This window comes from Cyanistes caeruleus, chromosome 1, assembly GCF_971803275.1.
Source record: "Cyanistes caeruleus chromosome 1, bCyaCae1.hap1.1, whole genome shotgun sequence".
Lineage (NCBI taxonomy): Eukaryota > Metazoa > Chordata > Aves > Passeriformes > Paridae > Cyanistes > Cyanistes caeruleus.
In genome coordinates, this window is record NC_141701.1 from 47,398,478 (window position 1) to 47,449,144 (window position 50,667).

Here is a 50,667-nt window from a genome sequence, read left to right on the forward strand (position 1 = left end):
GAGGTGTAAATCTTCCTTTTGTTGGCTTTTATTTCTGAATTTGGCTCTGCTCCTGGAAATCTTTCCTGAGAGGCCTCCACTTGCTATAAATGTTGCAAAAGGAGCCTCACTATTTGCAATGCCATTCTAATTATTTTTCTGAAGGGCCAAGAATCGCCTCTTGGCCATCTGAGGAGAGCCTTGGTTCTGTATTTATAACTCATCCTTTGGAATCATTTGGAACATCAAGCTCTCGCTGCCAATCAAAACCACTGTGTATCTCATGGCTGGGTCTTTAGTCTGTCTGTGTCCCTGCAAACTCAGCGGAAGATTTCCATCTGATGGTTGTGATGAAATGCAGCGGATTCCTTGCTGGGAAGGCAACAGGAAAAAGAGATTAAAAAAACAAATAGCAAGGGACATGAAGGGAGGCTTGGCCATAGGAAACCAGGAAGAGTGACTGTCTCTTATCTCTCACTTGTGCTCTTCTGGGATCCTGCTCTAAGAGGGGTCTGTACCCTAATTTTGGAAAAACACCCAGTTTTTCCAAAATTAAAAAACATCCACTGCACTCTTTTCCAAACAACAACAGAAGAATTCTGGAGGGAATGCAGTGACTTTTTAATATATAACTTTGCTTGGATTAGTGGATGGCCTGGGGTGCTTTTGAGAAAGAAATGCTCTCAGGAAAACACACCAAGGGCTCAGTGTCTCACAGCAGATCAGATCATTTTGCAGTAACAAGGCAGGAAATTCAAGCTACGCAGCTACAAGAAGTTATCCAGAAAAAAATTAAAAATTAAAAAATTAAAAAAAAATTAAAAAGGAAAGAAAGAAAGAGAAGAAAAAAAGGCAACATAGTGGAGCTCAAATACAACTGTTTTGCTCTGAGGTTTGAGCTGAGCACAATCCAGCTTGCAGGCTTTGCAGAGGTGCTCACAGAAAGTAGGTTGATAAATGAATGGATTTCAGGGGGCAGGAAATGCTGATGCTAACTTTACTGGGAGCAGCTATAAGACTCCACTGTAACCTTTGAGCTTTGACTGCAAAGAAATGCTGCACAACCCTGTGAGACAGTATCACAAAGCTTATGAGCTGGGGGCAAAGAGGAGGGAAGGGGAGAGAAAGGGGGCAAATAACATCATTACTTACTTTGGTTTTAGTTCAACATTTATCTTTGAATATTTTTTTCCCCTCTGAATTAGTTTCAATAAAACGTGCATCGCTCGTGGAGCTCCTTCAATAAAAAAGTCACTGTTTGTTATATGATAACACTGAACAGACTCCAGGCACTCCATTTTCTTATCTTAGATATACAGTGGAGCATAACTCAAGCAAAGGGGAGAAGTTAATGCATCTGTAACACTAGGTAACAGAAGCAACAGTAGCATGTTAGTGTAGTAATAACTCTCACATGTGGAATATCTGAAGATGGGTTTTATTGAATTCAGTTTATTTAACCAGGATAAACCCTTGAGATATGGATCTCATTTACAAGACGGTGTTGGCAAGAAGGCAGATTATTACAAGCACATGTGGAAGATAAGTATAAAACAAAAAGTGAAAGACCTGTTTATATTTTTAATTAGGACCCTTTTATCACCAAAAATGTTAAGTGAAAAGGAATAGAGATATAAATATTGCTGTTGATATTAACAGCAATGATCCTTCCTACTTACATAGCACTTTTTTCCTTGGATACCTTAATGCTGAAAAAAAATAAAGGTGAAATGTCCTCCCTCGTTGCACACCAAACCTGGCTAAGCCTGTTTTGTTCAGGTCCCAGTGAAATGGCCCACAAGGATGCAACAATTGTGTCAGAAGAGGGAAAAGGAGCGGTGCAGACCTGGGCAGGGTTGAGAGCCCCACGACTCAATGTGCTACTGAAATGCAGTCGTATCCAGGTAGTGCTGACACTTTAGAGAAAAAGCCAAGGAGAGCACAATGTACACTTGAAACTTCAGGAGAATTAAAGTAGGCCAAGTGTAAGTATTCAGTGTGGAATTTGACCAGGATTACCCCTTTTAATCTTGCTAAAAATACTACATGATTTTTCACGAGCATAGACATTCAAGATTCAACTTCAGCATTTCAGAAAAAAAGGCATGAAAAAGTACATTTATATGAATGCATTTTTTGAAACAGCTACCTTTTAAGTGACCTCTAAACAGGTACAGACCACATTAAAGTTATATGTGGTATGCTGGCACTTGAGGCTGCAAGGTGATGGAGTGCTTTTCTTTTCATAAGGCAATTTTGCTTGATAATCAAATGTCTCTGGTAGGTAAATAAAAAACCTCTCTCCTATGTTAGAGGAGTTATTATGTTGTGTTTACAATGTATTCTTTTGGTCTGTAGTTAACATACTTTAAATACTCTTAAAAGTAAATGGCTGCCTTCCAGCCAATGACATTTTTGGGCTATCAGGTTGCATATTTTGCTCAGAAGTGTGATGCTGAATTTGCTGCTCTGCTTTCCCTCTGCACTTCAGGTTTCCCCTTCCTTGTGCAGAGAGCTCCAAGCATCACAGCCCAGCATCTTTTTCATCTCTGGGACTGATAGAAGACCAGGCTTGTCCAGCCACTCTGGGGTATGGCAACTGCTGGGATAAATGTAACAGGAAAATATTGTGAAGGAATGTAGGCCAATGAAAAACAAAACAAAAAGTCTTTTCTGAATGGGACCCTCCAAGATTTTTTGATGAACGTTCACCTGAGCAGTAGCATGCCTTGCTGGGACCTTCATAGCAAAACTGAGGCTTTTAGTTTTGTAGGATGACCACAATTGAAACTATCTGTTGGGTTACCACTGCAAAAGCCTTTACAGTCTACAAGGATTTCATGGGCTATACATTGATAATTTATTTTATGCAGTAACAGCAACAGAAGCTCAGCCCCCCAACTTGCCTGTTGGGATTTTCCCTTGTTTTCTCCTATTCACAGGAGACATTTAATCGTGGGTGGCAAACCTAAAGGGTTTGCTGGTTGCCTCCACAGCTGTCTCCTATGTTCTTCATATTATTTGAGCTTTTCTGTGTGCTTGAACCCTGAAAAGGTCAAGTCTCTTGTCCTCCCAGTGGTGGAGTGGCTGTGAAGAGCTCCCCAGTGCTCCCAGCTCCTCAGCATTTAGAATTTTCTTGCCATTAACTTGCACAGTGTTCCCTCACAGTCACTGCCTGAAGCCATCTGATGGCAGAGCAAAACGTTGCCTGGGGGTATCTGCTTGAATTAATTTGCTTTGGCTGTATTTGCACCTTTGTGTATTTGTTTACCATTTGAGCAGTGACATTTATTGGCACAAATGTGCTAAGCAAAGCCAGTTCGGGGAGAAATGTCAATATTTGCTCTGAAGAACAACCAGACCCCAATGCAAAAACATACTAACTCTAAGTACATGGATGTGTCTCACTGACTTTGTTGAATGAAACCTGATGCTGGGAACAGAAGCAAAGCCATGAGCTTTCACTCACCAATTAAGACAAATTGGTCATTACCCAGCCTGATCTAAGATTGTTCAGGATCTATCTTCACTGTACTGAATCTGGAAAGATAAAACACATGCCAGGGATTTGCACACATTTGGAAAAACATAGCACAATCACGTCTGCACAGAGTAAGAGGCAGTGCGGTTGGTATGAATAATTGTTGCAGTGTTAAGTCTCTACAAAGGCTGCAGTGAAAAGAGTCCAAAAGGAACACAACTGCTAAGAGTATGCTAAAAATAATGCTGGAAAGTCTTGCTTGGGGAGACATACTGTACTAGGTCTCCACAGGTGTATGGGCAAAAGAGACCAGAACTGTCAGGACAAAACCATGGCTTTTATGTAATTTGTATTTGTCTAAACATATCCACATCAACGAATTTTGGCTGCAGAAGTGATGGGCAATGTCCTTGCTGTAAGTAGATTGTAGGGTTTTTCTGATACTTATTATGTGAATTATAACATCTGTGGAGAAACACACTTGATTGAGGCTCCTGCCCTGTTAGAACAACTCCAAGGAAATAGCATGAGGCTTGAAGCTGAGACCATCATGTCAAATTAAGCCACAACAATAAAGAATTAGTACAGGAGCACCAGAAGTTCCTATATAAAAGTTACCTAACTTTTCCCATTATAAAATATTCCAATTTTTTTTTTTTTTCAGAGATTTGGAAAGGGTCAGACTTGCAATTAGGATGGAGCTGCTTGATGTCTCTGAAAAAAGCAATAACTTTGTACAGAGCTGCCCGGGCTCTGTAATGAAAAAGCCCAAACCAATTCTTTGTATTTTACTATGACCTGTAGAACTTGTCTGAGCATGTGCTGCCAGCTGAACACACCCCAGCCCCTTCAAGGACTCTGACTAAGGAAGTGGGTTGTCCATGTCTCTTTACTACAGACAAACCCTGAAGAAACTGAGTAGGGAGACTGATATGTCTGCCCCCAGAAACCCCTGTGTGATCTCCTAAATGTCATGAACCAGGACTCAGGCGGTACCTTCAGTTATTCATGGAGACTGAGAAGTTCTTGGTCTAACCCATTGACATCCCATGCTGAATTCAGCCCCAGCTACAGACTGTCCCTACATTCTGCCTCTGGGGAGATTTTACAGCCATGTAAATCATGGAATCAGGCACTATGTCTCAAAAGTGGCTGCAGTGAATTCACAGCATGGTTTGGTTACACGGAACCACACTCCTGCAGAGGCTGCTCCAAGGAGGACAACCTGCCCGAATGCAGTTCACCTCTTGCTTTGGATATGGCCAAATCATATCCTACATCTTGATTTTCAGCTGAGAAGTGATTTGCATGAAGTTTTGTGAAATATGACATCCCTCTTTCTCTTCTCCCCCTACTCCTGCACATGTAGCATTGAATATACCCCTATGGCCAAGTTCAACAAATTATCAGCCAGAAATTTTAATCAGATATTTAATCTTTCAACCATGTAAGTGTGATTTTGTGTTTACAGTGGCAGTAGGCCAGCTCAGCCTCAGAGAAAAAGATTGTTAGTAGTGTCCTTGAAGCTGGGGAGCCAGAGAGCAGTGACTCCACTGAGCAGGTCTGGCTGACCTGCAGCTGAAAGGCAGCTGCAATCACCACATCAGTACCTACAGCACTGTGTGCTTACTGAGCAGTGGAGAGCCAAGGAAGTTATTATCGTCTTTGGAATATTGCTGCTCTGCGCATTCAAAATTATTTAGTATAGTAAAGAAAAGAACTAAGCTTTGGTGACAGGAGACCACAGAAGATGAAATTCTAACAGGCTCTGCTCCTGAATTTGCCAAATCCCGGAGTAATGGGAAGCATCTTCCTAGATCAAATGCCAGTAGTGAAGTTAATGAATTTTCTTGTTTTGAAAGTTTCTTTCCTTGTACAGATGCCTTGCACAGATACGTGCCTAAGTGTAGCCATATGCACATTATTCGTTCCTGTTTGTGAGGATCTCATCTGATGCTGCAAAGCAGCGTATGGCCAAGGAAGTTTTCATAATGTTATCCCTGAAAAGTCTGTTGCAAAGTAGAATATATGAAGCACTTTTCAGTCATACTTGGTGGTCACCTTTATGACTGGAAGCTAGAGGTCCAGTATTCTGACATTGATTTTGCTGTGTATAGTCATGGAAGCTTTATATTCAAAATATTCTTATATTATGCCCAAGGCCTGAATGCTTTAAAAGTCTGGGAGGATTTGGTTGTCACCAGGGTCTGGGTGGGGTGGATCTTTTTCTCATTTGCCCTAAGTCCAAACCTGAGCTCTCTGGAGCAACTAAGCAACTCCAGATTAGGACAGGAATCTTCACTTCATCATTCAGACTTCACACATATAAACTCTTTTAGGAAAAAATATCCTATTTCCTCAGTGCAATGTGCCTGCAATCAGTGATTCGTGTCAGCCTATCAGTATTCCCAGTGATGAAATAGCAATTTGGGAGGAATTATAGCTCTGTACAAGGAGGCTAAAAATTATTTACCTTGACTATTTGCTTGGCATTTTTCTGGTAGCCATATGAGAAGTGGATGGTAGGAGATAAGTTTGGATTGTTTATACTTCATTAGAGTGTGAAGAGGTTATACCACTATGTACCAGGGTCAAGTTTTAGTTCCTTGTTGAACTCTCTGACTCTTCACTGGAGGTGCAGACAGATTCTGCCCAAAATAGGGATAGTTTTCAGGAAGGGTGTGTATATAGCTCCTGTCTCACAGAATGACACAATCTTTGTTATTTCTAAGTAAAACACAGCACTTTATGGTCTTCCAAAATGTAAATGCTTCCTATGACTTTGACTGCTACAGTTTAATTGCAGTTGTTGTTCACATAACCTGTTTAATATGATTAATGTCACAACAAGTCTGCGGACATTCCTCAGTTCTTTACCTTGACAGTGGAACAACACTGGTGACAAAGTGCAGGTTAGGGCATAATGGATTTCTCTTTCTTTAAGGAATTACCTAGGAGTGCTTACAAAGATTCCAGTGTTGGCATTCACTTATTGGATAATTTAGATCATCTTTATTTCCAACAGGATAATTCAACTTCCCTGTAGAACTATGAGATGTGTTGCTTCTGAAAGAAGCTGTGTTAGCACATCTACTCTACAAAAAACTAACCATTCAGTGGGGAGAAAGAAGTACAGAGTATATATTGACTATGGGTATACTGTATATCAGAATAGATGTCCTTTTGCTCAGGCCATTAGCTGATGGGCAATGAAATATCCTCTACATTTATATCTAGTAGGGATATTAATAAGTGTGAGAAATAGATCAATCTGGATTTAGGCCAGGACATTGAAGTGAAGTCACTTTAGTGGCATTGACAGATGATCTCTCCTTGTCAATAGATAGAAAACAGACATCCATTTCCATCCTCCTGGATCTTTCTTCAACATTTTACACTCTTGACCTGAAGATACCCCTGTTTCACTTCAGTGTTAACAGAGGGACAGGGTAATGTAATAAATGGCCAGGTCCCTCTTGAAGGGATACCAGTGACAGCTAGATATAGAAAGCTATGTTTCTGCTGTTGGAAGACAGCAGCGCTTATCGAGTCCCCCAAGGATCAATTCTTCTGCTATTCAATATCTTTCTGCCAGTTGGATGATGTGCCAACTCCTGGAACACCCAGGTAGTTCTGATCCACCTTCTTGTTGTACAGTCCTGCTGTTTGGTTAATGTGACCAAGGTGACTTTATCTGGATGAGAGCAATACATAGATTAGAGCTATTGGCTGAAAGCTAAAGCCTGTCATGATCCAGAAAATACTGACAGAAGAAAGTTTTTTTGAAGAGCTGGTATGAGACATGCTTCTCTTGGTGGGAGGCATGAACCAGAGTTGGTCAGTCACTCCCATGCACTAAGAGTGTTCTTGTGTTCCTCATTGTTCTCAGAACCTTAGGCACCACTGATCTGAAAGAAGCCTTGTGATTTGACTACAAGAGAGGAGCACACAATATTCTTGATCATCACTAGCCCACAGTAGTTTTAGCTTTCTGTGCCAGTAATTTAACTGCCATTAAAATGTTCTTGTTTTATCTATCTAATGGAAAGAAAGAACTTTAATTTTTACTCTTTCTTTGCAGCTGCATTTTATGTATTTCAAATGTATTATCACATCTTCCCTCTGGACTAAACAAGCCCATATTTTTGTCATTCTTTCTCTATAAGTCATGTTGTCTAAACCTCTGATTATTCATGACTTTTCCCAGTTTGTCCAAGTTCATTTATGAAATGGCACTTCAGTATGGGCATAGTTCTTTACAGATGCCTTCTAGATGTTGAGTAGAGTGGAGGGATTTCTTTTAGTCTTAAATAAAATAATCCTTTCTAAAAATCCCCATAATTTAGATGAGTTTTTAACATTAATGTCATAAAATTGACTCACCCTTAATGTGTGGTCCCCCACATTCTCTAGTTCAGTTTTGGAAGATCTGTTGCCTATTCAGTTCATCCCTGCACTTACATTTTGGCTGAGAATGTCTTTCTAGCTGTAGTACTCTACTCTACTCTACTCCTTACTGATACTGTTATTTTAAACACTGTTTCTTCAATGTGTAAAGATCTTTTGAATTCCAGTCTAACCTCCCAAATGTTTCCAGCATCATCCAAGAAGAGAGAAATCCTTTCTGATACTTTCCAAGTTTTTAATAAAAATGTTGACCCAAGATGGAACCCCTGTGGAACTACAGAGAAACTTTGCAGTCTGGCAATGACCTGTTCCCAGCTACTTGCTAAGTAAAGATTTCCAAGTGGCTGAGCACCTGCTCTATAAGAGTTTTGAGCTCATGTTTTCTTATAATTTCCTTAGGAAACTTTCACATTAGACAGCGTCAGAAGCCTTGCTGGCATCCAGATATGTGACATCAGCTGTCAAAGACTGACATCCTGCTAGAGAGGAAAATTTAGTTAGGCTTGAGAGAGCTGGTGTTTGTTTGACAAAACCATGCTCTTGTACAGCTATTATCTCCCAAGTATTTGATTGTCCTCTGACCTTCTGGCAATATATATGGCTCTACTGTACTGTATATGTAGAGCATTATGCTCTCTTATTTTTCTGGAAATTAAAATAAAGAAGACAAGTCATGGTTTGTGGACTTCTCCTTATTAAAAAAAAAAAAAGATGTCTCTATTTGCTCTTTTCTGGTGCTCTAAAAATTCTTCCATCTATCTGGAGTTTTTAGATCACTGATATTGAGTCCAAATTTGTGGTAGGGAATTTAACCAAGTGAAACCCATTTAACAATATCTAACTCCATAAGATGTAACAATCTGGCATTTTCTACTTTACCCCTGCTAAAGGTGTACTAAAAACTTTTGAAAAATGAGTTTTATGCCTGTGGAGTAAATGGCAGTCAGCATTTGTTCCAAATTCATTCTATTTAGTGAAGACCAAAATAAAAAGAACCAACTTGGATCAATATACTTGTAGAAAAATTCCTCATTTTTGCTTTGCATCACTTGGGAGTTGTGCTTTGCCTTAACATTTCTGATTTTCTCTCTATGGCAAGGGATGGTCCTTACAGCTATCCTCAGCAATGTGCCATGTATTTTACCTTCTTTTTTATTCTTATAGAGAGGGTTATTGAAGAGGTTTAGCAAGAGTAATGATCAGTTCTGTCTGGAACTGTTCAAGATATTTTCTCCCACTCTGACAGTCATTGGTCTGGCTCCAGTTATTCATGCCTGTGCCACTTCCTGGCCAGGCTACAGCCATGCAGAAAGCCTTCAGTGAATCAACGTGTGCAGAAACTGGTCCTGCATTTTCTCAACAGCTGAGGCTATTTCAGCTTTTTCATATTTGTCCTCTACTCCTTTGAATGGTGTCCAGTCAGGATTTGAATCAGTTTATGGCTTTATTAACTATTTCAATGTCCTCTTAGCTCGAGCGGGGAACCTAAAAAGGCTTGCAGTTAAGCTCTGGGATAAAAGTCATGGTCAAAGATACTTTAACAGGACCCTTGATAAGAAAGGAAAACTATACAGAAAGCAGGGACTTTTCAGGTCTTGACCAGTGGCAGGAAATTAAATGACCTTTCCAAAAGCTGATATTACAGCTCCACACTGTTGGTACCAGTGACACTTTCTGTATTGCATCTGTCTTTGTGACTATTTCTTTATTACCTTTCCCTGCACATTTTCTGCTTTTGGAAGAGGGAGACATTTCTGAATGCACCACTGCAAGAGGCTCAGATACTCCCATGACAAATGTTATATTGGAATGTGTACAGAATTAAACAGGATAAATAAACCTTAACGCCAGAATTTTAGCATGAGTATGACTTTGTTTTGTTATGTACAGCTATTGTCACATTGTGAACAGTTTTGGGAAAGTGGAAAAATTCTCAGATTATTAGTTTGGTCTTGGTACTCTGCCACAAGACTGATGGGAATTAGGGGGCTTTGTTCTGGGAACGGGAATGGTGGGCAGGCGTAGGAGGATAATATGAGGAATCAAGGCTTATTGCTTGAAAAGACAGAGATTAAGATTAGAGGTTTATGACATGACAAATCTCAGCAACATTTTAATCTCTGTCTTTTTTTTTTGGTCATTATCAAAAGGACAAGAGCACCAAGAGGCTCACTAAGTGACCATCAAAATCTTCAGACCATTGCAATAGGGCTTGTGCAGAGGGTTACTGCAGACCCCCACAGGCTTCTGTGTCATGTGGATCCAGCTGCCCGAGATGCTGAGGGAAAGCACATAGCATCACTTGCATTCCCAAATGTGCTTAGCAGCTACCAAGCCTCGCCAGAGGCCTGGCCAGCCAGCCCCATGTGGATGATAGCCCTGAGGACCACCAGCACCCTGAACTCAGAGTATCAGATCAAGACAAACTGCACATGATGTGGTCGAGATCTGGCGTAGCATCCCCCAAGCTGGCACTTCTATCTGAAGACCTCAACAGCAAAAACGGAGGACTAGCTGTACTGAGGACAAGCAGACATCATAGGGAACTTTTCCTAACACAATGCCTGTTGTTTGACTCAGTTGCTCTGTGACCAGTAACATCTCCCTTGTTTTCATGGCTGACAGACAAAAGAGCAGCAGCTCCAAAGATTTCTCAAGGCGATTTTTTTCAGACTAAGCAGGACACAGGACCCAAGTAATCATCCTCAGAGGTTTACATCATCCTCTGGTGTCTTGCCCATCAAAATAGAGCCTGCTTCAAAGAAATGACATAGCCCCCTCGATGGCAAAGTGCATGCACTGGGAGAGAGCTCTTGGATTTCTGACTGCTTCAAAGCACACGTCCTTGACACAGAAAGTTTCAAGCTTACCAGAAGTTCTTCAACTATTTTTTGTTTCATTTTCCCAGTGCCCACCAGATTAGAACACAGCTTGGCAATGTCACTAGAAGAAAGAGAGAGAAGAAAATGACAAAAAAAACAGCAGCCAGTGTTTCAACTACAAACACTGTTCGAAGAGTTTGTGAAACATGCCATAAAAGTACTACAGACAGAAATGTTCTTTTCTTTGTATGATTTTTGGAAAGTTTCAAACTTCAACTGGTACTGTGCACAAAATCAACAGGTCTGTGCAAATATATCTGGGTCAAGATTGACAGGTGGGAAAAGATTGCAAGACCCTGTCAGAGCCAAAGAAGTCTGCTGTGTGTGTACCAATGGAAGAACTCCTGCTCTTGCTTCACAAAGATAAGGGTCTTTTATGGTAAAATGAAAACAAGGAATCAAAGGGTAAGAATCAGTCCTCTAGTATCTCATCCTGTGTGTTACTTGATCAAGGGATAGTCATGACTCCCAGCATCACAGACAGGATGAGAAGGGAAAGTGTGGGATGCTCATTTTTTCCCTTGCTGCTGCCTGTAGGCATGAGATGAACTTTAATGGACATCCACAATTTAACAGAAAATGGTGCTAAGCATTATGATATTTCTAACCTCAAATTGTGACATTCTCTTAAGCACCAGGATATTTTTAAGTATTGTTAGAATTGGCGTGTTCCCCTGCATCCTGATGCAGCAGCCCACAGGAGCATATATTCAAGATTTCCATTGCATACATGAAGATGGAAAAGCTGATATTGTCATAAAATCACATGATTCTGGGAGGCACAGCTGTAAGAACTAAAAACAGAGTCTAACATGAGTTTTGATTTGACTGGAAGAATAGACAGATTGCACTGCATACTTGCAGTAATGTTTGTACTTATTCTATCTTGAACAGAGAGATATCTAGACCTACAAATTTCTACATGTTTCTAACTTAGCCTAGTTGTTGTTCTTCTAAGCCTCATTGTAAAACTTAAATACATGGAGACACCTATGTCAAACAGGCAAAGTTGTTAGCTTTTTTCTTTTCCTCTTTACAAAAATTATTTGCATCAAGTGGCTGTAAATTTATGTCCTATGCATAGTATTGTACCTATGGTTTGGCAGTGATTTTTGACTGAAGAAAGACTGACAGAAGGACTGTGTGATGCTCATCAGGAAAAGGAAAAAATTTAAAATCTTTTCTGGAGTTTCAGGAGAGGAGCACTCAAGAGACACTTGCTCACACTCAGTTGTACGTGACTAAATTTGTTCTTTGGTGTGTTCTAGTGGTTTCCAAAGAGAAACACGTATCCATGTCTGCTCAGACTCCAAGCTGGTCATTTCCTTCTATTTCTGTTCTGGCTCTGGGTCTCCATCATCCTCCACCCCTTGTTCCTGTCCATCTGTAAAACTCATAAGGCCAGATTTAAACATAGTAGTGTACACAAGCAAATGATGATTTGGAAGTGCTTGAAGGAAGGGATGTGCTTCATGATTCAAGTGTTTGTGTCATTTCAGCAGAAAACTCTGACAATGAGAGTCCTACACATGGAAAAAAGCTGTCAGCTTTTCCACAGAAAAATATAATCTCTTGTGTTATCACCTTTAGAATAAAATTTAGAGAATCCTGTGGAGGCTTCACTTCAGTATGTTGACTGAGCCATATTTTTTAAAAGTCTATAAGCAAAGCCTGAATTTTTAAAAGATTAGTGAGCTTTCCATCAAAATGAGGCAAACAGCACAGTTTCATCACAGTGAACTTCACAAATGTCACATCAAGCCTTAGAAATATTTTGAAAATTTTATTTTTATAACCAGTGACAACCTGAATTAGGAAGAAAATTTAGCTACTTACACAGTACAGAGGTGGGGAGAGAAAAAGGGGTACTTGCCCAGTGGTTATGGAGCTGGCCTAAAGAAGCAGAACGAAGGTCTAGTGCTTGGTACAAGAAATCCTCAACATAAAAATGCCTAAATATCCAGACTGATAACTCAAACATGGTTCTACTTCTGTTGTCACTGCCCTAAAGCTATCCAAAAAAGGACAGTCTTTAGAAAATGTCCCTCTTCTTTTAGATTAACTTAGGGTCTTCCCTTTTAAGCCATGGCTTAAGCTCTAAATGTGCAGAGCTTAAATCAAAGTCCTCTGCTGGATATTTTTCCTGACTAGGGGAAGTAGCCAGAACTGAGATGCTGAACAGCATCATACAGATGCTGTAGGTGCCTAACTTTGGGCTATAGATATACCTAAATCTCAGTGGATTCTTAGCCACCAGCTAAGTCACAAGCCACCTTCTCAATGTCTCCCAACAAGGGTCTTAGAATCATGGCATTTGACCAGTTAGCCATAAATACAGGTCTTTTATTTCACAGTTACTGTTGTGGGTCCTGTCCCCTGATTTGAGGTTATTCATCTCATCACAGCTTCACCCTTGGTAAAGGGTGACCTGCAGCTTCTGAGGAGAACTAGAAAAGGGATATGCAGCCTGTAGCCATAATCCTAATAAACTGGGTTTTTTTTTAATTATTCTATTATTTTAAGTAACTTAATCTTCACCAAGAGATTTGGGAATGGTAACATTATAACCCATCATCTTCCTCACACTCATTATTGTACCTACCAGCTACACCCAAACATCACTAGGCTGAGATGAAGCTCTTAACAACTTCTCTCAAAAAATCATTTCCATAGGTAATTTCTTTCTTCCTTACTAAGTATCAATTAATATGAAACCAACACAACATATAAAGTACATGGTGGGAGGATCAAGCCAACAGCTCCTGATTTAACACAATTTTCAGTTCTTGTCAAGAGGAAAGGTAATTTGTTGTTGTTTACATTACATCTGGCATTTTGGAAGTGTATAGGTGACTTTCTGATACAACCTGATACAACACTGGCCCTTTGCATTTAGTAAATCAAGCCATCTGATGGGGGTCATTCAGGAGATCTTGAAAGACTGTGCAAGGGGCACATTTTCTGATATTGTTATAAATATCAACTCTTTTTATTCCCTCTTTCCTACTAGCAATTAGGTTGGCAGATCAGCTCTTTCTGGGTGAACGGTATGGGTTCAGTCTGCTGGAAAATGTCTTTGCCACTGCTGTTTTCTGCTCTCAATATTTCTGTGAGTTCCATAATGAAAATGGACAACCTTGCCTAACCTAGTCAAAGTCAGGCAGAGTTTGCTTCATCCTTTCTGGTTTCCAATAACACCTCAGTGATCCACAAGGGAATAATCACACAAAAAGTGAGTCTGAATGAAATGGCCCCCAAAACTTCCAAGTCAGGGAGGCCTCCTTGGAGCTGCTGGATGATTAAACGTGTTCAGTTGCGCACACTGGGATTACATGGATGTGAGGGAATGCCCTGCTGTATGGGAAACAGCAATGCCCAGAGGAAAACTGAGATGGTGCCTTCCTGCCTGGCACTCGTCTCCTCAGGCAAAGAGGGATCTCGCTGCTGATAGCAGCGTACCTGTGTGAAAGCATAAGTTTATCCTCACCCTATCCAGGCCGCCAGAATGTGCAGCCCAGTGGGAAGTATCTGCCTCCTGCATGAGAAGGCTGCTTTGCTTATTTCCACGGGGGCAGGGGAGGAGGGGTGGGAAAGGAGCCCCGGGGGAGCCGCGAATAATAAATAACCATTTCAGCTGTTGCAGCAACAGCAGAATAGAAGCAGGGAGGACAGTCGGGGCGGAGGAGGGGGCTGACAAGCATGCGGCGGGGTTTCGGCGGCCGCCTGGCTCCCCTGTGGCCGGGCTCGGGGGGCCGCAGGACACGAGTGTCCCCCGCGCTCCGTGGGCCGCGCCGCCGGGCCCGCGGCGCTCCTGTTGTTGTTGGGCCGCTGCAGGAACTTGGCAGGGGCGCTCGGCCGGTCCCCGCTTCGGGTCCCACAGGCAGGAAAAGTCTCCCAGCCTGCGGAGGAGACAGCCTGGCTGAAAGAGCCCCGCCAGCCCTGCTGCAGATAAGTTAATGTACACAGAAGGGACGTAAATTACCACGACCCTCAGCAGCAGGACATTGGCCAGGGCCTGTCAGGAGGAGGACAAGCGCCGGCGAGCTCCGCGCCTCGCTGACATTTACCTCCAGATAGAGCCGCCGCTGCCCGGCGAGGAAGGACCTGGTGGAGCCAGGGCTTCCTTGAAAACAGCTCCCTGTCCCTGACACCTACAAACTAATGCGGTTTTAATCAGGGGAATTAACGGAGGGCGGTGCACTGTTTTCCCAAACGATTTGCATGGGGACGGCAGCCTTTCCTCCCCTCCGCCGCCTCCTCTGTGGCTCCACTGCCATTTCCCTTATGTTTCTTTATCTGAGCTGATTTTTTTTCCTGCCCCCCCTCCGGGGAGCCAGACGTGCCTTCATCTCCACCCCCCGAGTCCTGACGACACTCACCTCCCTGTTTACACACTGACATCACACTGCAGCCTCCCTCCAGCCCAGAAATAACCCCTGGGAATAAAGCAAACAGGAAAAAAGGCCACTGCCGCTGCCTCCTTCGCAGCTACGGCCACATCGGCCCCTTCAGGGCCGGCACCCGCGGGGAGCGATGCACGGGCAGTGGGAACCTGGGAGATGCTGTCCAGCGCCGTGTCACCACTGTGACATGAAATCGCACAAGATGCCCGACTGACGGGCTGTGCCTGGCAGGGCGATGGCAGAGACCAGATGGGATAACTGCATCCAGTTAACAGGAGTCAGTGGGACACCAAGGCTGGGCACCAAGTCTTCTGCTTCAGCCATTATGCCATGCTTCTCCACAAAAATATGTTTTCCTCTCTCTCCTTCCCTGTGTTTCATTTCCTTCATGAAGGGACATAGTTAAACTAAAAGCCAGGTATACTGAATGGACAATGGGAGCAACAATGGGAAAATGTCTGCGAGGTCACCCTCAGTTATTCCAAATAGCGTCTTGTAACTCACACACAGCCCATTAATTTCAGCAGGACTCCTTGTGTGGTAAGCTCCTACCCAAGATGTGTGTGGGAGGCTCATTTGGGCCCATGGAGATTTCATTATTATTGTAAGCTCCAGCTTTAGAAGGCTCCGGGGGACAGCGCTTTGCTCTCGCTCTTAGGGAAGAGCCAGGCTTAGTCAGGCTGATTTCTGTCTTTAACATACTGCCTGCCCTTGCTTTCATGATCTCTGCTCTCTTGTGTTTGTTAATTACTCTGTCTGGACACCTGGCAGCAGTCACTACCATGGCTGTGCTTGCTAGAATTATGCTGGATTGTTTAGGTTGCATAAGTGTCCCTAAATGCATAACTTATTTTCTCTGGCTTTAGAAAGGCAATTGCGTAGCAGCAAGGAATGGGTAACTTTAGGGAGGCCAGAGAGCAGGTGCTGTGCCCAAAAAGACCTTTTTGCTTTTGAGTTTTCCCCCAGAGATGCTGGGTGCAGCATGATGCTCTTGGACCAGCCTATTTGAATCCATTATGGTTTTATGCAGTTGGTATCACAGGCGTATCTGGACATGGAGTTGGAGACAGCACAGGAGGCTCCAAGAGCCTCCTGTATGTACAAAGATCACACAAAAACACTGCTTTTCTGATAGTTGGGTTGTTGGCTTTTTTTAAAATATATTTACTGAGGACAGGATTCCAGTGGTTCCTCATAAGCACCACCATTCCCATCCACTTTTTGAGAGGCAGAGTCTGTGCATAATTGTGGCTGTGTCCTAAGGAGTGACCTGGGAACATTGCTGGGACATCCATTTTCCCAAAGCAGTCTTTCCCACTCTGCCACCACAGCCTGCTAATGCCATACAACCTCTCAGTGACACTGTGGGGGACAGACTCTCCAAGCTAAAGCAATTTGTTGGGGCCCTCTGCAATTGCCTTTTCACTTCTGGCAAGGGGTGACAGGAGAGCTGCAGCCCAGCACATGCCTTCTGCTTCCCTCTCAAAAGAACTATGAAGAACAACAAAAGTTGTCTGAGGAAGGCTAATGGCATTCAAAATACATGGGCTGTATGGAAGAAAGAACTCAGGTTGCAAGCACTTTACTATATGACTTGTTTTGGAATACTCTGGGATTAAAGAAGCTGTGTAAGTAGCATGGATAGTAAAAGAGGTGATGTGCCTACCATCCTCAATGAAAATATTCTCTAAACTGGTTACTTACTACCCTGCATATCATTATGGCTTGAAAAAAGTAATGACTTTTAATCAAGGAACTAGTCAGAGGATTGATTCTCTTTGATGTAAATGCAGTACCTCATGATATCTCTTGGAAAAGAACACTGCTCCAGTGGATGTATACTTTTTTCTTTTTGTTTGGGTTTGGTTGGGGATTTTTTATATTAGTACTACTACTACTACTACTACTATTATTATTATTATTATTATTATTATTATTATTATTATTATTATTATTTTGGTCTTGTTTAGTTTTCTTTTTTTCTGGTGTGTGTTTTAATTTTTTCTGCATTATAAATAAAAGAAAAACTAGCAATAAGATGTAGGAATAAGTTGATAACCAGGTATGTGTTTAACAGAGAGCAATGACCTCTCTGCCCTTCCAACTTGCCCATGCTGGGCAAGGGACAGAAATATCCTTGACCTTGCTGGAATTATTCCAGCATCAGCTGTTGTAATGTCTTTTCTAGGGTTGTTACAGGGTCAAGGTATGACCAGCGTGTAAGGGTTAGGTTGTGACAACACCCTTTCTGCTCAGTAGAGGATGAGAGTAGGTCCCCACGGGAGTCTGGGAGTGCAACATGGCCAGATGGCCAAATCCTCTCCGACCTCCAGGAACTGTTCAGCATCCATCCCTGGAAAAGTGAAGGGGCTGGGGTCTGTTCTCTGGTGTGTTCCGTCAGCTTCTAGAGAGCAGAGGAATACAGACTGCTCTGCTGCAAGACAAAGTGAATAAAGCAGCAGCCATTCCCTCTGTGTGCGTGCCAAGGACAGGACCCTCCAGTGCCTCCGTTGCTCTGTCTGAAGACGTGGCTTCCCCAGAGAGCTGGCGTGTGTGAGCTGTGGCACTGGCGGGCTCCACAGCCTGATGCATGTTTTCATCTCTTCCTGCACAGAATGCCCCCCGTGTTTTCTTCCAAAATACATCCACGTTCCTGGCACTGGAAATCTTTTATCTTTATGTGTTGTTCTGAGCACACCCACTGCTTCCTGACTTAAAGCAGTTACAGCATAGACAGAGATTTACTGACATCAGATAGTGGTTTTCTTAAAGCTGCTTTAAACCAGATTGTTCTTTTGGTGGACATGAGACAACTGGGCTTCATTTAGATGGAAAATAAAGATCAGTTTTCCCAGAGTGAACATGTTTGGAGCAGGAAGCTAAGCTATGAATGAATGCATCTCGAATGCTGACGGGCTGATGGGAAGGACTGGCGCAATTGTGGTCTGAGCAAATGCTGGTTTTGATTCCAAAGGGGCTACAATCTGATTCTAATTTGGGGGAACATGCCTAGCTTCATGGCAGGTGCCAGTGACTTCAAACCAGGACCATAGCCATGCAAAACACACGCAGAAATAGCTCCAAATGGCCCCTTTTCAGTCCATCCACATCAGAAGTGAGGAGGAGGACAGATAGAAACAGAAGACATTTCCTTTTGGGTCCAGCTCCTACAACAGCTTCACTCTTTCTCCTGTGCTCAGTCAGGATCATCCCCCCCACACTGCAACCCAGCAGGACTTCTGAGGCCTGGAGAATCCAGCCTCACATTTTTTGGTGATCTGTTGCTGTGTTCATACATTTTCAGTGCACTTTATTTCAAAACTCTGTTCTTTCTTGTTTTCAAATGGGACTTCTGTAGTGAGTCACCTCTAAAATACCCAGTGGTATGTAAACATGCCCAAGCTCTCCTGAAAGAAGAAATCCCAGCTTTTAATGATGCCCTGATGAGATGCTGGGCCATCTGTGTGCCTAAATGCCCAGGCATTTTTCTTCAGGATGCAGAGACCAAAGTTTATTTTTCCACTAATTTAAGTGCACATTTTGACACACAGGTGCTGAGGGATTTGGAGAGGTATCTCTGATTCATTTAAAAAAAAAAAAAAAAAAAAAAAAAAAAGTTGTTTGACTGTACATAGATTGTCTCTGGCTTCCTTCAGGGATGCTCCCCCTTTCCCCCAGGCTTGCACTTTGAATAAGCATCCAGAGGCTTGGAAGCTTATCCAGACTTATCCAAATCTCTTTGAAGCAATGGATTAAGGCAGGAACCCTGGGACCCAGGCCAAGAAACCTCAACAGCACAAGTCAGTGAGAAACCAAGAGTCTGTCCAGGGGAGCTGGCTAAGGAAAAATGAAGAAGTCCATCCCAGGAAGGCGACAGGAAGGGATCATCTGTCTGGGGAAGAAGGGCTCCATGGGGAGCTGAGCGAGGGGAATGAGAGAGGGGGAAGGGTGCAAGCCAGACTGGGAGGGCTGGGAGAAGGCTCACTGTGGTAGGTGCAGGCCCCAGTTGCCTTAAGCCAAGCCTGCCTTATGGGTCTGTGACCCTGGCTGCAAATCTTGCACAAAGGAATTATGACAGGAGGCTTCTGGTGCTCTCTGGCAGTGGCAACACTGATGGAGCGGCCTGTTATCCCAGCACAGATTGCCTTGTGGGAGACATAAATAAGGGGAGACATGACAAAATCTTATGGAATAATAAATGGTCCTAAAGAAGAAGAGCAGAAGGTTTCTATTCACCTTGTTCCATGGCAAAGGATAAGAGAGGACATTTAATGAAATACTAATATATGGCAAAATAAGAACTGATGAAAGGAAATCCTTATAGATACAGCATAGTCTAACCTGGTGTCATTCTTTGGTACAAGACACCACTTTGTCTACAAGTCTTGAGGGACTGAACAGAGAGTGAGATATATGGACAAGTAGCAGGGTTTTACCAATCCATTGTATAAAGATCAATAAAGGGGATAGGAATGCCTGACAGTTTGTTACAGTTTTTGCTGGGTTTTTTTGTTCTGGGTGGATCAAAATATTGTCAGCAGACCAGTGATTGAACCGAGAAAGGCAGATTGAACAAACCTAAGACGTGGTGAGGGCATAAGTTGAGCAAGAAGGGCAGAGCAGAGGCAGAAGAAAGGGGGCTAGTGGTCACCTCTGTTGTCCTGGGACCCATGTCTTGCTGTGGCCTGAAACAGAACCTCGACCACCCAGAATGTCTCCCAGAGCAGGAGTTACCCTTTTCCAGACACCTAGTTTGTTGTTGTCAATGTTTGTTTGGCCTTGGCTTTATCTTAGCTGTTTCATTCATCTTTACTTCTGGTGGTTTGTTTTTGCTACTGAAATTAACCAAACAACAGGCAATTAGGCTATTTTACTGAGTAAAATATATGCATGTCCCATGTCCTGGGCTTCCAAAAATGGGTGGGAGCAGAAGTAATATTATTGATTTACAGATTTTTTCCTAACAGTTGATGTTGTTGTGACTGAGGCTGGCAACTGCCTTAAAGCAGAAAAACTGAAGCATTTTCAGAGCAGAGCTGCAGCTCACAAGCTGCAAGTGTGTTTCCACATAAGAAAGATAAATTGATACACAGGTAAAATATACACTCAGCTTTGTGAGTAGAGACTGTTTTTCATTTTTTACACATTTTTTAACTGATATGAAGACTTTTGAACTACCGAAGGTGCACAACACCTATCACACTGTAGCATAAATCTCAATTTGTTAATTGTTCCCAAGTGAAGTTTATGGGTCATGGAGGAAAAAGACATCTGCTAAAATCAGCACTATAAACTCCTATGGTATTTTTGAAACTTGGGCAACCCCTCAACCTGTTCCCCTCTTTATCCATTATTTTTTTCTTTTTCTCCACACCCCATGTGTAACAAGGAGTAGAAGAAGGAACACAGAGCTGATAGGCTTCTCTGTAGTGCAGTTCTTGGGAGATGAGGAAGCATAGAAATTGCTAATGAAAAGCTGGTTAGGCAAGAGCTTGCAGCCAGCTCAAAGATGCATGTGATTTATTTTGAGCAAAGAGGAGGCCATCACCTGGTGGTACAGTGCTTATTGCATCTACCAAGTATCAGGAACAGCAGCACAATAGTAATATGAGGGGAGGGAGGGTGCTACGAGGGGAAGTGACAAGTTACTTCCAAATATGAAGGAAAAACATTCAAAATGTTTGTCTTAGAACTATTTTTCTGGTTAATGTTTAACCTTTCACTTTTCCAAAGTAATGTTCTTGTTATCAGTTCCATTGCTGAAGGTCACATATAGAATAAAAGTCATATCTTAAATGTGAATAAATAACACAAGCAGAAATTAATTGAGTGCAAGTGACTCATGTGACATTTAAGGTTTTCTTTACCTACCAATGTAAGCAAATGGTGTAAGCGTGTCCCTTTTTGTCCCATGAGCTGAAAAGAAAGCAAGTGAGCCAGAAATGACCTATTGTGCCACAAATGCACTCGAGCTCCATTAGGAAGGCTCTCGTCCTCAGATCAAGCTATTCTGGGAAGCAAACAACTGTAGGACGAAGGGGATATCAGTGCCCTGGAAGGGGACATGCTTGGAGGGCAGGGAACATGCTTGGAGGGCAAGGGAAGGCTCTGCACTAACAGGGAACACCGGGAGGGTTTTTGAGTTGCATTTCACTGTAGCAAATGACAGCTGTGATTTTGACTGATCTTGGGAGCTCTCTGATAGGAATCCAGGGGATAAAAACAAACGTTTTTGAGGAATTTGGGACAAATAAACCAATCATTTCATTAAAGCAAACAAACATGATGTATATGGTATGTCTCCTGTGTCCAGGAGTCTCAAGAGCTTTACATGCACAGAGGGGTCATCCATTAAGAGGATTTGTTCATGTAAAGGGGAAGTTAAGTGGAAATAGCAAAGAGTGTCCTTCAGATTTCCTTTATGGTAAATCCCTAACAGTGTCTATTTATGGACCAAAGTAGCCCTACTGTTTCATAAAAATGAAATAGGGATAGAAAAGAAGCAAATACAGCCACATGAGGATTTGCAACATAGTCACCTGGGTCACTGATGTGGTTCATAAATACTTGTTTGAATTGCATAGTCTGGAAGCATCAAATATTGAGAAGCTTCTCTTTCATTGCAAAGATATTAATTTCTCATCCAAGATCCAGAAATTGAGAAGGAAAAGACCTGATTTACAATGCCCAGGGTGTAATACTCAAGAATTTTTTCAATTATTTGTACATTCCAGAGCAAATCCTCTGTTGCTGAGCAGTTGTTTCCTGTAGAAAGCATAGAAGCAGCAACCACTTGTCTTGTAGATTTCAGTGAATCCAAACCTTTTCTAAGATTACTGCTGAGAAAATTCCTGAGATGGCTGTAAATAATTAGACAGGATTTATTTATCCAGGTCCTTTGGTACTCTTTATTGTGCTCTACTCTGTTGATAAAACCAGATAGTTTTAAGGAAAAAGAGAATGCAGAAAGCAGTACTACCAACCAATCTGCTTTCTGGATAATTTATGAACTACTGTCCTCACAGTAGAATAGAATAATAGAATTGTTCAGGTTGGAAAGAACCTCCAAAATCATCAAGTCCAGCTGTTAACCCACTACTCCAAAGCCCACCATTAAACCATGCCCCTAAGCACCACTTCTCTGTGACCTATAAATAGCTCTAGGGGTGGTGACTCCACCACTGCTCTGGGCAGCCTGTTCCAGCTACGTTTTGATGGTCTTACCCTCATTTAGGTTGGCTTGCCAGGAGGTCTGTGGCTGATAAAGCATTTGCCTGAAACAAATGCAAATCCTTGTGTGTTGTGTGTTGTGTTTTGGGGATCCCAGCTCATGGAGAGCCAGCAGAGCAAAAGTCAGTGGCTAGAAGAGAGGTCATTCTGGACACATCTCTCATTTTAGGGACCACTGCTTTTCCCACACCTGGGAAATAGGAGCATAACTTGCTTTGCTGCTGGGATGAAGACTGCACCCACAGGTACAATGCAGTTATGGCCCAGCCTTCACATCTCCCAAAGGGTGGGACTGAGCTTCAGGAGTTTTGAAGGGCCCATTCTGAGGGGCATGGAAATGGATTGTCAGTGCGTTCAAATGACCCATACACTTAATAGCAATTATCATTTCTCTGAAGGAGTCTCATTTTACTTGACCTTTTGCTCTGCATTCTGCAAAGTTTAGTCAATAAATTAGAATCCAGCTTTGATGTCAAAGAGTTGTGGTATACTCCTGAAAAGGAAAGCAGCTGTCACAAACAGATATTTTTTTTTTACTATTTTTTTTTAGGAAATAAACATTGGCAAAAAGACAAATGAGTTGCTCTATTTCTCCTAATCTGAGTCAAGTTTAATTTTTAAGCTGATAATAGTAATACTGCTGTAAAGTTTCAGAAACATAAACTCCAAAGAAATGAGAGCACTTTCTTCAGCAGTAGATCTCGCCACATCATAGACAACACTTGGACCCCTGCAAGAAACTTGCAATTTGGGGGACTGGAGATGGGGGCTTCTTTGCTTTTCTGAGACCATTACCTAGCCTGTGCTAATGCACAGAGAGCTACCCTCAGCATCATGGCAGTATTTCTCTTTCTGAACAGGAAATCCAGTATATTTTTTTGCCTACCCCAGCTGTCAGGCGAGTTTTATTTCCCCACTCTTGCAAGAATTATGTGTGTTTTCTAGACCAGTATCTAGAAACAGCTTCTTTTGGCATAGACTCTGATTTCTGAAGAGAAAGGGGCTGTTCAGAGCTGATGTTGTGGTCCAAGTCACTGTCTATCACACTTCCCTGCTCTATTTTCACTTTTCTCATGTAACATCACATCATCTCACTTAATACATTTGTTTCTGATTACAGGCTGTGTATAATGGCCCAGCACAATGCCTTACAGTATGCTATGGCTTCATGCCATGGGAAAACATATTCGTAATTTTTATGACCCCAGTGCAGCAGTGATGCATTTTTTAAAAAACAGAAGAACATATAAAGGAATTATTTTGCAGCAGGATTAAGCATCATTACTCACAGCAGACATACACATTGGAACTCATTAAGCCTGTGCTTTGTTATTCTTGGTATTTCAGAACATTTGCTCTAAGTGTCTCTTGGTTCTTTCCAATTCTGCTATATAAAATCCCTTAAATTAGGCAGGACTAGGCCATAAAGCTCTTGATGTCAGATGTTGGGGCCAGATTTTCCCCTCCCTGTCAATTTAGAGTGAATCTGCAGGCAAGTGATTTATTTCTTTTTTCAGCTTCAGATGGTCCAAAAAATGCTGAAGGAATGATAAGAAAGGTGACAAGGAACAGCAGAACAGCAGAATGGGTGGGTTACAGCAAATGAGTACACACAGCCTACAGTTCCCATTCCCATTCCATACTATTAAAAAATTAAAAAACAAAACTGAGAAGAAGAGCCTGGGTGTACACAAGGATGGGGTGGGGAAGAAAATGTCAGAGCAAGCCCCTGGCTATTTCTCATTTCATTTCACTCAGTGGAAATATGTCAAAATCAGGGAGAAGAAAAGGGAACATTGAAATTTGAGGGAGAGGGAGGATGTGTGTGAAAAATTCCATAAAATGTGTTTCCATTTTAAAGTCTTCTGTACAGAAACAACTGCAACATTTTCATGGGTTCTTCTCCTTATTTTTCAGTCCTTTTTCTTTGCTCTCAGAGGAAACAGGCTGAGACCAGAGCAGTGCAAATGCTTCTCAGAGTTATGCTACCCAGGATCTAACTCCAGAAAACCTTCTGGCAATGAGACATGAGTATCAACATCAGCCTTGATGTAACTCCACTGACATCACCGGGACCATGCTACGGCAGAAGTTATTCCTCTGAGAGGAAGTTCTCTGTTTTAAGATGAAGAAGATACAGAAGCAAAACGAGAAGCAGAATCCAGTGAATGGGTCCATTCATGAGGATGGAAAGTTTTGGTAGGGTGGACTGAATCCTGAACTGTCATTGCTACTTTTTCTCCTCGGCCTTTGACTTGGAGAGGTTTTGTAAGATGTCATTCCATACACACAGACTAATTCCCCACTCAACATACCAGTGGCATTACCCGCCTCTGGCCTCCCACACGCTGTCATACCCTTATCGGGACACTCACACACATGCTAGTGCCAGGACCCTTTGGTAGCTTCATAAAAAAGCAAAGCCAGTCTTATGAGTCAGGATCTGGTAACGCTGAGTGCTGGAGAAAATGTGCACAAACAGATAAGCGCAAGGCTAAGGATAGTGCCTGCCTTCTGGGACTGCCTCTGCTTTAATGTTACCCAGAAGACAAAGTTGAGAACATGAAGACCTCTGTAGGCTCCTATTACTGGTCTGAAAGTTCCTAGGACTTTATAGGATGACTGGGATGGAAGTTTTTAACCCGATCTTCCCAGCAGATCTTCCCCATATTTCTTGAAACACCTCCATATTTAAGAGTGTCATATCTTCTTTACATACAAATGGACATTTGTTTGCTCAGAAGTCCATTCAGTGAAAACCGTGCTTCCCATGTGGTGAGGGAAAATCAGATGCATTCAACCACACTTCTGCTCCATCAGCCTTCTCTTGATTCTCACCTTAGCATGTCAACCACTTCATACATAACTCAGCTGTTCTAGGACTCAGCTATTTCACATATCCTAGGTCCAATCTGCTCTGTGGGTAGGGGTTTTCAGGTAAAAAAATGTAAGTGAAAGTTTGAAGGTTAGCTCTGGAGATATAGCCCAGGAAAAAGGATTCTGTCCTAACTGAGCTGGCTTAGCCAGAATGAGAAGGAGAGTTTCTTTTGCACTCTTGTCTGACAAAACAGTTTTTCCTGAGAATGGAAGTCCTCTGCAGAGGTTCACACAGTGAAAGTGATTTGGGCAGACAAATAATATTCTGATACAATCATTGCCTCTTGTGTCCTAAAAAATGAAAATACTGGATAAGATCCCACCTCCTGGATTTGTGCCTGTCAAGAATAGGATCTATTAGTCTTGAAAAGAAATAATAATAATAATACATAGTAGCCAAAGAGAGCTATGTGAACTGGCATCTAATCAATTTTTCATGGAGGGGTTCTGGCTTTTTTTCCACTTCTTTTTTTTTTTCCTAATTCTCAGAATTGTCATCAGCAAACAAGATTTTACTGTTCCAAGCTTTTCTTGCCTTCTCATGCAGGGACGCTCCAGTTTTCTGGGCAGATTTTCTTTCTTCCTTTAGGATAATTTCTGTATCATACCAAAGGCAGACTCCCAGAGCAGCAGCGCACAAGAACTATGAAGCCTTCTTGCCATCACTAGAAAGCTGGAGTAGTGACAGCCCCTCGGATTTTCTGTCTTTAAAATCAGCTCTCTGCCTTCTTCTACTGCTCTTACAAATGTGTGACCAGCTCCACCTTGGCCAGCACCACCAGGTACTACCCCTCAGTTGCCTCAAATTTGATGTAGTCATTTTACAATTCTGTCAGGTGTTTTACACTTGTTTCCACCTGTTTGCAGCAGTGTAAACTTCTACATGAGGTGATGAGAAAGCTCTGATTTCTGTGATTTCCAGTGATGGCATGAACAGTTTTAGACTATTCCTGGACTTTTAGAGTTCAGAAAATCGTGTCCCCAGGGTTCATGTATTTTCAGTCCAAATTTGGGGTATCAGGTACTCCTGCATGGCACACTTGGAACAATATTCAAATAGTTTGCCTTTTCCATCTAGCTAGAGTAGCGTGGCAGCAAAGAGGCTGCCGGAGTGTCTCAGGCAAGCTCCAGCCTTTGCATATGTGGTGCTGTGCTCATGAGCTAGCTCTAACAGCACAGTAAACCGTGTCATGCCATGGGGACAGATGTGGCTGGCACCTCTTCCTGCTCTCTGGGTCCTCTGGCATTTCCCACATGGGGGCAAGAGGTTTGTTTTGTGTGCAGCCTCTTGCACCAGACCTGGCCTGATATTGTTCCAGCCCAAGATACCTGCAGTCAAACCCTCAAGATCTACCATAGGGGCCAGAGCTGTGTTACCATGTGTGAACTGACAGTGTCACTGTCAGTGTACATAACTCCTAAAAAAAGAAAAAATCAATTTTATTCTGGGTAAGAGCCAGGTTTCTTACTGTTTTTATTTGCGTGTGCCTAATTTCATTGCTGTTGCTGCTGATAATTTTAGTATTTTGATAGATAATACTTTACCTTACCTCCAAGAAAGAGTATGTTTCTTCAAGAGCCTGGAATACCATACATTCCAAGGAAAATATTACATTATAGCCACAAAAGCCTATTTTGTTTGCCTAGAAGCAGCTGATGCAGCTATTTCCCCTCCACATGATCTAGGGGCATCTGTTAGATTATTGGAAATGAAAACACGAAAGAGTACGGCAGAGAAGCAAACTGCCCCTTCAAGCCTTCACACACTGGCTCTAGAAAAGAGTGTGAGTATTCATTTGTGTGCCTAGAGATATGTATTCTATGTGTATATGTGAGTGTTCTGTATATATTTGTGCTTGGCATCTATATATAACAGACCTATACATGCTTATGTGTGTGCAAGAGGGAAGAGGAAAGAACAGAGGAGCTCCAGTGTTTGTCCTCTATTAACCAGATCATCTTTCAGACAAGAAAAAATGCTACAGCCAAGCCAAGGCTGCTGCTCAATGAATTAATGCAAAGCCAGAAAATTATGGCAGTAACTGCTGTCTGAGCATGACCAGAATTTGAACTGCTTAATATGTGTGCATTGCGGTACACTCCATTTCCAAATAAGCTACATTTGTAGTTGTGGGTACAGCAGTGAAGAATGGGTTTGCTTGAAGTCCTGAGCCATCAAATTACTTTTTTTTTTATCTTTAAACTGATGATAAGTATCTGGAAGATTAAAAAAAGCAACCTAAAATGCCTTAATATTTTTTCAGCGCAGAAAAATGTTATATGACATCAGAATGTAATCCACATGGTGAAGGGTAATAACAGAGAAGGAAACAATAATAAGATGGTGAAATGTCACACTTAATCAATGATTTGAAATGGTTAAAGTAAAAATGGGTAAATCCTAAGCAGAGTCCTTTAGTTGGTTGCTTGAAGGCAGCAGTTTTTTCTGGAGACAGCAGGCTGAGGTGATTTCAAACCTTTGCATACCCATATCTGGTTTCTGTGCAAGAAGACCCCTTTGCAAGGGTCCTCCTGCAATGGTAATCATAGGAATCATCATCATCATCATCGTCAGATCCTCCACACTGAGGAGCAGAAGTCTTGTTCTCCTTGAGTCAGTTTTCTGAGTCTCCTATCACTCTTCCCAAAAGCCTATCTCTCCTCCAGCATAAGCAAATACAGCATTGCCTTCTTCCTGATCCATGACCCCTAAGCTAGACCTCCTGCTGAGGTTGTCCTCTCCCCAAAGTGCCATTCAAAAGGTCTTTCACCATGCTCAGAGAGGGATGGTTAGTTGGCTCAAACTTAGATGCAGTATGCTCATATGGCCTAGCTGTGTTAGCAGTTAGGAAACCAGGGAATAGAGGCAATACATGGTGTGGAAGCAAAGACTTTTTTTCTCTGACATACCTCCATACCTACCTTCCTGAGCTGTTTTTCAGCTTCTATGTTAACCAGTAAACTTCCATCTTCAGCACTTATCAGTGAACTGAGTTACTTTCTTTCGATACTTCACACGTGGGCCCCTATGTGACTCCTCCAAAATGTTCTTCAGTAATCTTCCATCTTCAATACACATACTAAAAATACGGTTTGTAATTCTTTTGATAGCTTTCTCCCAGTCCTGCCCCTCATTACCTGCTTGTTTATCTTCTCTGCTGGCTGATTAGTACTGGTGGTATTGTTTGTTAGTTAGCTGCCCAAGTTAAGCACTGTACCTTTATATCTCTAAGGGCTTATAAAATTTGCAAGGAGACTAGTCAGAAAATAACAACCTGTCCCATGTTGTTTATTGTGTTCAAATATATTTTCCAAGCAAGGAAGACTGAGATGGAAACTCTATCACAGAACTTCTGAAGGAGTTGCCATGTTACACCATGTCAAATTCGTTGCTCAGAACCCATGGTGGTAAATTGGCAGAAAGTGCTTTTGAAAGAAGATTGCGGGGTTATGGCATTGAAGATATGACTCAAGCTTTGAACAGACCCTTAGAAGAAAACAGAAATGTTGGGCATCAAAATGATAATTGCGGACACTGAAATCTCAATATGCAGTTCTCAGGCCTGTTTTGCCAAGGAAAACCAGAAACTAATCCCTGGCAGGCTTCATGAAGAACATCTTTTCTTGTTAGCTAAAATAAACTCTACTTCAGAGCAATTTCAGTGGAAAAATATTTACCAGTGCGGCAAAAAAATGATGCTTCTCTCCAAAATGTTTTTAAGAAGACAGATATATGTAAACTCAAGCACCAAGTATAATAAAAAACAACAAACAGCCTGTAAGTGGTCCAGGACTCTGGTTAACTTTGCAGACATGAAGTGTATGCAGTAGGGTCTGGACAGGATGAAGGAAAGGCAGAGAAGTACAGTTTGGAAGTGAGGTTTTTTGTTGGTTTTTTTTTAACTCTAGGTCAAACCAAGAGTGTGGAGATCTCAAGGCCAAATTCTTGATTGATATAAAAGCAGAGTAAGCCACATGTCAGGCTTGAGTAGATCAGAGAGTTGGCCTCAGTCTACTTTCCCTGCACTGATATGGAGCAGGACTAACTACCCTCTAGCCAGTAAATAGGTTTTATTAGAGTGTCAGAGCAGCGCCTCCAGAGCTGAGATTGTTTAAGGGATGATGAGTCTTGGAGTAATTTCAGCTCTGGTAGCTGTGCAGTGTGATGGTAGTCTGCGTGTCAAAAGTACAAAAGCAAGGGTGTACTGAGAAAGCAATTAACAGTGGGGAATAAAATAAAGTAATGGGAAGACCAGCTTCATTCTGAGCTCCCCTTTTGTCCACACTCAGGACAAATTACACTTGCTTTTCCTTTCCAGTGACTGTTGTGTTAATGTACGTAGCATCAGCAGCGGTACATGAACTTGGAACATCAGTAGTGGCGTAAGCACTGTTTGCTTTGGCCCAAATTACAGGACATTGAAAAGCAAAGCAAAAAGGAAGGACTTTATTTTTTTATTTTTTTTTAATGCAGTATTAATTGCTTTCCCCTCCAGTACGTTTTAGAGAGTCCCTCTTGCAAAGCCCAGGATTAAATTTCATGTTCACAGTTGTCCTAAACTGAGATACTGCCTTTGGACTTTTATATTTTTTATTTTTGCTGGACATATCAAAGCATTTTGATCAGGCCAAGTCATTGAACTGAGGAGTGCCAAAGTAAATAGAAAAGTTTAAATTACTGCAGCAAAGGGACCAAAATTTCAGCCAGGACCCTACTTATGGGGATTTCCAAGCTATTCTATAGGGCTCCAGTATATAAATTTCCTAGATTTGACTTACCCATCAATTTTGATTATCCTGCTGATTTATTTCCGATTACCAAGGTCATCTCCACATTCAAAATGCAGTTTATCTTGTCAGAAATGTATGTTAGTGATGGGGTTTTTCAGAGATTCGGGCCAGCCTCCAGCTCTCAACATTTTGGAGCTGCTGGCGAGGAGCCCACTGGCCCTGCCACAGCAGGCAAATACCCAGGGGTCCTCTGGGACCCATGGATGCAGACTAAAACCCTCCTCTCTCAAGACACCTCACAGGCTGGTGGCTGCTAAAAATTGGTGGACAGCACTGGGTGCAGCCCCTGCTATGCACACCATAACTCCCTGAAGTGAACCTGGGGGTGAAAGCAAAGCTGAATCCATCCCATCCACTTGGAGCTGTGTGACAAAGACTTGCACATTATTCCCTCCTGACTGGCCAAGATGTTCTAGTTTTGCACCAAAACATTCATTACATGACATAGAATAGTCAAGGTTTAGCTTATTTGTTGCCTCACACTTCAAGCCACAGGCTTTTTATCTGAATGTGCTCATTACCCGAGCTAATAAATATTTTTAACATAAAGTATTACCTCCTTTGGATTTTTGGAAACCAACCAAAAACTAAACACATCCGTTTCCTATTGTTGGTTTGGAGATATTTTAGGGCCCCATCTTTATTTTTAATCCTGACTTTTTTCCCCTTATCCAGCAATGGAAAAAAATTAGGAGTCAACAAGAAAGCACAGGCAAGAGCAAGGAAACTTCTGGTTTTTTGAACTGCACTTCTCTCTAGGTGATAAACTGTAGACAAACAAACAAAAACAAAACCCAAGCCATAGCAGAGAAACCAACCATTTACTTGTTAAAGGGAAAAAATCTCAAGCAACAAAGATCACAAGAACATTTTGAAATAATATTTTTTTTCTAAAAAATATCTATAAGAAAGACTGAAAACCCTTGGAACAGAAAGATTTAGGAGCAAAGATACCCTGAGAATCAGAAAAAAAGTCTGAGTTTGGGGGTATTTACTGCCTGCATGTGAGCAACTAGAGTTTTGCCAGTACATGGAGGTTATGGAGGCACTTCTTCAGGCACATTTTCAGTTCATACCTGCACCTGCAGATACAGATGTAAAGATGGAATTGTGCTTCCCAGAAAACTCAGTCACTCTCTGAAGAGTCGAGGTCACTCCCACAGGACAGAAAAGAGATGTCTGAACTGGGCAAACCAGGACATTATCAATTGCTGTGACAGGGAAAACTCCCATATGCATTGTCAGCCCAGATGTTGTGAGGCATGTTAACAACAAGCTGAACTGCAGCTGGGCATGAAGAGGAGCAAGCACTTGTGAACAAGTGGTGGTAACTGGCCAGACACTGAGGAATTGTCCTGGAAGGAGAATGAAACAGGAGACATAGCCACTGATGTGGTCTTTGTCTCTTGCACTGAAAGTGCAGCAGAGCCAGCAAACCCTGATCCAAATGCCACCCTCTGCATAAACAGGGGTGGGAGAGGCTGGAGGGGAGGGACGGATGGACTTCGTATCCCTCACTCAGGTCTTAGGAGCAACATTCAGAGAAATATAAAATGCCTGCATGGCTGCATTGCCATGAGCCAGAGATGGTTGAAAACAAGCTTGAAAATACCCTTTGGTAAGGAATAGGCAGAATAAGAGCTATTTGTTCTGATAATTAGTTGTGTCCCCATTTGCCCAGTTACAGCTCAATTTGTGGGTTTGGCAAGATTTTTGCAGGGCTGGCCCTTTGCTCTGCCTGACTAAAAGGGATTTTCCCTGCTTTTAGGAAGAACACTGGACTTTAAAACTACTTGAATAGATAATGCTTTAAAACAGTTTTTTTTTTTTTTTTCTTTTCTTCTAATGTTGTATGTGTTTCTTCCTTCCCTGTTTTTTATTCTTTGAATGCCTGTGGACTAAGCCAGAGGAGGTTTCTGGCAAAGGGTGAAGGGCACTGGCCCTGCAGTTTGCACAATTTCCCACTTTGTCTTTAGAGGAGAGGGGCTGATCTTTGAGCCCAGCTTCCTCACAAGGATTTCCAATAGCATTTCAGGACCTTCATCCCCACAAGCACTAAGGATTTCAAGACCTTTCCCCGTTGCACAAGTCCGATTTTCCTTTCCTGAAGGAAAGTCCTAATTTCTAGCCCCTGAATGCTTTTGAATCGTGTGTGCCATTTGAAGATCACAAAGAACCTGAAGGCTGATGGGGAACTGAGATGATAAACTCAATCTTGTTTCATTGGGAAATTGGGATGCATTGCCCCTATCAGTACAATGCAATACCTCTTCATGCCTCTATTTAGAGTGTCAAAGAGCAAGAGAGATCAAGTGAGTAAGCAAGTGAGAGGGAGATTAAGGAAAACAATATACAGGAGCCTAAATTGAAACATCATTTTTCACAGGAAGAAGTCCTTGGCAGGGCTCACGCTGTTTCTGATGTAGTGTCTCCAGTCGGCCCCAGGAAAAGTTGGCTGCAGTTTCTCAGAACCTGCCTTTTGAGACTCAGTGACTGCTTTTCTTCCCACAGATCTGATTAAGCTAATTGCACATTTTCTTTAATTAGAAGAACAGAGGTCATTTATCTGCAAATGGCCTGAAAAAAAAAAAAGTTTTTTTAATATGGCTTTTTTCCCCCCTCTTAATCCTTGCTTTTACTAAGGTGTTTGGCTTCTTTTCACTCTGCTGCTTTCAGCTACCCCATTTTGTGAGGGCTAGGCATGCCAGACCTGGCATCCCGACAAATTCTTCAGGAGCTTATGAGACTGTTTTATGGGATCCAGTCACGGGGATTTATACTGTGAGGAAAACCTAGGGCTGAAGAGATCCTCCTCCAGCCACAGTCTGAACTGAAGTGTAAGTGAACTGAGACTGGATTTGTGCTTTTTTTTAAATTCTCTGTTAAGCCTGGCCTGCTTAGCAGGGCACACAAGTGCCGTGTCAGAAGGACCTGTAGGATGAAAATGGGGTGGTGAGGGCACAGATTAGGGGTGCCCACCAGGCTGCAGAGACTTCAAGTTGACATGTGAACAACAGGGGAAATTTCACTACCAATATTTGACATAGTAAAGCCTCCCCAAAACAAGGTAAATAACAGCACCTTCAAACTCTTGCTAATGCCTCAAGCCGAGGTAAAATGATTTATGCTCTCAAATCTATCTTAAAGACAAGCTGCTATACCCAGATGTTTTGCAGAGTTGGATGTGGGAATCACAGAGCTATGTATGAGACAGCAGCAGGAGTATGGGAAAAAAAAGTGATTTTTTCATCATTTCAGTGATTCCTCAACTTCTGTGCTGCCAAAATATCAGTTTCAAGAAGGCTGTCAAGAGCACATCTTCCATCACACTATCCCTATTTGTTCTGTAAAGCAAATAAAGAGGGCACACTGGACATACAGAGCAAAAAGCTCATCTCATCACTCAAGTCAGTGCAAAATGCTCAAAAAAGCCAAGGAATTAATGTGGGGTGGGGGTGAGATGGGTGAAGAGAAGCGAAGCTGCTAGAAATGTAGTTTTGGGGGTTTCCTTGAGCAGTGGACAATTCATCTGGACCTTTGCAATGTCTGGTATGTGCTCCATCTTCTGCAAACTGCAGTGACTTTGAAGACTTGAAAAAGGGGAGCAATCAATACCATCATGTGCTAGTACCATCATGGCTCTGTACCTGCTGCTGCTGAACACCACAGAGTATTTATTTAGGGTTCAAAATGACACATTTTCCTAGGTTCATTTGCTCTCCATCCCACTGAGGTGTCAATGTGGCAAAGAACAAGCACAGTGAAGACTTTTCATTTTGTCTTGGAAGGCAGCAATGAATGCTTTGTTAGTCTCCTCCCTCCCTATAAACCAGATGTTTATAACTGGTTGCCTAGCAAGTGATCAAAGTGAAGACCCCACCAGGCTCATGGATATTAAAAAGGAGGGAGGAGAAGGAAGCTGATTTGGATGGTCACACAGCAGCAGCACCTGATGGCCCTCAGCTCCCCACTCACTGCTAAGGACCCTTGTAAAACAGTCCCCACTTTCCTTTTTCCAAAGAAGATGTTGAGATTTTAATACTCCAAAGTGGTACCTAACAGCTAAATAAATGGTGTCTATCATACAGGGCTTGCCACGAAGCAAAGTGGAGACCTCTGTCATCAGTCTCTGCTGACAGTCACTGCTGCATCTGGTGCCTCCCTGTACAATCAGAGCAGCTGTCCCAGAGCAAGACACCATGCTGAGCTGGACAAGGAAAGTCCTAGCATTGGCCAGTGGGATTAACCCACGAGGGTTCACTCACCCCTTGGTGAGGTCTTGCCTGGCACTGTGTGAATGTGCTGTGAAGGGTTATGGTGCAGTCATGGCCACAGCTTGGCTGTGTCCACCCTGTGTGGTGTCAGATGGTGCTTCCATGTAGATAGAGCATCACTCACCTCCACAGCCTATCCATAATCCCTGTGCCCCTGCTGCCTCCTGTCAGATGTTGGTCTGTCTGAGTTATATTGTGAGGTTGTTGCATTTTCATACATATCTGGCCTGGAGAAGTGTGGCAGGCTAAGCACACACATCTGAACCCATTCCTATTCATAGTGTCCTCTCTTTTCCCCCTCACCATGATCTCCCACAGCCATACACTTTTCTGACCAACTTTTGCAAAGGTGGTCAGCAAAATCAAATGAGCCCCCCCACCCATGAAAAGGCAGAAACAATATCCTGTAGCAGCCAGATTTTCCAGGTGAGGCAAGTTTTAGCAAGCAGGCAGGGAACTGAAGCTGGGCTGGCATTTCTTCTTTGTGCCTGGTGTGTGTGATGGGCACCAAGCCCCTCTGGAATGCATTCTGTTGGGAAGGCTGACATGGCAGAGGGCTTCCCAATGGGCTGGGAAGAGGTTAATCACAGAGCCGGGCAGAAGAGGCCATTGGGCAAAAGATGTTGCTGGCTCATGTCTGGATGTTTTAGCGTAGAGCTGTCGTGAAGCCTCCCAGAGCTGAAGGGTCCCTCAGTGGTTCCTATGGCTTTAAAGTGCCCGGGATGATTTAGTGGAGGGGAGGGATTCCTGATCAGAGAAGTGCCTTTTATGCTTTTTTTTTTTTTCTCCCTTTTTTTTTTTAAAAAACATGTCACTGATCAAAGCGGTGCCAGGGAGGCTAGGAAGAGCAGGATCCTAATGGATCAGCTGTGTAAAACATGTCAGCAGACAAGCCCCAGTTCTCAATGTGTCTCTCAGGGAACAGCTAGAAGATTAGAAAGAAAACACACACACACACACACACACACACACACACATATGCATGAACACTCTGAACCTTCTTGCTGACCTCGTGTCAAGGAGTTAAGTGTTATTTGGAAGTGATTGCAATCAGCTTCTTTTTTTTCTCTTTTTTTTTTTCTTCAATATAAAAAGCCAAAAATATTTTTCCCAAATATCCAACAATAATTCAAGAAACGATGGAAAGATTTATACAAGTTAGACAATGACTTATTTGAGACAAACTAAAAACATTTGGTAGAAAAGGGCAGTGGACTCTATTGTTATCCAAATGAATCATACCCCCCACTTACAGACAGGCTTCTCTCCCCACTACCCTTACAGCCAGGACATATCTGGATTTACATGACCCTGTCACTGTTTCATTTTGGACAACTGTTGGCAAGGTGTGGAAAAAAATTATTTTATTTTTTTTTAGTAGGCAACCCGCTAAAAAAGAAGCCTCTTGTTTTAGAGGGGGGAAAAAGAAAATGGGAAAATTATGTTTAAATCAGAAACAGAAAGAAGTATTTTTGAGTAAGTGGGGCAGTAAGTGGTGATTAGATAAATATACACATGAAAGGTGATTTTACATAAATGTTGATAAAAATGGTGTGAGATTGGCTTGATAGTTCTTGCTAATCCCTTGTTTAAAATAGGCTGCAGAGTTCTGCAGGAATTAGACTTGTTTCATAGAGAACTTATAATACTTTCCCTTCTGACCTGAATGGAAAGGATGTGTGTGTTATCTTGGTGGGCAGTGTGAACCAGAAATGCTCACTGAGCTCAGAACATCTCTTCTGTTGTTTTGGCCCATGGCACTCCATGGCACATCTTTAATTATGGGTCACATTGGGCTGAATCCAGCAGGGTTGTGAACAGTGTGGCAGGATGCATATGGGAGGATGGCCAGTGTTTTGGGCCACTTTCAGCAACACAGGTGTTCTGCTTGCTTTCTACTTGTCCTCCTTTCCAGTGCATTAGTGATGTGGTGGCAAAGAAAAGCAAAGTCTCCACCTCAGCCACTGCAAAGACGTGGAAGTGAAAACTTCTGCTTCAGGAGGTTATGTTGTGCTACAACACGAGGTAGAGAGAAGAAGGTGAGTATAGAATGGCTCAGTTGGAAGGGACCTACAGCCTTTATCTAGTTGAACTGCGTGACTGCTTCAGGTCCAACCAAATATTATAGTATATTAATAAAGGCATCTTTGTCTTTTCAGAGAGAAAGCATTGCATAAATAAAAGTCTTTAATTCCCACTTTCCCTCTTCCTCCTTTGTGGAACATCTATCCCCCAGACCAACAGCACAGTTTTCCACCTTTAGAGACAGGAACCCTCACAGGACAGTTTTGCTGCTTTAATATCCCCTTAACCACATGCTTGTTGTATCATCCTGACTGTAACTAGAGCTGAGGAACACGGTTAATGTTTTCTGTCAGACAGCAAATACGAGAGGTAGTTACTTGATAAAGTAGCTGAAAACCTGGGGTTACATAAACAAAGAAAGAGTTCACTTCACACAAACATCAGCATTTCCACTAGAATAAATCTGTGATGCTAGCTTTAATCTCAGGCTGAGAGAAAAAAAAATCCAAACCAAAACAGCCTGTAGGGATATACAATGATATATATTTATTTGCTTCATATTTTGTACACATTAAGTATAGGAAGATTTCTTATGAGGTGTATATTGATTTATGGTTGCATCTTTCAGTGTATCTTGTATCTGCATACAGTTTATAGGTTTCTTTTTTTACAACTTTCCTGTAATTCAGTATATTTTGATGAATTATGAACTCAGTTTTATCTGAGGAATGTTTTCCAAGGAGCACAAGAGGCAAATATCCTTCTCTGCCTGCACAGGCTGGCTGCAGCAGCTGGGACCCTGCACCAGGTGGCCATTCTGTAGGGTAGAAAAGGCTCCTCTGGAGCTTCAGTTTTCAGCAGCAAGGCCTTGGCTGTAATGTGAGAGTCTGAAACCCTGAACAAATGCTGGAGGTGGGGATGGCTGATGTATCTATGTATGCTGGTGCCTCTTTGAGGGCAGCTTTGGCCACACCAAGGGAAGGAATAAAAGGGCTGGTGGCATGGCAGTCCCCAGGTACCTGGGCCACCCTCTAAGAGGAACTTGATGGGATGGGTTGGCAAAATCTTGGGAAGCTTCAGCAGCAGCATGGGAAAGAGGATGTAGCTTGGCCAACAGGCTTGTGCTTTAATCTTTCGGATCTTTTGGAAAATTTGATCCTTAGGAAAGTTTGAATGTGGAGCTGGACAGTGATGACCACCTGTGGTTCAAGGAAGTGATCAATGATATCTCTTCTGCCTCTGCCTTTCTCCTCCACTGATGGGTATTTGGGCCCCCACTGAAGAAGAGATGAAACCCTATAAAAGAGTTTGGTTAGGGTTTTCTCCAGGAGAAAAGATTTTCCTGTCATTTTAATGATCTACATTTGATGCAATAATTGACACTGTGTGCTATGAGTGAACAACATTGTATTCTTAACAATGAGACCAATTAATCAAACACAAATCTCTATTTAAAATGCAGCTTTATCATCATAGAAAAAATATTGACTATAAGTGATCACCATGAACAAAAAAGGAGAAGACAGATGCTCCCTCTTTCATCTCTCTCCAGTCCTGTTTACACTTTAACCATTTTTCCACTTGATCTTCAACCTTGGAATAACCATGCTAACCTCAGTATTTCCTACTCAGCTAAAAATAAAGCCACACACCTTTCTAATGTGTATAACACTAATGATTTCTTTCTGCATTCAGATAAAGCATTTTCTTGCTCAAAGTGTGTTTGCCAAAACCTCTTCCATTTATCAAAAGGCTGGCTGAATCCATTGCTCCAATAAAAGGTGATGTGGTGGCCCTACTCCCAAGTAGAAGCTAGCAAAGGGCAAGTCCACAAAATTCAGTGAATTTGGTTTGGAGAGAACATAGAGTCACAGAATCTTCTAAGTTGGAAAAGACCTATATAAGGTCATCAAGTCCAGTTGTTAACCCAGCACTGCCAAGTTCACTAAACTATGTCCCCAGGTGTCATATCTACACATCTTTTAAATACTTCCAGGGATGGTGACTCAACCACCTCCCTGTGCAGCCTCTTCCAGTGCTTGACAAGGTGATGAAAGGAAAAGTTCAAATGAGGAGCTGGCTTTGACTTTGGCCTTTGGAGATGGCACAGTTAGCTTAGAGGCTCAGGTTGTGGTGATGAAGACACTGCTCCTGCAGCAGTCCCTCTGCCTCTGGGAACTGACCTTTCCTTTCTGAGGTGATGGCAGTGATTGCAGCAGAGTCAGCAGTGATTTACAGCAGCCTGTGTGAGAACAAGGATATGCATCTGCAAATAAACGCTAATGAGATGTTAAGATTATGAAAAGCCAGGAAATTCCAGGGGCTGGGGCTGCTGCAGCAGCATTAGATCTCCTGCAGCTCTGTCTGAATCTAGCAGGGAACACAGAGGAGATACTGGGGGTGCTCCCAGACAGGCTAGTGCCACCAAGCTAGAGGCAGTATGCCTGTGTGATTGATAGCTTCCCTGTAACTGAAGGAATTACCCCTGTGCTGGGAAAAATGACACCTCTCAGGGGACAAAGCCAGGGTGCTGGGGAAGTAGAGGCTGTGCATCACCCCAGAGGCAGTGCCAGGAAGCTGTGTGGCTGTCAGCCACTGGGGGATGAGGTAAACCACAACCTTTGCCTCATCTTCAAAAGGCCCTAATCAAAATCTCATTGGCTGTGATCCCTATCATCACAGAACTGCATCAGCAGCCAAATTGTCATTGCTTTCAGCATGTGATCCCTTGGGTGGGGAGTATAAAGGGAGAAGGAAGGTCTATGTCAAGTCATGATTGAAGCAAAGAAAGAATGTACTGGCTGTGTGCCATGTTGGGCAGGGGCAAACAGGGCACATGCCACGCTCAGTGGCACTGTTTTGGATGGTGGTGAAACTGGGCTTGGGGCTGCAAAAGTTGGCCTGTGGGGACGAGAGTTGGAGATGTGGTGACTGACTAGGTCAAGAGCTCTCTTGATTCCTTTTCCCATGCAATGAAACATCCCTAGATGTGGCTGGTTTATAGCCCAGCACGTTCTTTGACCTGTACAAACCTAGCAAGGAAGGTTTTGGTTTCAAAATCCAGCCAGCACTGAATGGCAGCAGCCTGGGTGAAGGGTCTAATACTCAGCCTTGGCCAATGGTCCCCCCCAGCAGGGACTGAGGATGGTGCAAAGACACAGCCTCAGGACATAACCTCCTTCTTCTCTGGTTCCACATAGTCTCTTAGCAAAGAATTATTGCATCCTACAAGACCTTCCCCTGACTTTCTGTTAACCTGTTACCCAGGCTTGGTTGAAGACCAAATTCATATCTAGAAAGAGAAACGGCTCAGCAGCCAGAGGGGTGTCTGCTCTCTGTGAAGCACTGAATGGAAATATTTGACTTAACCTGACCCACAAATTGAAAGAGCATCCTGAAAACAAAAGCTGGAACTAAAAATATGCAATCCCATTGATACCCTATTTTTCTCCATGTACATGAAAAATTATGTGCATCCTGAGCTGTTGCTTTCTGAGTTGGGATAATTTGTTCGTATAGGTTGGGGAAGGAGCATGTGCATGTAATAAAATTCCAAACCCCCCCCTCTTTTTTTTTTGTAGATAAACATAAATGGCAGATGAAGGACTGAAGGATGTATGTAAGAATATTTCTATTGGCAGAGATTACTGACACATTGCAGAGCTGGATGTTTTACAATGTTTGTTCAAACCAGTTCAGCCCCTGGTGTGAACTGACTCCACTCTACAGACAGGGACAGGACTGCACCACAACTAGGGAAACATTACCACCACTCAGTTTTAGAGCACTAGGGATTACTCTCTAAAAGACCTTAGAAATAGCTGCTCTAAACTGCCAAACACAGTCCTCTGGGATATGTAGGCAGTGTCCCTTCCTAAGCACTTGATCCACAGCACACCAGACAGTAAACTGCCCGTGGAAACATCATGGGCATTGGGTTAAGGGAAGCAAGTGGCATTTCAAAGACTATGTTATGCTCTTGTATAGATAAAATAATACTGATGCCTTTTTATTAACATGGGAATAAGCACAGGACTTGGGTTTAGGATGATCTGGTCTCCTAGTCCTAGTAAATATTGCAGCAGCATAGGAGAAGGTATAGACAGTGAGAGGCTGGAAGTAAAATACCACTCAGACATGAAACAGGATCATATGAACTATTAAGGTTGCACAGAGAAACAAGACCCAAAGAGAGGCTAATGAAATATTGTAGCAGAAATCTGACAAAAAGTTTCTCTTAAGATATTAACAACTGAATACTAATTAAGAAGAAATATCTTAATAGGAAGGTCAAAGGAGATTTAAGCCAGTACAAATTATTTAATCATTCATGATTGAATGCTGTTAGGAGCAAAAAAAATTAAATTTGCAGAGGCTACAGTGAAGAGCTGTAGGGAAAACAGGATTAACAGACCACTTTTCCCTGGGGTTTTGGGCTGGAAAGATGCCCACACACCATACATGAGTGACCAGGGAATGATCAGTGCTTTCCAAATTAAATCCTCAACTAAGCCCCCTACAAGGTGGGGTACCACAGCAGTTCCAGCAGGACCCATCAGGGTAGAAGAGAAATGGACTCTGTGTGCCTAAAAATGCTGAGGAACCAGCCTGCAGACAGACCTTCACCCCTCCATCCCCTACCCACTCCTCCCCCCTTCCCAGTTCCCATCTGTGCCTGAGTTATTCGCGTCCAACAAGGCAAAAAGGCTCTGTTTGGCTGTGGCTCAGCAGATTACCACTACATTTAATAGCTGTCTTTCGTATGACACCATTCACCTTATCTCCTTTCTCCTTTGACTCAGCCTTTGAACACTAATCCACCTTCTAGTGCTGCCTGCACCCCTGCTTGATCTTTGTTTGCCATGATTGTGTACGGCTCCAAGGATTTTAGGGGCGGTGTTTTTGCTGCTTGGGCCCATGCTGTTTCAGCACTGAAGACACGTGTGGATCTGCTAGCTCCACAGCTTACTCCTGGGCTTTCCCATGGAATGAGTCAGGTTTCTCATTCCAAGAGTCAAATATTGGCTTTGATTCAGACCCTTTTTTAAACTTTTTCATTAATTTTATACATGTATAGTTATTTTCAAGGCAGTGCAGTGCCTGAAAGTACCTGATAAAAATCTTTCAATGCTACTCTAATACATGCATTTTTACTCACCCCTTGCACATGCACATATACACACAGGAGCAGAACTCAATAACCCAGTCCTACCAGTGTTTAAAGTGACTAGGCCTCTTTTAAGCCTTTAAATAAAATCTGTTGTGTGCGTGTGTGGTTGGTGGTTTTTTTTTCCTTTACCCCACTTCTTAGGAAGGAAAGCAAATGTTTCTGGCACTCCGCTGCTGGATTGCTCACATATTTGCTTGAGGAAAAAAAAAATTATAAAAGATGTTTGGCATAGTTTTCATTCAAAAAGGAATCCAGTGCCAGATCCAAGCATTGAAAACAAATGTGTGGCTTAACTGTCATTTACTCCAGGATCATGGGAACTGCTGCCTGGTTTTCCAGACGAGCAGCAGCTAGCATGCTCTCCCGCGGTATCCGAGGCTCGCTGGCTCCTCTGGCTCGGTACAGCTTGAACATCACCGCTGCGCCTCCGGGTGACAACCCGGGCACTCACGTCAGCAGGGCCACATCTCCGCTCCTGCCATCCCTGCCCACGAGCTGTCACACATGTCTCGAGCTGCTGAGAAACCCTCCCCTCACCTTTTGATGTGTTGTGACCGGACAACGTGTATTTGTCCTAAAAATAATGTGAATGTGAATTTCAGTGTGAAGAGCTCTCCTGGCCAATGGCGCTGATGGAGTGTCATCCTGTTGCTGCTGGCATTTGGCTGGAAAATCGCTTTCAGGGTGACAGAAGTGCTGGGAAATACTTGATGTCACCCAAATCCCCACCTCCTCCTGGTGTGCAGAAGCTCTCACAGTGCCTTTGGTGCCATCACCACTGGCCCCAGGCAGTGACATGGTTGGAAAGGAAGACCTGCACCATACCCTCTTCCTGGAATAACACCTTTTGTGGTGGAGGGGAGAACTCATCCCAGCCCATACCTGAAGGGTAATAAAAGGCAATTTTAGGGCATCTAAAACTGGGGTAAAAAGTGGCACCTTTTCTACCTTTATCTATAAAATGTGTCCAGGATCTGCTCAAAGCTCCAGTATTCAGGGTTAGCTGCAGGGGCCTGGCCCCACATTCCCAATGCAGCATCACTCCCAGAGGTACTGCCACAGACACACCTGGCCAGGTGCACCCTGCAGCTCAGTGTCTGTCCAATGCACTCGAATAAAAGAAGGCTGCTCTGGATTTCACCAGCTTTTTTGTAAAAGGAGAATTTGGTCTGCAAGACGTGCATGTAGTCCTCTGTCAGCCGTCAGCTCCGCTGTAATGCCCGGCTTTTATTGACTTATGTGCAGCCCTCGGCAAGGACCTGAGCTCTTATCCAAGGGCAGTGAAGCAGGAGCTAGCTTCAGAGACGTGGTGATAAAATAGAAAATTATGTACAAAGTAAAAGGGTCAAACCCCTAATCTGAAGTGTTCTAGTCAGCTTGCTATGCTGGGTGTTCCTCCCGGATCAGAGATAACCCCATTTCCAAAGAGTTTGGGAGAAGTCGTTCAGCTGAAAGGAAAAAAAACTGGGAAAAAAAAAGCAACCCATGAAAACAAAAACAGAGTCAGTGACTCCAGAAAACAGCTCTTAGTCTGTCTGTTCCAGTCTGAAATAAAGTCATCCCTCTTAATTCCCAGCGCATATTGTTCCTACCAAAGAGCAAAACCTTAGGAGGAAATCACATCAGTGAAGGGAACGCCAGCTCCTTTGTACTATTTTTCAACCCTGCCTTGGGAGCCAATAATCTGTCATCCCTTGAATAAACAAGCACCTTATCATATCACAAACATTTATTTAACCCTTTTCTCCTGAGCTTTTACCAGCCAAGCAAAGTGGCTGGGGAGGGGTGTGGGTAGCCCTATCCCTAGACTGCTCTGGCAGAAAGGACAAATTTCCTGTGTATTACACCCAATCTGTAAAGTGTCAGGCTGCCCTTCTTCAGCCTCCATGAGAAGCAGCAGCTTGAATCCCTGCATTTCACATAGCACAATCAAATTTTCCTGTCCCCCCCCAGCTCCATCCCTCCCCTGGTACATTAACGCCTCCCTCCCTGGAGACATACTCTTGATTCCATCTGAGGGCCCATCCAAATGGAGCCAGATTTAATTTCTTGGAGGTTGGGGGGAAGAGGGGGGTGGCAAGAGAGAGTGTTTACATTTCTTCTTTTAACAAGAGACTGTGATGAACAGAGCTTTTGATTCCAAGTTGCCGAGGGCTTTTTTTAAAGAGATATTCTTTGACTCTGACATCATCAGAAAATGGAATCAGCAAAGTATGTGCATTTCCTCAGCTCCCACAATATCCATTTTCCCTCAGTGGATGTTTCTTGTTTTTCTTTTCCAGTGTTGCTCCCACACAATGGGGCCAATTTTTGTTCAGGACAAGGAAAATATAAACAGAGCATGGATTTGGAATATGAGCAAGTCATCCAAGCGTACAGAACTCTTCAGCTATGGGGAAGGGCTATGCTATCTTAACCATCTGGCAATAAAGCCTGGCTAACCAAGTGCTGGCCAGTGCCCCTAGCCACTTTGCTGTTGCCTCCAGAAGGCTGCAAATGCTGATGGACAAGACTGGCTCTATCAATGTTTTTCCTAATTTAGACTCCCTGGAGTTCCTGAGCATTTGAAAAACATGCATTGCAGGTGAGCTTGGTTGACCACAACAGGTGGGCAGGCAAAGCCTTTTCTCCTCTCTGCTGTAGGGTACCGTAAACATCAAATTCACCAGGCAAAATCCAGCCATCAGAGGAGAGCAGCCCCACACAGAAGAAAGTCAATTACTGGAGAGTCAAACAGGCCTTCCTGTGGGTCCTGGCATGTTTGCTTTGAAAGGCAGATATTATTTATGCACATCAGCTATTTTTGCTCGCTATGGGTAAACCTCAGCAGGTGAAAGTGTCCCCGCATGGAGCTTGACAAGATCATGCTGGCCAGGACATTATCTCTGCTTCATGCACCCTTGGGACAGGGGCAGGAGCAGGTCCCCAAGCACCCAGGACATCTGCATTCTCATGGGCGAGTCCCTGTGACAGCAAGTCACCCAGGTCTGCATAACATGACCGCGCTAAGCTGTAACAAACTGGTTTACACCGGAAGAGTAATTTATGATGGGTGATATAAACCAACTGCAATAAGGGCCTCATATCTCTGGGCTCACTGACTGCAGCTCAGAAGCTGATGGAAAATGCTCTGTGAAACATTAGTCTAGATAAAATAATGTTCAGCCATCAGCAGATGAACTTCATTGACATCCTCTGAATACATGGTCTGACAGACCTTGTGCTGAGCAGCAGAGACTCAAGTTGGTTCATAGGAGGAAGTTTACAGACAAACCCTGCCCCCACTAAAATTACTAGGCCTGTAGTTCAGTTTGTCTACTCTGGGCCTTCTCTGGTATTACAACCTTGTCTGCTGAGATCAACAAATCTGACATGAGAACCAACCCAGGGGAAAAAGAATGAATATGAGCGATCAACATCTCAACTTCCAAAGGCTGCTTTTATTAACAATATAAAAATGGTATTTTTTAGTTCTTCCCATTGCCTAACAATTAGCATGAGGATGAACTACTTGAAAGTTTTAATTTCGCCTGGAAGTCTTTGATTCATTCAGATGTTTCCACTTGTTAGCAAAATCAATATTCTTGCAGTCAAGCAAGAACCAGAGGAACCCTCAGCAGAGGGCAAACAAAAGCTTCACTTGACAATTCACTTCACAATTAAGCTGGGTGCTTGCCCACAAAATGCATCCATAGGTTCTAAGATTGTTTTCCATGATTATAGCACCATTTCCATTTATATTCATTGTTGCTTTTGAGTCAGCTGGCTCAAATATCTGACTGGCAAATACAAACATGGAGAGGAATTTTTAAAATATATCCTGTGAGGTCATCAGATGACACAAAATATCAGTCCTAATGAAAAGAAAGAAAGCCTAGGGTGGAGTGAAGGCTTGGGTCTGGAGGAGAAATGGTAAGCAGAAGTTGCAGAAAGGCTGGGTGGAGTCTGTGAAAGCTGAGTTCTGCTCCTGAAATGCTGGCAATTTAAAGGAGAAATATGCTTCTTTTTCCACAGAAAACTACTCAGCTCTCAAAACTCCAGGGTGGCTTGTGATCACTAAACACTGCAAAAGAGTCAATTCCAGAGCCAAATTCATGCTTAGAAAAATGCAAATTAATTTAACCTCATACTCCTAGGAATAAAGTCAGCACTTGTAAGAGGCAGAAGGGATGCATTGGCTTGTCAGAGCGATTTCCCCACCTGCAGCAGGAAGAAGCCAGGGAAAACGTTCTGATGTTAAAAGAAAGGCAGAAGGGAGCGCCTGGCTGGCGGGCTGTGGTTTTACATCAGTTCTCACAGCCGTGAGGGCAGAGACTCAGGATACACGGACTGGCTTCTTGCAGCCATGGGGAGAAAGGATAAATGGATTATTTTGGAGTGATATGCATGTAGAACTTATGCCACTGGAGAATGCAGCCAGGCTATTTTTAATGTACTGTTTCATTTTGCACCTGCTACCATTACAGAGTTGTTTTTGTTTCCATTAGAGCCACTTGTCTTGAGGAGTTTATAACTCCTATGAAATGTGTAGTTCTGGACTGGATCCTTGTCCTTAGCTAAGGAACAAAGACTTTTATCATTTGAAAACTGAAGAAGGTTAGTGTGATGGCATTAAGAGTGTATGGACTGGAATTTTGAATAATTTTATGGGGTTTTTATAATTATAATTCCTGAAGGCCAGTTTAAAATAGTCTTTATCCATTCTGAAATGGAGAACACAGGCTTACAAGGACCTGCCCCTAAGGAGCTTGCAAAACCAAAATTGCATGAAGAGCCATTCTCAAGTACTTTATCAGCCACATTATTTCAATAAAATTATGAAATGTGAGATAAGAAAGCTCAGCCCTTTTTCCCACTCCCACCAAGCAGAGGGCCAAGTGTAGCTCAGCATCTCTTTGAAGGTAGGAGGCTGGTGCCTGGCGCGGCGCTGCATTGCCTTGGATCACACACTCCCAAATACCATCCCACCACCAGCAGTGCTGGGCAGGAAGAGTGCTTCAGCAGCCTGCCAGGCCCTGCATGGAAGGCTGCTGTGGAAACAGCACCTTGTTTGCTGCTTGTCTTCTGCCACCATCATCACAAACACCTTCCATGCTATGGTTTAATTGTGCTCGTATTGCAGCATGATCCCACTGAGAACACTACAGTGGGCACATCAAAGCCCCTAAAACCTGGAGGTCTGTGGCCTTTTGTGGAGTCTCAGCTAACCTGAAGGCAAGGGGTCTGCAAATGCTCTCTGTGCCAGAAGTGCTCCGTGTTTAAACAACAGCCATCTGAGCAGAGCCATGCTTTCTCCACAAAGCATACACAGCAGTAAGAGGATTATTTGCAGGTGTTTTCTTCCTGTCACAAAAAGCTGGTGGGCTGTCCAAAATGGCAAATGTCCAAAATGTCTGGGAGCTATGGCCAGCACCCACAAGACATCTGCAGTTCTGAAGAACACCCACCAGACCTGTTGGAGATCTGTGCTTTTCAGACTGGGCTCCCCAAAGACCCTTCTCAGCCTGAACCCTGGCAACACTGTCATGCTCAAGACCATTTGCCTGCTTTCCTTTAATGTTCAAACTCTTGACTGGGCTGTTTTGCAGTCAGGATAATAATGGTGAAGGTCTTATATATCACCTCCATTATTAATGGTCCTTATGAAGTCTCCTCATCCCACACATTCTTGTGTAAAGCCAGGAACCAGGGAAGGCATGAAGCAGGCTAGCAGTTTGGAGTGGCTGCTCAGCCCTGCACCAACGTCGACCGACTTCAAGGGGGAATCACACCCTGGGTTCCCATGAAAACAAGGTCTGGGGGTATTTTTTGCCCAGCAAGGTATAAGAGAAGTCAGAAATAATGGTGCAAAATTTCAGTATCAAGTATATTTAATATAATCAATCTAATGTCTTTATAAATCAAGCCAAATCCTTAAATCCAAAGCTTTCTGAATTCAAGTGAAGCATTTGGGTCCTTTATATAAATTCATCTGGACAATAAAAATACATTATTTCCCCTCTGAATGTTAATTCAATTAATTCGGACTCCCAAACCAAATTTATTTTGACAGCCTTAGCACACTTTCTCTTTGGCTTTCTGCAAATTCCTGACCAGTGATTTTGCTGGCAGTCATCTTTCCTGGACCAGAAGCAGAAGTGCTTAACCAACTAATTGTAACAATTTCTGTCAGGAAATCACAATTAATTACATGGCCAATCGCAATTTGCACACTTCTGAAACTTGCAAACATTTTTTTCCAAAAAGCATTAACCTAACGAGATGCCATGGATGCCTGCCAAAGGGGGCTTCAGGCTCTGCTCCCACTGTAGCCTAGTAAGGGAATCCTCACACTGCAGCAGTCCCACTGGGAGGATCACACTCAGGCCACTGAGTCCTTCTTATCACGGCTGCCTGCCAAATTCATCTTAGGAATAAGTGTCACTTTGTGGTACCTCTATTTTCCTTCCCAATAAAATAATAATTTGGCAGTGCCTGAGATGATGATAGTAAATCAGTGTAAGACAGCAGAGGTTACCGATAAAATTCAACCTATTTATCAAGCCACGTCATTTTGCTGTGTTAGCTGCAAGCGGACGTGGGCTACTGTGCTCTTAAAGTAGATTGCTTCAGAAAATGAAGTTGGTAATGTTCTCTAGGAAAACAGGGAAACATAATCTCCCTTCATTCCAGGAGTGAATTACGGGGGGCTGGCCTGCCTCTGTTGTGTTATCACTGCACACATTGACCCAGTCACCAGTGTGACCATCTCCAGGAGCAGCTACAGCCCACAGCAGAAAGGGCAAAAAACCTCCCCACTCTTTCTGCTATAACAACATATTTTGCACCCCCAACATGATCTGTTGCCCAGCACCCTGAGGCATTTCGAGTCTTTCAGAATTTAAGGGGTAAGTCAGTCTGAAAACCAGACAGTCTAGTCCAGAAGATCCTTCAGGTCTGAACTACCAACTGGTTTCCCTGCTGTGCTGCTGAAGGACTGCAAGGATGAGTGCCCCCAAAGGTCTTGGTCTCCATCTCCTTTTGTCATATAGTGACATCCACCTAGTTGGTGCTGATCCCTCATTCCTCAGTAGTGGGATTGTGGCACTGTGATGAAGATCCTAATAAAGTTAACACATAAAGTCTAAATTATATGTGCAAATCACCCCCTCTGTACGGATTTTACAGGGTAGGACAGCATGGTGTTCTTTGAATTTGGGATTACAATTCCAGTACATATTCCCTTTCTTCCAGTTATAGCTTTCCTTTAGTTCTCCTTGCATTTTCCCACTGAATTGCAATACTTTTTAAAAGGGGAACTTACAGGTTATCTTAAGAACAGACCACAGACTTGAAATCTGCCCTCTGTTTTCACAAAAAAGAAAAGTTTTTAAGGAGGATAATCATATTCGGAAATGATGTGACTAAATGTTATCAGGTTGTCATGGTGATTGCAGTCTTTTAAAAAATGTCTGTATTGTGGTTCACTAATGAGCAATATATTAACTAAACCAAACACTATTTGTCTTTTCAAGTATTATTCATATGCACTACTGAATTCAATAACTTTTTCCCCCCTGCTTTTGGAATACTGTTCTTTGTCTTATAAACACTGGAACTGAATTCAGGCAATAAACAAGGGCAGAGATAACTCCGTCACCTTTGCTATATTTCATACCACTGCATCAAGCTGAGCCTCACATTAAGCAGCCTGCAGTAGCAGATACTGAGCATCACACTGCCAGCAAAATTACTTGTGTAAGGTAGAACTTCAGACTTGCAGTTTCTGCCACTGAATTTTAGACAGTCTCAATTCCAGTGTAATTCCAGCCACATATTTCACTGGTGTGAGGATTTATGTTTGTGTGACATGCAGAAGCTGAGCCACTGAAGTGATGCACAAGTCAGACTAGTTCTGAGTTCAATCCAACCCTACTAGCTCAGACCTTCAAAATTCATTCTTCAATTCTCCTAGACTTCACAAGGATTCTGAGGGAGCTTTCCCTTCTTCTAAATGGACATGGAAATGGTAGAGATGGAAGTACCTTTTAATTCTTACATACATGTCGAGGCAGGCTTTGCATTTCTTTGGACTTCAGCACTCTACCCAGTTCTGCTGACTTGAGCAGTTCCAGTAAAACCTCTCACAGAATGAACCTGACACAATCCAGGAGGACATGGTAGTTTTAGAGGTTGGTGAGATCATGCCAGAAGGGAGAAGATACATGGAGACTTAAGATAGACAGTGAAAAACTTTGAAAGTCTGGAAGTCTTCCAATCCTGAAACTCTGCTATCCCAGGTTCAAGTTTGATTGAGACATTTGCTAGCCCCTGAGCAGTCTCCAAACCCTGCACTGACACTGGAAGTAGCTTCAAATGATGCATGGGATTAGACAGAGCTGAGTCCTGTCAAGATGAACATCAGTCATAAATAACATATTTGCAAAAGTATTTCTGGCAGTACTCTGTTATTCTGATGAAACAAAATCAGTTTTTATGTTCCTGATTCTTTGACACAAGCTAAAATGAAAATCCCACATTCTTCAGTCTTCCACTGACCCTGTTCCTGCCCAAGATCTGCAGGAAGTCCTTGATTTTGACTATGTCTCCTTGCAAAGCAAGTTTGTCTACGAGATGAGAGAGCTGAAACCACATTGTTCAGCTGTTTCATGTTCTGTGGGGAAAAGATGACACAATCATGTACACTTAGCCCTTACACTTCATGTTGTTCCTCTGCAGTTCACACTAAGGTCCCTTTGGCATCCCATAAGTTTTTCAGGCCTGCTAGAGGAATACCACATGAGTGGAACATAATGCCTAGCAATTGAATTAGTTAAGTTTTCCCAGGCATTTTGCAATTTTTGTTTATAGAGTCGTTTTATATGACTCATTCACTTTATTTTTGTTCAATGAGTAATATTGGGTACTTACACATGTTTTCTTTTGTAACATGCACAGCTATGTAACACATCTTTTGGATACAGAATCTCTCGTGTTTCAATTTAGAGAGAATCTAAACACATAAACCCCACTATTAAAACTCATCATTAATTAATTATGCCTAGCTTCTCTCAACATGGGTTTTGTGTATTAAGAGTACTCCTGGCTCTCCTCCTCCCTGCCATATTTCCCCTCCTTCCCCCCAGCCAGTGTGAGACTATATTTAGCT

The 50,667-nt window shown here is 42.8% G+C and overlaps 1 long non-coding RNA gene across 1 annotated transcript; it reads left to right on the forward strand.

Annotated features, from left to right (window-relative positions):
* Positions 1-14,562: 14,562 nt before the first annotated feature.
* LOC147655477 (uncharacterized) lies at positions 14,563-26,693 on the forward strand. Its single transcript, XR_015287237.1, has 3 exons — positions 14,563-15,692; positions 23,900-23,970; positions 24,300-26,693. It is a non-coding gene; the product is annotated as an uncharacterized LOC147655477 (long non-coding RNA).
* Positions 26,694-50,667: the final 23,974 nt, after the last annotated feature.